Source organism: Daucus carota, chromosome 3 (genome assembly GCF_001625215.2).
Source record: "Daucus carota subsp. sativus chromosome 3, DH1 v3.0, whole genome shotgun sequence".
In the NCBI taxonomy this organism is placed as follows: domain Eukaryota; kingdom Viridiplantae; phylum Streptophyta; class Magnoliopsida; order Apiales; family Apiaceae; genus Daucus; species Daucus carota.
In genome coordinates this window covers 57,331,515-57,403,603 of record NC_030383.2, presented here as the reverse complement: position 1 = coordinate 57,403,603, position 72,089 = coordinate 57,331,515, and the positions used below count along the sequence as shown (strand labels likewise).

Below are 72,089 nucleotides of genomic sequence, written 5' to 3'. Positions count from 1 at the left end.
AGGATGGGCATCAATGTGAAGAAGTAAAGCTTGGCAGGTGAGACAGTTAATTACAGACTGATGATGGCAGAACGAGTATTTATAGACAGAGATGGACTGCTTGGACGACAGCACTTGGTATGCGTCTTTCCCTACACAAAAACATAATGAATATTTCACTAATTTCAGCTTTCAAACAGCTATTTTAACTTTGAATACCTCCGGTCTTCAATTAAAACCATATATATGCACCATCAGAGCATACTGCTCATGCTCCGTATCTCAGATTTATGCACCATCAGAGCATATTGATCATGGATCAGTATCCTACCCTGGAATCAGTGACACCAGATAGAGGGCCAAGCGCAAGAATACATTTGGCCAATAATACATGGAGTTCTGTACAATATGAAGTTTGGAGAGTCTCCAAAGCTATAATACATGTGTCATTATTTCTCAATGGTGTGCTAACATAAATGCATAAAAATATTTGGAAAACAAACACCAAAACTAAATTTATAGGTGGATGGTTCAATTATATTTTTATTTTGTGAACTGTGAGCAAGTAGGATGAAAAAGTGTATCTTGTGATCTCAAGCTCTAATCTCAGAGTGTTGTGTGCACCTTGGTGGACATTGTCAACATTTTAATTGATACGGTTTAAATGAAACGACAAAAGATGATGTAAGTGTACAATTGTGTCGAGCAATTCCACTTACTAAACAGCATTTGTTCCAATTATTCAAATTTCCCAAAATTAGAAGGTTAATTTTGTGTAATCTATACTCTTCATTAATTAGCAAAAATCCCTTTTAGCGGAACATCAGAAATAGTAAATACCAAAGTACCAAAATTTGGTTATCATCATGCAATTTTTGTTTATTTAATAATAATTACTATTATTATACTACTCTGAAAAGACTTCCATATTTTTCAGGATTTTGTAATGTAACGACTATCCCATCAACAAAATTATATCACCAACTTAAGTATTTGTTTTGATTTTTGAAACTCAAACAATTTAATTTACGAAACAACTCTATAAAAATCCTATCCTGTTTTGGAATTCAAATAAATAAGGGGTTCATGTTGATTTATTAGCCAAATCCATATTAATACAAAATTTAATTCAAGCCCTGTCCTTTACAACAATGTTATAAAGACGGAGAAGATGTGGTGGTAAGTGGTAACACTGTCCTGACAAAGGCAAAATCTTCCGATAACGATGTCCCCGCCACTACTACCATTAGAACAATGGTCAATGTTGCACATATAGCAAAAAGACCGATTTGGTTTTAAAGTAAAGTTATTTAACTTAAAAGCTTTATTAGACTTCTATATTAATTTGTCAAACAACTGTCGAGACAAATACCACTAGACCTACGAGAACTCCAACTAACATTACACATAACAATTACTTATTAGACTTCTAAACCAATTATAAATAAAGATAATTTTACTGAAGATTAAAGAACATACAAGCCAATTGCAAGATTAATTTTTATATCGCTGTTAATTCTGGTTAAAAAAATAGACGAAGAATGTAAAAATAGAGTGATGAGATCCATTATTCTCAGTATCCTCGCTCTCACTATGTTTCTACTGATAATCCTCGTTAAAACAGAGTGAATATTTTTACGTTTTTCATCTATTTTTTAAACCGGAGTTAGCAACATGATATAAAATTTAATTTTGGGGTTTTAAATGAGACCTCGTTAGAATAAGTGGTCTACTTGTGATATTTCGTTTCATAGGTAGCTGGTTTAATATAAAACCCTGATTTTTGTAGAAAAAAGTAAAGAAGGATCAAAAGTCAATACATAGAAAGTATTGTATCTAAACAAAGATAGTGTATAGTCAAATAAAAGAGATTATAATTATAATTATAGGGTCATGTTCCTCTTAGAAATCTTAGCCTAAGAACCCTTAGCCTTATTTCTAGTATTAATTAGGGTTCTACAGACTGCACATGCAAAAAGTGTCGTATTTATGTATTGTATTTTTAAATTACTTTTGAACACATACAACGATACAAAAAACATGTATTTAGATTTAGATCTTGACAATCTATTTAAAATTTAGTAGTCGGCAGCAGAAACTTAGTAATTCTAAGATCCTATTTAAGGATATGTTTTCTAATGAGCGCGACCCTATAATTATAATATATAATAAATTTAAGAAAATAATTTAAACCCGTGCTTGGCACGGGTCATAAGCTAGTAAAGATATAAAGCAGAGGAAGTACACTTGAAGTATCCTATACAATATATTACGAAGTCTTAGAATTAACAAATGAATGTTATTCATATACAGCAATATATATAAGATAAATGGTAGACAGAATAATACCAAGGGGAATCCTGATCAGTGATAAGTGAGCCCGGTTAACTAATAATGTAAACTTAATCCCATAGCAATTTCTTTGCCATACCAGATACAATTTCAAGGTAACCACCACCTAACCACATAGCAATAAAGGTCCTCTATATCGAAGCTTTCGGAGTTACTACTACCAAAAGTTGCCAAACAAGCACTATGATATATTACCAATGCTCCTTGCACCAACTCAGTTCAGCAAGCCAAAACTGTTACTATTATGCTGCACTTAACAATGATTCAATCTAAGACAAACAACTTTTGATCAGGACTTATACAGTTGCTTGCGTCCTAAGCACCATACGCAAAATGCCTTGATTTGCTAAAATTTAAGTGAATTGCCTATAATGAAGTCAAGTAAAGGCCGGCCATTTCGAAATATCTTAATAACTTATTCTATTTTTTTTCCTCAGAAAATTCCTACATTATATCTTACCATCAGCATTTGCAACGAACAAAAATAATACAAAGAATTGAACTTTGACAAACTCTTTTTTCCAGTACTTATCCAAATTAAGAACTCAACACACTTGTAACAACTTTATTTTCCGAAATTCCCCTAACAAATGCATTGTGTCTCTAGAACTTCCCCTAACAAATGCATTGTGTCTCTAGCACTTCTCACCTAACCGAGACCTTCCAACGATGAAACAAAGAGAAAATACACGAAGAAACGAAGTTCAACAGACTCCTTTTTCCACAAATCCAAATTACAAAATCAACAAATTGCAACAATGCTTCAATTCAGGATTATATATGTCCAGATATTCTGATCCGTAGAGCCGCCTTCAACAACAAAACAATTAATCCCTAAACAATTACACAGTCTTTAAAAATTTACAATTATTCGCCAAACAATTACTACATTCTCTAAAAATGTAACTAACACATAGCAACAGAACAAGGAAAGTGAAGTGTACCTGTAAATGTAAACTCAATCCACTCAACGAAGCAGCATCCACCGTGCTTCCGGTCTCTAATAACACTTTGTTACATAATCAGCAAGTTTTAAATTTTGATTTGATCGAGTTTCGCCTCTTGTTTAGTGTCCTGCAGTTGAAAACATACATATGCTCTTGTATCATTCTAATTTCACACACAACACTTCGTTGTTGCATTGTATTCTGATATGCATATTATCACAATCTTTCATTATATTATTATAAACATATTTTCGGACTCCGAACCGGATCGATGTTACGAGAAAAATTAAATCGCGACAATTTTATAATGATCGATACTTCATCATACAGAGATAAATCCATATATCGATACAACTTAATACCAGAAAAACAAACATATACATACATACATCTATCGAATAATAATCTATTAATTCTCCGCTACAGCAACATCGGGATCTTCAAAGTTAGGGTCATTACGATCAACGGCGGCGATGAACTCATCGTTCCCGAGGTTTGCGTTATCGCCGGACCAGGTGAACTTGCCGCCGTGACCGCCTTTCTTCGGTGATCCGGTGACTCCGGTGCCGGACTGGCGATCTTTTCGGGCTTCGTGACCGGATTTTCCGGTTGCCTTGGGATTTGAGCTGCTCTTTCCTGTGCTCTTCATGTTTATTTGCAACTGTGTGTATTATTGGTAGTGAATGAGAGTGTAGATGTGTGTGTACGTGTATTTATAGATAGAGAATTAGAGATGGATAAGTGTTTGTTTAATTGATCTGTGGGCCGTCACGTGATATTGACGAGGATGTATTCATAATTGGATACTCCCTCCGTCCCGGTCAATAGTATACATCGGGGACGGGGGCGCGGCACGAACTTTAATACTTTAATATAATATAGTTATGTAAATTACTTTTAAGATTTTCTTTTTTTGTATAAAAATATAAATGTTATATTTTTATAAAAAAAAGAAAATCTTAAAAATAAGTTGTAGAGCTATGTTTTATAAGAGCCTTAAAAAGCGTGTCGAGCAATGAAAAAGAAACATATACAATTGACCGGGACAGAGGGAGTAAGAACTAAAATATAAATTTTTTTATTGAAATTCTAGATTTTAGTTTATAAATAATTAAATATTTATACTTTTTTATATGAACAGGCCAATAGAGGATTATTGTCCGTCAGATTCGTGCTATATTTATATGGGAAATGCGAGATACGAGAATGGATGCAGTATTCAATAGTTTGATTCATGGACTATAATTTTGCTAGACTAATTAACAATTATGTTCTCATTTTCAGGAAAAACAATTATGTTCTCATTAAATTAAAAGCAGAAGCATTGGTTATATGATATGTATAATTTATATCCAAAACTCACAACCAACAACAATGTTACAAAGAACATGAGAGATCACTCCTCCTTTTCGATCTACAAGGTTGAAATAACACCGTATAGACAGAAATCTGAAAGATGCTATGATGTACAATCTAAACCAGTACAAATCATAAGATTCAAAAAATAGAAAAACTTTAAAGATATCTTCAAAAAAAAAAAAAAAACACATCATTACATTCATATTGCAATTGTTTATATCTCATCTTCAAGGAAAAACCATAACTTACATCGATGGCATGAAGAACAGCAGACACCACTCCTCAAATTCGAAAATCAGACTATTTAAACTAATATCGAGATCAGATGCGTTATTTTCAGATTTGTGATTAATGCAAATTTCAAAGTCTGATTTGTTTTGAAATAGAGGCGTAATGAGTGTCACGATTGAAGGAACTAAATTCAATGTCTTTTTTCAAATTCTAATGTGGTTGGAAGATACTATGAGATTCAACTTAATCCGGGTCGAGTTACACGAAGATCCGAAATTTAAAAGCAGAGTGTTAATTTGAATAGGGAAGAAACTGGTTTTAGCTTCTCTACATCAGATCCAGATGGCTAATAGGTTGATCCAAGAGCATGTGAATTTACCGGAATAGCCTTAAAAAAGTTCATGCTTTAAGAATAATAATATAGATATAGATAATCCTCTTTTTTACATTAAACAATAACTCACTTATTTTAATTAAGCCAAACGGTCTTAATCACTTCAATTATCATAGTTCTTGTTTCCCGATGAATCAATTATTCTTGCAAACTTAAGAAAAGCCTGGGACTTTGACTTGACATTCTTCAAGATTTGACCTTTAACCTTTGTTATTTACCTCAATTATTACATATTAATGAATTTTTATGATTCTTAATATAAATTAAGAGTTTGATTTTTATGAATGATACATGTATTTAATAACATATTTCAATTATTCTTTAAAATAAATTGAAAGTTTAACTTTTTGTTAAAATAGAATAATTGATGGCCTTGTGAGGGAGAATATATAGGAAGATGCTTTTTTAGTTTCAAGTAGCAAAGCGGGTAACTTTAATTGTAAAAGGAAAATTATAGGGTGATATACCCAAAGTGGAGTCAGTATTATATAAATATATCAATTTTTGAGGCCATGTGATATCCTCGAGTATATATTATAGGTGTGTTGGGCCACAGCCCACAGAAGTCAGGCCACAGTCCAACAAAGACAAACAAAGCCCACTACGGGGCTGAAGAAGCAACAACAATCCTAGATGAAGCTTATAAATAGAATATGAGGTACCTTGAAAACGGGGTTGACAAATAGAGTAAAAGAGCTCTTCCATTATAACATAGATCTAGGTGAGAGTAATGTATTCTCCCCGCTTGAATCTAACCCCGTGTAAATTTTTATTTTCTAATTTTACCAAAATTTCTCTTAATATTTTATCATTTGCTACATATAATTTTATCCTCTAGTATGATGTGTGAATTGTTTTAAAAAAATTTGGATTAGACGAACTTTAATATTCATGTGTTTTTAGAAATTAGTAATTAATTTTCATGTAAGGAAATTTATAAAAGTTTAATGACTCTTTTTTAGTATAATAATTTTTGTTATTCAAAATACCAATAGTTGATTGTTTCGTATTTATTGTGCATTACTTTTTTTTTTGTACATGATATGTTTTTAAGACCTTTATCTCGTGATAAACTTAAAGAAACGGAACATTGGCAGCATTTTGTGTGATTCACATAATGATGCTGTTAAGAAAATTACAAACATTTCTAAATTGTCTAAAAAATATTTTATAAAATGTTTTCTTCCTTGTTAATGGATCTTCGTCAATATCAGTTGAAGAATACATGAAGATATTTTGTTATTTGACAAAAGAAACAAGAAGAGTGAAACGATATATATTATTATCATGTTGTCATTGTGAGTGATATTAATTATATCTTTCTTAATTGTTTTAAACATGCATGTCATTGTAAATGTAATTGAACTGGTGTTGGAGAGCATTATTACTAATTTGAAGAATGTAAATCTGATTGAGTTATTATCTTACAAAATATAGTAGCATTATTCTCGAATTCAAAGATTACAATGACTCTCGAGACAACATAGAGATTCAAAATCTTTAAATTTGTGAATGTGTGGATGTTATTGTGGGAGATGAGACCATTACAATGACTCTCGAGCCAACATAGAGATTCAAAATCTTTAAATTTGGGAATGTGTGAATCTTATTGTGTGAGATGAAATCATTTTGTAGAAAGCGTCTCTTTGTTTCAAACGCTACGTATGTTCTCTATGTTTTAATTATTAAATTGTTAATATATGTATATATAATTCATACATTATCTGTATAACATTTGTTGTATTTTTTTTAGCAGTATAGACCTTCATAATATGTATATTTTTCAACGGAACATGGGCAGCATTTTGTGTGATTCACATAATGATGATGTTTAGAAAATTATAAACATTTCTAAATTGTCAAAAAAAACATTGTTAATCCGTCAATAGCAGTTGAAGATATCCGACAGAGGTCACACTAAGAGTGCAACGGTATATATTATTATCATGTTGACATTAATATTATATTTTTTCTTAATTTTTTTAAACATGTGTGTCATTCTAAATGTAATTGAATTGGAGTTGGAGAGCATTGTTGCTAATTTGAATAGTGTAAATCTGGTTGACATTGATTATCTTTCAAAATATACTAGCATCCCTCTCGAATTCAGAGATTATAATGACTTTTGAGCCAACATAGAGATTCAAATTCTTTAAATTTGTAAATGTATGGATCTTATTATGAGAGATAATTACAAAGATGTCTCTTAGTTCCAAACACTATATATATTCTCTATGTTTCAATTATTAATACATGTAAATATAATTCATACATTATCAATATAACATTGTTGTATTTTTTGTAACAGTTTCGACCTTCATAATATGTTATACGGTCCAGTGTACTTTTGTTATGCTGCATGCTAGCTAATTATTTAAGAGTTAATCACGTATCTTTTAACACTATTATTACAAATTTTAGAAGAAAATGGGGCGACCTTGCTACATCAACTTCACAGTATCAAATATCTTGCCGTGATAATCTTAAAAATTCAAACCATGAAGATCTGATTCAGATGCTTGAAGCTTTTTTTTTTACGGCGGAAAAAGAGGGTGTGATGATAGTTCACTTAGCAATCATGAGTTTATTTACAAACAGATATATTAATCACAAATGGGCAATCTCAACTCCTACTTTTTTATTTTGTTTTGTCTATGTTACAAAAAATTAGATATCTTAAATTTATTATTCTAGAAAATTAACTCTAAATCCGTCAATAGCAGTTGAAGAATACATGAAGATATTTTGTTATCCGAGGCCACGGTAAAAGTGCAACGGTATATATTATTATCATGTTGACACTAATACTATATTTTTTCTTAATTTTTTTAAACATGCGTGTCATTCTAAATGTAATTGAACTGGAGTTAGAGAGCATTGTTGCTAATTTGAAAAGTGTAAATCTGGTTGACGTTGATTATCTTCCAAAATATACTAGCATCCCTTAGGGTGTGATGATAGTTCATTTAGCAGTCATGAGTTTATTTACAAACATATATATTAATCACAAACGGGCTTCTACTTTCTTATTTTTGTTTGTCTATGTTGCAAAAATATTAGATATCTTGAATTTAATATTCTAGAAACTTAACTTTGTGTAAATTTTGAAAAATTGATTTTCCCGTCATATATTGATTTAAAAGAAAAATTGAAAGTCAAAACATTTGAAAAAGAATCTCAATAAGGTAATAAATATAAGTTATTAGATGAATTCTAACAAGAGTTTAGTTTATTTTTTTTATATTAATTTCAAATGACATCAAAAGAAAATAGGTACGCTTGGAGATATGCATCTAATTATGAGAGCATGTTTCGTAGCTATCCGTTTGAAAGTTGGGAATATATGCATTTTCGTGGATTGAATACATATTTCGTGTATGTAATTAGTAGTTTGGCTTGTATTATTATTATTATTAGGATATAATGCACATTTTTAAAATATATTATATATAAGTTTTTGTCAAATTTGAACTCTTTTTTTTAACGATTTGAAGAATATGCATATTGTTTGCTGAATTTGGTGAACAGAGTGACCAATGGAAACAATAAAAATTTCTATTTCCCTCTCTTCTGCAAGCACTAAAGATCTAATATACCACGTTGGGTACAGATTTTTCTCTTACTTATTAGGTTATCCATTAGTGAATTTATTGATTGTAAATAATGTTTTAGTTTAGAGAAAATAGATTTTTTTGCAACCTAACTTATTATTTGTTTAGAAACCTACAACTGAACTATAATTTTTTTCTTTTTTGCCACTAATGTTAGGTTCGGATTTTTTTTTTGTCACTAACGTTAGGTTTGGATTTGATTATTAACACTATGTTATTCTTTTTAGAGTTAATTGCATTTGGCACCCCTTTAATTTCAGCATGTTGCACATTGCACCTAATAGTTTTGGAATAAACACTATGCAGCCCCTTACTTTTAACCCGTAGACACTTTGCACTCTTTCCATTATCTTCTGCCGTTATCGTTAACTTTTGAAGAGGCATTTTGGGAAATTTTATTATATTTAATTAAAATCAGACCTTTATTTAAATTTTCTGACCATCCAAACGATATTTTTCGGAAATCTATTTTTCGGTAGTCTGCAATATAATAGTGATCTGTGTCTATATCTTTATATGTAGTACTCCATATGTGTCATAGGTAGTTTATCTTAGAGGACGAGAGTACGGATTTTTTTACTCAGAAAGGAAATCTCAAAATTAACTTATAGAACTATATTTATAAAAAGTGGGAACCTTAAAATACGTGACAAGTAGTGGTAAAGAACTATAAAGTCAAGTGATACTATATATTTGTGGAGTCTTAAAATAATTCATAAAACTAAATTTTTTAGGTTCTTAAAATGCCTGTTAAACTCTCATACTTAAGGTAAACTAGCTAAGGGACATATAGATGACTGTATATAATGTTATAGACACATATCATATCACCATAATATTGCAGACTACCACTATGTTTTTATAATGCTAAAAAAAATAACATATTGTTAATAATCAAATCAAAACATAACGTTAGTGACAAAAAAAATCCAAAGTTTTTTTAAGGAAAAAAAACCAACATTAAATTTTATTCAGAAAAAATAAACTAAAATAATTTTTGAAATTTTTTGGAGTCTCAAAATGCGTGTCCAACTCTCGTCCTTCAAGGTAAACTACCTAGGATACTACATAAAGATATAGACACATATCAGATCGCCATTATATTGCATACTAACACTATAGTTTAATAATACTAAAAAAATAACATAGTGTTAATAATCAAATCCGAACCTAACGTTAGTGACAAAAAAAAAGTCCGAACCTAACATTAGTGACAAAAAAGAAAAAAATTATAGTTCAATGGTAGGTTTCTAAACAAATAATAAATTGGGTGGCAAAAAAAATCTATTTTCCCTTTAGTTTATATATCAATGTTATGGCATAATTCCATAATCTTCGAAGAAAAATAGAGGGAATGTGCTTTTTGGGAAATAATTAGAATTTGTTGCAACTGAAATAAAAAGTTGTATCAAGATATGAGGTAATATTTACTTATTTTGAGTTATAATATAAAAATAATGTTTTGGTGAATTTTGATACTGAAATCTATAATAGCTTCATGCAAAAGTTGGAAAAAAGTTTTTTTTTCAACGTATCAACGGACCTGCTTTTTCTAAAAACAGCTTTTCATCTGAAAAATAGTGTTCCAAAAAACTGTTTTCAGATTTACCAAACAGTTTTTAACCGCTTTTCAGAAAAAAGATGATGTTGCTGCAAGCCTGCCAGCAACAGTAATGCCAAGTTATTTTAATATGTAAAATAACTTACAAAATTGTTATGTAAAATATTTTTGAGATTTTAATTTAGTTTTTACAAATTAAAAATAATTTTGATATGATTTATAAGTCAAGTTATTTTAAAAAATTAATAAAATCTTTAAATAATAAACTGTATTCATAAATATGAATAAACTATATTATTATAAAAATAAATATATTTGAGTCCTTTAATATTATATAATATCTGAAATTAAATACAAAAATAATATATAATTTTTCATTTCATTGCCGAATGAAAATCAAACTGAACGTTGGAATGAACGCTTAATTAAATTTAACTAATTTTTTTTACAGATATCATATTTTACATCTATATTATAAAATGTGCAGTTTTATAGCCCATTACATAACTAAGATAACTAGAAATAAATTAAATCAGTAAATTAAATCAAACAATGTTTCACCACATTATTAACATAATTAATAACAAATTAAATCAAACAAAGATAACTATAACTAAAAGTAAATAAAAAGGTTTAGTTTTTAAAATAATAAGTTCAAGTTGCAACCTCTTAAATTTTGTTCTTTTGAATATCTGGATTTAATTTTCAAACCCGAACTCGGTTTGAATTTCAGCCTTATTTGAAAAAAATAAAAAATGGAAACAAAGCCCACTGAGAATTTGAGACTACCTAACCTATCTAGTGAAATGATTGCGATACAAGTGATTATATTTTACACACAAAACCTCTGTTCTAAAAGTCGGTGATTAATCACGATTAATCACCGATTAATCCTTGTTCCGTAGCTCGCCGAACTGATTAAATCTCCGATTAATCACTGATCAATCCGATTAATCCTCGATTAGTTCAATTAATCTCCGATTAATCCTTGTTCCGTAACTTCACCGATTAAGTCCGATTCCCGCTTTTTACAACACTGCACAAAACTCACACTTTAAGCCTTAAGTTATTTCACAAAAATAATACTCCATCATGCAACAAACTCATGTAATAATGATAGTTATCAGTTACTCCCTCCGTCCCAGTCATTTGTATACAAATGGCTGGGACACGGAGACCAATAAATTGTGTAGGAAATGAGTAAAGTTAGATGAAAAGTGGGTATAATGGTGGGATCCATTAATATTTAATAATAGATTTGAGATAGTGGAGGAAAGTAGTGGGTGTAATAGTATTTATATTATTATAGAATATAGATAGTGGAGGAAAGTAGTTGGTGTAATGATATTTTATATTATAAAAGTTTACTACTTTTGGAATGTATACGGGACTTCCCAAAAAGGAAACTGTATACAATTCACTGGGACGGAGGGAGTATGAGTTATCAGTTATCACTTATCACTTATTACTCACTATCTTAAGCTGAACCCAATTCGATCCGATCTCAAGATATTCACGGACCTATCATTTGGTTTTCAGCCGATTCGTTGTCAACCGAGTCAACCTCGAGCTCAACAAACCAACTCAAGTTAAAGTTGATCTTTAGTTGTGGATCGTCAAATTGTTCTTTTATAGAGCTCAAACAAAATTTATACAGTAGTAAATATATTAATTCCGTAGAAACACTCTAACGCAGGAGAGATGCAGGTACTCCTAAAGGCCACAAGATTTCAGGTTTTCACTTAAAAAACTCTTCATGAACCGGGTTCCTAACAATTACCGAAAGACACCATGATTTTTTATGTGAACAGGACACCATGTTGTCTATCAGCGCTTTAAACACACATTCCAGATTTTCATAATTCCGCTATAAAAAAGCGCATAAAGTTTGTTGTCAGAATACGATTGCCAGACACCATCTCCCATCTAATTAATCCACTGGTGCATGTTTTATTGCTCCTGGAAATTTATTAATGGAATCCTCTATAGGTACTAATACAGATACACAGCTTGGCATCAATGGCCAAGAACAACACCCTAATGTGAAACCAACATGGATAGATTTCTGTTAAACAAACTGAAACTCAGATATATGAAATTAGCTTTTAACTTTACACCAGGAAATGGACAAGTGACATATACTGGTCCTATTATTAGTATGACTTAAACCCCTTGTGAAATGTGACTTTGAAAAGCAACTCTCAACAAACAAAACTTAATTTCATTGCCCCCACTCCTTTTGGCATTTAGCTTCTTCATGCCAGAAAAAATATTCAAGAATGTGGCTTTTATCAGCTTTAACTATTCTACAAATATCTCTGCCTTATAATGCTCATAATGCGCATGCTAATTACCTTAATTAAGAGATAATCTAGATTGTATAATCAGAATGATATCACACATTGATTACACATTTCTTCCTCAATAATTTGAGTATATCTACTTCTGATGCTATGCAGTCCAAAAATGCCAACCATGATAGAGAATCAAAGGTAGAAAAATCCAATCACTTTACTATATATTTCAAGTACCTTTTCAGACAATGTTTCAGTCTCGCAACACCTCTATTCACCAACTCGCAGACCCCATGTTGCAGGCACTGAAGCTAATGCTGAGGTCGCACGCTATGTTCTGTCTACTCTATCTTCCTATGATATCCGATCACATATTAGATCATATGGAGTATCATTGACTTATCCTGTCTCGAGGTCACTAGCACTGACTCATCCACCTTCGGGCACAACTACTAAATTTGAACTTCAACAAGAGACATACGAGGGTGACCCCTACATAGACGTGGCAGATGAAGTCCTACCTACGTTCTATGCATATGCTAGATCAGGTACTGTGGTCGGACCAGTTGTCTATGTTAATTATGGACGTGTGGAAGATTTTATGATTTTGAAAACAAGAGGGGTGAATGTGTCGGGCACTGTTGTATTGGCTAGGATGGGACAAATATATAGAGGGGACATTGTGGCAAATGCATACCAAGCTGGTGCTATAGGTGCTGTGTTATTCACGGATAAAAAGGACTATGGGGGTGGAGGTGATGGAAAAGGGTTTCCTCATGATAAGTGGATGCCACCAAGTGGAGTCCAGGTAGGAACACTGTATAAGGGATGTGGAGATCCAACCACACCAGGGTGGCCGAGCACGGGAGGGTGTGAGAGAATCTCTGATGATGAGGTGGACAAGGGAGGAGACATTCCATTGATACCTTCACTGCCTGTATCAGCAGCAGACGGTGAGGCAATTATAAAGTCCATTGGTGGAGAAATGGCAGACAATGACTGGCAGGGATGCAAAGATGGTCCAGTTTACAACATTGGACCAGGGCCGGGCATCTTAAATCTCAGTTACACTGTAAGTGACTGACGGACCATAATTCTAACTGTATTGTGGCTATGAAATTGACAGGGGATATAATAGCCGAGAGTGAACTGTTGCACTGTAATTGTTCTTTTATTTTGCAGGGAAAACAAGGCATTAATACAATAGAAAATGTTATAGGTATAATTGAAGGGGAGGAAGAACCTGATCGGTATTGGTTTCCCTGACAGTAGATTAATTTTATTTGTTTGAGTTGTACAGACTTCAATCAAACACTGAAACTTGTTTTGTAGAAATTTAACTACTATAGGTGGAAACCATTTGCAGGTTTGTAATACTGGGTAATCATAGAGATGCATGGACTTTTGGAGCTGCTGATCCCAACAGTGGCACAGCAGCTTTGCTTGAGGTCGCCTTGCATTCATGCATCCTCTTTAAAATAGTACAAGTCAAACCAAGGTCTCCAAGTGAAAGTACTAACCCTTACATTCACTTGATTATATGTGCTACTTAGGTTGCCGATAGGCTAAGCAAGTTGCAGAAAAAGGGGTGGAAACCAAGACGGACAATCATCTTTTGTAATTGGGATGCAGAGGAGTATGGCCTGGTCTCTTTCTCTACCTCTCAATTTCAAGGAACACACACTACACATGCACAAAGACAGTAGACAGCACATGAAAATTTTTACTAAATTCAAATTATTAGCAATGTACAGATAGGTTCAACAGAATGGGTTGAAGAGAACAGGGAAATGCTAACCTCAAGGGTTGTAGCCTACCTGAATGTTGATGTTGCAGTTAGTGGAGCAGGATTTCAAGCTGCAGCAACTCCACAGCTGGATCAATTATTGATGCAAGCTACTAAACAGGTATTAAATAAGTTTGTAACCAGAACAAAAAATTTGCCAATAAAAATTGCAGTTGCAAGCAATGGCAACATTTTAAAGCTTACCGATACAAAAAATTACAAATATTATTGATATTATACTGAAAAGTCTTATAAATGCTATATGCCTACAGCACCACTTTTAAGTAATTGCAATCAAAGCAGTGCTTGGCGGCTGAATAAACTATATGCCTGTGCTAGAGTTGATTTTAGAAACATAAAAATTGTCAGTGTTTCCAATTTTTTACTCACAAACTATAACTAAAATTTCAAAATGTCTTTTTGAGGTTCGAGATCCAGAAAACTCATCACAATCTATCTTTGACTCGTGGGTTGGCACTAGTGATCATCCAAAGGTAAGTATTTGACATTTTTAAAGGAAAGGAAGAAGCCCAAATATGTGATCAGAAGATAATAGTTTGTTCCTCTAGATCCAGAATAAGGCCTCGTCTTAATTAATATCTTGAACTCGAATCTAAGTTCAACTAAACTAATGTTTTTACAAAGATCGGAAGGTTAGGAGGTGCAGGTTCAGACTATGCACCGTTTTTACAGCATGTAGGTATTCCAGCAGCTGATATGTCTTTTGGTGAAGGTAGCAACACTTCATTCTATGAACTTTTATCTGCTAAGGTTACAGATCATACCCTAATCTGTAATGTTAATAACTGCATACATCATATATGTGACTTGAAGATTTTTATGATTTTTACTTGATAGTTAATGGTCATATATTAGGATGCAATAGAAATGTGAAGGTAGATCCACCTCATATCTAATAGACTTAACATCAGAATCTATGACAGTAAGAATTAGCAACAAGGAACAAAGGATCAAGTTTATAGCTCTAACAAAAAAAAATTGGAACTTCCTGGCTTCTACCGCAAAATGAGGCCTAAATAAAAATTATAGGTAGATATTTAAGATAGGAATTAATTTACCCAACCCCAGTCACGATTCACAAGCATTGTTAAAGTTGTAAATAAATGGGAGTTTGAAGCTAAAATGAACTGATGAAATGGTTAGCAACATAACGTCGGAACTCTAAAATGTCTTGCCACAGACAACTGACCTGCCTCTAGCATCCCCCTTCTAGAGTTAGTTGTGCAAAACTTGTGTGCTAATATTGCAGAACTTTATCAAGGAAAACACCATTCTGCATAAAATAAGATTCAGTTGGCATTTCTATAACCACTTACTGTTGCAAGTAAAGGAATCATTATTGTTGCTAAATTTATGACTTACTATATCAGTTGCAGTGCAGGTTACCCAGTCTACCACTCAATGTATGATGACTTCATTTGGATGAGAGATTTTGGTGACCCGATGTTTCGCAGACATGTAGCAGGTTTTTGTGTCTTCCATATCAAGCATATCTGCACAATTACACCATTAGAACTCTAGTCCTATACACGCATAAGCATACTTGTAAATTAACATTTGTGCTTAAAACGTTATTTTGGCACAGTGGCAAGCATTTGGGGCTTAGTAGCTCTTTCACTTGCAGATGAGGAATTTTTACCTTTTAATTATTTGTCCTATGCATTTGAGCTCCAGGTATACCTACATCCTATATTAGCCGCATATTCAAGTACATGACATACACCACTTAACGTATCTGCCACACATTGTCATTCATTTCTGAATCTAATACAGAAAAATGCAGACGAACTTACAAATGAGCTTATTGATAAGAACATAGACGTCACTCCCTTGTTCAAGTCTATTGAAGATTTAAAAATTGCAGCCACCAAAATAGATAATGAAATAAAGGTGCGGCTTATATCACTAAGAAATAGGATCTTACTTTGCCGTTTATGAAAATAAACAAGGCTTGATTTTCAGGCACTTGAAAGATCCAAAGGATGGGCATCAATGTGGGGAACTAAACCAAGGCAAGTCAGAGAGTTAAATGACAGACTGATGATGGCAGAACGAGCATTTATGGACAGAGACGGACTGCTTGGACGACAATGGTATAAACACTTGGTATGTGTCTCTTTCCTGTAACAAAACCTAACAAATGTTTGTTGTTGAATTTGGGTTCATAACAGATACTCAATACTCACAACTCAATCTTCAAATAGTCTCAGTTTTAAATCATATATTCATCTAAATACTAAAAAGCAAATGTCTTTTGTCTCAGATTTATGCGCCTTCAGAGCATGATGATTATGGATCAGTATCCTTCCCTGGCATCACTGATGCCATAGAAAAAGCCAAGCAAGAGAACACAATAGAATCTTGGAGTTCTGTCCAACATGAAGTCTGGAGAGTCTCTAGAGCTGTTATACATGTATCATTAGTCCTAAATGGTGTGCTTACATGAGTGCATAAAATATATGCAAAATAAACAATCCGGGACTCATTATTTCAAGGTGAAAGCTTTTATAAATACTTTCTTTGCGGGCACATAAGCTGAAAAATTAATGTCCTATATTATCAAAGCCAAATTCTGAGAGTTGTGTGCAATTGGGTGAACAGTGTCAAAATAATAACAAATCCAAATTTGAAATAATGGCAATAGAAGATTGTGGACAACTATTTGACAGGCCACTACCATTACTATAGGAAAACAACTTACATTAATGAAAAAAACATGGAATATTAAACATTTGCAGGGACATATTCTTTCAAGGTTTTCAAAAACTATAGAACTGGACATGATAATACATACATAGACCTAGCAGTCAGCAGGTATCGCTCTATGTGCTATTTTATGTTATTGTTAACTTCCATATAGTTTCAAACAAATGAATTACTACCTTGAGCCAATACAACTAGGCAAAGTTTAAACTCTTAAGGTGAGCGGTGAGCCACCACCTAACTACAGAGCACTAAAGTTCAATCTACATATGTAAATGCCAACCAAGAACCAATAAACCGCGATTTCTTCACATAAGCTTATTCTCACACCAACTTGCACCAGCAAGCCAAACCAGTTATTGTTTCCAAACTTGACAAGGTATTAAGTAAGATGAATAACTTCTATAGAGACACTGTTCATTCGACCATCGACATAAAAACTGGTGGAACATGTACTAGAGGATTAAAATATATATCAGAACCAGGATTACAAAGGAGCCGAGGATAACTTTAATAAGGACTTCACAAGAATTTCACTACACTAGAAGAAAACTCGCCCAAGGTTCGAATAGTCTAGGTACTGTAATATTAACTAGGATAGGACGATTATATAGAGGGTACATTGTGACAGATGCATACGAACCAGGTGCTATGGGGGCCGTGTTGTCACAGATAGAAAAGACTATGGTGGTGGAGGTGATGCAAAAGGGTTTCCTGGTGATAAGTGGATACCACCAAGTGGAGTCCAGGCGGGTTCCCTGTATAAAAATTTAGGTGATCCAAGATCCAACCCCGCAAGGCTGGCCAAGTAAAAAGACGTGAAGAAAATCTGACCATGAGGTAGACAAGGGAGGAGATATTGATGTACCCCATGGGATTCCAAATTTTCCTATTCCTGTCTACCGCACTCCCATTGCCATTAACAAAATGATCCCTAACATGTCAAGTGATTGTAATATAAACTATGACAAACAACAGAATAAACTAAACTAATGCCTGTGCCAGGTTTGATTTTAGAATATGAATTTGCCAGGGTGCATCTAAAGGAGATGGATGTCAGATTTTTAAAGAAATATCACACGCAAATCATGCCTAAGATGTCAAATTACTCTTTAAGGTTCAAGATCCAGATAACCCATCACATACAATCTTTGACTCATGGACCAGAGCTGCCGTCAATCTTAAGGTAAGCATATAACAACATTTCAGATGGGAAGGGTGAACCCCATATTCGTAATAAGTATAGAAAATGAGCTGTTTCACCAGATCCAGACGTGCTATAAGATGATTGATATTTTAGGCTCAATTTATCAGTTGGAATAAATTATTGTACATTTAAAGATAGGAAGGTTGGAGGTGCAGGTTCATACTATGCAGCATTTTTACAGAATGTAGGTGTTCCAGCAGCTGATACATCATTTGGTAAAGGTAATATAATATCATCTTTTATGCACTTATATGTATCAGGTATTCATGATTATAAGTTTATAACTACACATATGTGACTTAAATATGTTTATAAAACATTGGTTTTCACTTGATAGCTTAGCAAAGATTAGGATTATGTTATATAGAAAAATGTGGAAAATCAGATCTACCTCATATCTAGGAGACTTGACATCAGGAACTGTGACAGGAAAATACTTGGAACAAGAAACAAAGCATCTAACGTTTTCCAGCCTTAATATAGCAGAAGATAAATTATACTATAACAGTGTTTTACTGCAAAATGAAACAGATAAAAGAAACTAAGAATTAGAACAGGAATTTATTATAGAATGTAATTTAGCTTACAAAGGTCACACAACAACATATGCAAGAACCAGGGAGACCTATATTAGAAATTTGGCCAGGAGATGCATATATGATATATATAACTCGGTTTATTTAGTCCATGCAAGGTCTGCTGGAAAATGCCATAATAGAAAGTGAAAATGATTTAAAGAAAGGTCTAGAACGTGGAACACAGTAAAATCTTAGTAAAAAGCAAAAAAAAAATGGTACTTAACCTCAGATTCATCTCTTATTCAGGTGATGTTTATATTTAATTACAAAATAACATAGAGATTTTATAACATATACTTTTTTTTTTTGAAGGAATAACATATGCTAATATAACAAAATAGCACATTATTAACTTTATAACTTCTTGTTTTGCATTCATTTAGACCATTAGATATGATTGCCTAGGAACTCTGATAGTGCTGCTTGTACAACATGATTATGCCGCTAAGCTACAATCTTAAGAAAGAGATATAACACAACTGACCCATGCCTACAATATAGAACTAATCTTGAGCTCGACATGAATAATGTGTGCTAAAATTGCAGAGCCTTTTGCCACCAGGAAAAAGAACATACTGCAGATAACATGGTTGTATAATCATTTATAAAAAAGATATATTACCACTTCGACTGCTTGGTATTAATTGTAAAGGAGTTATGCTATTTGGGACCTATAGGATTGGCTGCCAATTGCAGGTTACCTAGTCTACCACTCAATATGATGACAACATTATGAGTGAGGTTTTGGAAAAGGACAAACTCACTCCCTTGTTCAAGTCTATTGAAGATTTGAAAATAGCAGCCACATATATTAATTATGAAGAATGGTATAGCTCATCAGTCATCACTAAGAAGTAAGAAACTAAAGCTCAATTATCAATGTCTAGATATAAAAGAGGCTAGACTCTCAGGCAATACAAGGATCCGAAGGATGGGCATCAATGTGAAGAAGTAAAGCTTGGCAGGTGAGACAGTTAATTACAGACTGATGATGGCAGAACGAGTATTTATAGACAGAGATGGACTGCTTGGACGACCATGGTATAAGCACTTGGTATGCGTCTTTCCCTACACAAAAACCTAATGAATATTTCACTGAATTTCAGCTTTCAAACAGCTATTCTAACTTTGAATACCTCCAGTCTAAAATTAAAACCATATATATGCACCATCAGAGCATACTGCTCATGCTCCGTATCTCAGATTTATGCACCATCAGAGCATATTGCTCATGGATCAGTATCCTACCCTGGATCAGTGACACCAGATAGAGGGCCAAGCGCAAGTATACATTTGGCCAATAATACATGGAGTGCTGTACAACATGAAATTTGGAGAGTCTCCAAAGCTATAATACATGTGTCACTAGTCCTCAATGGTGTGCTAACATAAATGCATAAAAATATTCGGAAAACAAACAGCAAAACTAAATTTATAGGTGGATGGTTCAATTATATTTTTCTTTTGTGAACTGTGATCAAGTAGGATGAAAAAGTGTATCCTGTGATCTCAAGTTCTACTCTCAGAGTGTTGTGTGCACCTTGGTGGACATTGTCAACATTTTAACTGATACAGTTTAAATGAAACGACAAAAGATGATGTAAGTGTACAATTGTGTCGAGCAAATCCACTTACTAAACAGCATTTGTTCCAATTATTCAGGTTTCCAAAAATTAGAAGGTTAATTTTGTGTAATCTATACTCTTCATTAATTAGCAAAACCCCCTTTCAGTGGAACATCAGAAATAGTAAATACCAAAGTACCAAAATTTGGTTATTATCATGTAATTTTTGTTTATTTGTAATAATTACTATTATTATACTACTCTGAAAAGACTTCCATATTTTTCAGGATTCTGTAATGTAACGACTATCCCATCAACAAAATTATATCACCAACATAACTATTTGTTTTAATTTTTGAAACTCAAACAATTTAATTTATGAAAAAAATAGACGAAAAATGTAAAAATAGAGTGATGAGATCCATTATTCTCAGTATCCTCGCTCTCACTATGTTTCTACAGATAATCCTCGTTAAAACAGAGTGAATATTTTAACATTTTTCATCTTTTTTTTAAATTGGAGTTAGCGACATGATATAAAATTTAATTTTAAGGTTTTGAATGAGACCTCGTTAGAATAAGTGGTCTACTTGAGATATTTCGTTCCATAGGTAGCTGGTTTGATATAAAACCCTAATTTTTGTAGAAAAAAAAGTAAAAAAGGATCAAAAGTCAATACATAGAAAGTATTGTATCTAAACAAAGATAGTGTATAATCAAATAAAAGAGATTATAATTATAATTATAGGGTCATGGTCCTCTTAGAAATCTTAGCCTAAGAAACCTTAGCGTTATTTCTAGTATTAATTAGGGTTCTACGGACTGCACATGCAAAAAGTGTCGTATTTATGTATTGTATTTTTAAATTGCTTTTGAACACATACAACGATACAAAAAACATGTATTTAGATTTAGATCCTGAAAATCTATTTAAAATTTAGGATTCTGCAGCAGAAACTTAGTGATTCTATCACTAAGGTTCTATTTTAAGGATAGGTTTTCTCATGAGCGCGACCCTATAATTATAATATATAATAAATTTAAGAAAATAATTTAAACCCGTGCTTGGCACGGGTCATAAGCTAGTAAAGATAATATAAAGGAGAGGAAGTACACTTGAAGTATCCTATACATAATACAATATATTATGAAGTCTTAGAATTAACAAATGAATGTTATTCATATACAGCAATATATAAAATAAATGATAGACAGAATAATACCAAGGGGAATCCTGATCAGTGATAAGTGAGCCCGGTTAACTAATATTGTATACTTAATCCCATAGCAATTTCTTTGCCATACCAGATACAATTTCAAGGTGAACCACCACCTAACCATATAGCAATAAAGGTCCTCTATATCGAAGCTTTGGGAGTTACTACTACCAAAAGTTGCCAAACAAGCACTATGATATATTACCAATGCTCCTTGCACCCACTCAGTTCAGCAAGCCAAAACTGTTACTATTATGCTGCACTTAACAATGATTCAATCTAAGACGAACAACTTTGGATCAGGACTTATACAGTTGCTTCCGTCCTAAGCACCATATGCAAAATGCCTTGATTTGCTTAAATTTAAGTGAATTTCCTATAATGAAGTCAAGTAACGGCCGACCATTTCGAAATATCTTAATACCTTATTCTATTTTTTTTCTCAGAAAATTCCTACATTATATCTTACCATCAGCATTTGCAACGAACAAAAATAATACAAAGAATTTCGACAAACTCTTTTTTCCAGTACTTATCCAAATTAAGAACTCAACACACTTGTAACAACTTTATTTTCCGAAATTCCCCTAACAAATGCATTGTGTCTCTAGCACTTCTCACCTAACCGAGACCTTCCAACGATGAAACAGAAAGAAAATACACGAAGAAACGAAGTTCAACAGAATCCTTTTTCCACAGATCCAAATTACAAAATCAACAAATTGCAACAATGCTTCAATTCAGGATTATATATGTCCAGATATTCTGATCCGTAGAGCCGCCTTCAACAACAAAACAATTAATCCCTAAACAATTACACAGTCTTTAAAAATTTACAATTATTCGCCAAACAATTACTACATTCTCTAAAAATGTAACTAACACATAGCAACAGAACAAGGAAAGTGAAGTGTACCTGTAAATGTAAACTCAATCCACTCAACGAAGCAGCATCCACCGTGCTTCCGGTCTCTAATAACACTTTGTTACATAATCAGCAAGTTTTAAATTTTGATTTGATCGAGTTTCGCCTCTTGTTTAGTGTCCTGCAGTTGAAAACATACATATGCTCTTGTATCATTCTAATTTCACACACAACACTTCGTTGTTGCATTGTATTCTGATATGCATATTATCACAATCTTTCATTATATTATTATAAACATATTTTCGGACTCCGGACCGGATCGATGTTACGAGAAAAATTAAATCGCGACAATTTTATTATGATCGATACTTCATCATACAGAGATAAATCCATATATCGATACAACTTAATACCAGAAAAACAAACATATACATACATACATCTATCGAATAATAATCTATTAATTCTCCGCTACAGCAACATCGGGATCTTCAAAGTTAGGGTCATTACGATCAACGGCGACGATGAACTCATCGTTCCCGAGGTTTGCGTTATCGCCGGACCAGGTGAACTTGCCGCCGTGACCGCCTTTCTTCGGTGATCCGGTGACTCCGGTGCCGGACTGGCGATCTTTTCGGGCTTCGTGACCGGATTTTCCGGTTGCCTTGGGATTTGAGCTGCTCTTTCCTGTGCTCTTCATGTTTGTTTGCAACTGTGTGTATTATTGGTAGTGAGTGAGAGGGGAGATGTGTGTGTACGTGTATTTATAGATAGAGATGGATAAGTGTTTGTTTAATCGATCTGTGGGCTGTCACGTGATATTGACGAGGATGTATTCATTAATAATTGGATAAGAACAAGAAATATTAAATAGAGTTAATTACAGTTTGTAACCTCTAGGATTGCTCCAAACGCACTTAAGATCCTGAACTATCAAACGTTACATAATGCACCCTGAACTTTACATTCTCGTGCAAGTTGTAACTCATAGTCACTATTCCGTCCAAATATGCCGTTAACTTTAACTGTTTGAGAGGTAACAGTGTGTATATTAGTTTCTAACAGCTACTTTACCTCTTGTGACCCCTCAAAAATTATGTATTATATTTTGAAATTATTTCTGAGCACATAAAACGATGTAAAAAAATTTAAAATAAGTTTAAAATATGTATCTAGATTTAAAATCTGAAAATTTATTATTATTTTTACATAAACGATGTAACTTATTTTAAAATTTTAAAATAAATACATATTTTAAAAATTAGTTTAATAGTTTTTACATCGTTGTGTGTGTTCAGAAATAATTTCAAAATATAATACATAGACTTTGAGGAGTCAGAGGGGGTAAAGTAGCTGTTAGAAACTACTATACACACTGTTACCTCTCAAACAGTTAAAGTTAACGGCATATTTGGATGGAATAGTGACTATGGGTTACAACTTGCACGGGAATGTAAAGTTCAGGGTGCATTATGTCACGTTTGATAGTTCAGGATCTTAAGTGCGTTTGGAGCAATCCTAGGGGTTACAAACTGTAATTAACTCTATTAAATATTACTAATTTTTATTGAAATTCTAGACTTAGGATATGTTTATCTAAGTTCAAGTACAACATGTGTTATTTTTAATATATGTTTAATATTTTATTATTAAAAAATTTTCTTCATCATTAAAACACAATATAAAGTAGAGAGCAAAAGAGGGTGGGTAGAAAATTTTATATAAAAATATAGGATAGAGCAAAGAGAGAGATGTCTTACTAATAAGACTTGAATAGGTTGTCATAGTGATAAAAGGGACATTGTTGGATCAATATTTTTCATCAAATGCCTCAAATTATGACTTAGGACATGTTTGAAGACATCTCTTGGACTTGCTTAAAGAGGTTCTAGGTTCGCTCCAATGGTATTATGTATGATTATATTATTTAAAATTATACTCCTTCCGTCCCATTTTATATGACCTTATCACTTTTTGCATGCTTTTTTAGGTAGGTAAAAGAGGTACTTGCACATAATATTTTTTCGTGATTTCTTTTTTATATTAAAAATTAAACTTTAAACTTTTAAACAAAATAAAAATTATGAAAAAATATTATATCCAAGTACATCTATCGAACACATTAAAATACGTGTAAACAGTAAACCGGTAATATAAACCTGGACGGAGGGAGTATATAATAATTTTAGAAGTTTTAGAATTGTAACTACCCCAATTTTTGTTATATATAGAGTGTTGAAATTTTATTTATTATCTAAAATGTGCCACGTGGATGTCATGTAGGTGCCAAATAAACACTTTTACCTTACATGTCTAATGCATTGGAGTTGCTCTAACTATTCCACGTATTAGCTATATAATTTTAGAAATATATTATAAAAAATTTAGTCATTCTCTAAATCTAGATCCACTTTTTATTCTTTTCTAACTCATTTTTGATTTGATTTGTAATAATTAAATATTTATTTATCACTTTTTACACATTCCTTCTCACATTTTTTATATTATATTTTTGCTATTAGTAGATCTTCAATTTAATACTACTATAACAATAACATGAACCGCAATTTAGAATATTATTTGAGTTGTCATTTGATATAATATCCTTATCAGTAGTAATGTGTGATATTGTATTTGGTTTAATTCAGCATTTCATTTATTTTGCTTCATGATTTATGAGAAGATAACAAACTAGTTTTCAATACATATGTATCAATAATTTTAACGCCTGTCTAGATATGTCTAGATATGACCTCAAAATAAGGTCAAGGTCGACCAGTGAGACGATGGGGATAAGCCTCATCGTCGAGAGGGAAACAGCCCGGATCACCAGCTAAGGCCTCTAAATGACCGCTCTGTAATATCCCATATTATTAAATTTAGATTTGATTATTATAAATCTATTTGTCTAAATATTATTGTTGGCTTTAGTTGAAAAGTGAATTGACTATGTGAATAGTTTTATGTTATGATACTTGTTCAATGGATTAATATGGATTATACTGATTATGCGTCCTCCTTCTTTCTCTGATTCCGAGGACGGAATCCCTATAAGGAGGGTAGATTGTAATAACCCGGATTTTAAAAATATTTTTATTAATATTATAAATGATTTTCTTAAAAAGAAAGGAATAAGATTTAATATTTTATTCCAGTTTAATGAGTTTACAAGGTTTTATATTTAAACCCCGGGTTATTGTGTTATTGATAAATAATTGTATTTTCAAAACTGATTTTCATATATTGTTTTGAAAATTCTGTATGAATATTGTGTGAATATATGTGTGTTATGTGATTAAGTGGTATTGGTGAATTTGTTTGTTAATTAGTTATGATTAATTATTAATATTATATGATTATTATATAATTTTGTGAACTTTGTATTATCTAGTTTATTGAGCTGAATGCTCATATGTGTTAGTATTTGAGAGATTTCAATTTCTATATGCTCAGGAGAAAATATAGTTTATTTGGATATTTTCATATCGATTTATGGAATGTTAGATGATTTTATAATCGATTTACGGATTTAATGGCGTATATGTATATTTATTGATTAATTATTTGACTTCCGTAAAAACCGTCCACTCGTAACGAGGTAGCAAATTTTCTTCCCGGAAGTTTCAACAAAACTCACCTTTAGCCTAATTTGAATATTTCAGACATTTTTCGTGTTTTGACTTTTTCGATCCGGAGTACGGTTTTTCCCGGAGTCGGTCCGGCGGAGTTTTTCGGGTATTGTAATTGTTGATAATTATCCAGTTTGTCTCGATAAACGTGAAACGAGATATTTTATTCATCTTTATCTTGTCATAATTGCAATGGGACCCGCAGACCAATAATTGAGTTAAAAAGCCCCGTTTTGATGATTATCTCGAAAACCAGTACCGATTGGACCCCGCTTTATTATATAAAGCTATTAAATACGTATTTTCATGTCATATACGATCCAAAGGGGTACCAATTATTTGTAAATATAAATAGACCTTTCTAGAGCTTATTTTCACCCGTAAAATCATTTCACCAGTTTCTCTGCACGAATACCGAGAGAAACCGAGCGGTGTTCTTCGTGTTCTTCATAATCAAACGAAGATTTGAAGGTGTTATTGGAGTCAGAATCAAGCGTGCGAATAGTCAAATCGAAGGTATCGAAGAGTAGAACCCAAATCAATCATAAAAAACAACATGAGATTCACAGGTAGGGAGTAATTGAAGTTTTAAAATTCGAGTTATCATGATTTAAATAGTGAATTTTTGTAAACGTGTTTGTTTGATTGTTTTGATGATTCTATGATGTAGAGCATGTTTTTCTCGTCGTTTTGGTATATTATATGTTGATTTTTGACTTCCGTAACATATAGAAAAGGGGGTTTGATTCTTGTGTTTAAATGTTCTTCGTGTTCTTGATTGAACTTGTCGGATTTTGAAGCTTTTGGCCGGATTTTTAATCTGATAAATCTGGGCTGTTCCTGGTTATACCATTAGAAAGATCTAGTTACAAGGAGCTTGTAGGTGTCTTTAAAACTAGCAAAGGAGGTCGGAATCAAACGCCGGAATCTGGAGAAGACTCGCCGGCGGCGAGATTTCTCCGAGATTTTCCGGACAAATTACGCATCCTTTGCTAATTCTGATGGTATAGATCGATTCCTGGTAGTTTAATCTTCGAATCTGCACCTGATGAATGAGTTTGGAGGTCGGGAGAAGAATCCCGGCGAGTTTCCGGCGACTGGGGGCGGTGACGGCAAGAAATTGCTGTTTAGCCCCCAGAGTTTTGAAGGTGGTGAAGAGTTTGTACTGGGGTTTCATTTCTGACGAATTGACCCCTGTAACTTTGAAAAGTTACAAAGTTGACCCTGCGACAAAGTTTTACACATTTACACTTTAAACCTTTTTAATTTTAATTTTCAAAAATTGTTTTATGTAATTATTTTAAATTCCAAAAATAGTTTTTAATTATTTCTTTATTCAAAAATAAATCTAAATTAGTTTATTAATTGATTTTAATTAGTAATTAATTATTTTAATTGGTCAATTAATTTAAATATTAATTGATTAATTATTTTAATTAATTATTAATTGATTTTAATTGATTAATTAATTGGATTTAATTATCCTTTTTGATTTAAAAATTCCGAAAAATAGTTTCGAGCTTTAAAATATTTTTCCAAATTATTTTCAAGGCTCGATAATTGTTTATGAATGATTTCAAGTCCAATTTCAAGTATTTGGGACTTGATTATTTATTCGAAAAGTGATTCTTTTATCGATTTTAATTCCGAAAAATGTTTAAAAATTCCAGAAAATTCCCGAAAAAAATCATTTTTAACCCAAGACTTGATTTAAGATCAATTGGGATGGGAAACCTTATGTGTTGTGTGTTGTCTGCTATTGGTTGGATGTGTTATGTGCCGATAGGAGAGTGAGAAAACTGTTTTGAGCATAACTTTTGATCCGTAAGTCGGAATCAAGTGAAACGAAAGAGAGATGAAAGCTTATAAAGTCTAGTTTAATATAACATAATAATATGATGGAGTCGAGAATGTGAATAATTGTTGTTAAATGTGCACAATGTGATTATATGTTATTTGATTGCTATTAATTGATGATTACGTGATATACATGTTTATTCATGATAGTATACAGGTGTGATAAAAGATTTGGATGACATAGTGTCGTGAGTTGATTGATATTGGATAAGAAGATATGGATTATAATGATTGGATTTGGTTGGTTGATTGTTGATTGAGATAGGATAACAGGTGGATAGTCTAATAAATAGACGAGATGGTGTCGGATTTTCGATAGGATTCATATGATAAGTGATTGGTAATATGTTATGTGGAATACGACTTGACTATATGATAGAGTCCAAGCATGATTACGTGTTAAGTGATATGTGATAAGTTTCAAGGGGTATATAAGTAGGTATCGATATACGTGATATGTATATGCGATATATTGTTTAGTGACTATAGTATTATCTTATTTTTGTAAAGGACTTAGACGAGACGTGTACACTCGAAGACATCAGGAAGTCGAAATGGTATTGCAAAACGAATAAGGGATGAATCGAGTAAGCGAAGCGATGTGGCGAATAGAGTATAGCTAGAGATGGTCTAGAGATTACGAGATGCATAGATTGTGAAAGTTGGAAGATGAGGTTGAGATGTGAGACTGGAGTCAGATTTACGGCAAGTATCCTAAACCCTTCTCTTGGATATATTGCAAATATTCTGATCCATTCCTTTGGTATATGTTTCAAGTATTCATACCTTTCTTTTCAATGTTCGAAAGTGCGAGTATTCTGACCCATTCTTTCTAATCTTCAAGTTTCTAAAGAATTTCCGTTTTACAAATTAATTCGAAGTTCAGATTGTCATTGAAGCATGTGTTGCTCAGTGATAGTTAGAGCTTTGAATGAATTGGGATCTTCTTGATTATTCAACCCGCCATTGTCATGCTGGTTTAGCAGGCTAAATTCAGTTGCTTAACCGATAATGGAGGATACTGAATAGTTGAGGATTTCCTGAACTGTGATTTATGAAATGAAGGATCATGATTTATGAATAGATTATTATCAAAGTTTGAATTGGAATTATTCTGTTGTTGATGATATTTATGATGATGTTCTGTTAATTTACATTGGCTTCTTGAATTGAATTAGAGAATTGGATTATTGTTTTTATATAAACCTGTGGACCAGATTCGTGGTCATATTAGGCCAATGAGTGCCTTGGATCCAGTGATAGAGCATGGCGGGGCCTGCTCGGGGTTAGTGCGGAACTGATCAGCTGCCTAACCTTGGTTTTAATTAAAATGTGATAGTCCAATTCAATAATTCTTTTGGAAAGATTGAATTCCTCAGTATTCAATTGCTGCAAGGTATTGTGATTTTCTTATACAATACCTAAACTCGTGAACTCAGGTTGAATCCTTTTATATCTTGAACTCGTGATCTTCTGTTATATCATTTCAGAACTATCATTGTTTATTATTACTTGCTGAGCATTGTTGCTCACCCTTGCTATTCCTTTTTAACCATTTCAGAAAGGCTTAAAGATGAGATGATTGATTGAGATTGTGAATAAGGCTAATGCTAGGCGAGGAGACAGAGTTGAGGATCCAGTGGTCGAGGAGTGTTCAGGAAAGTTGATGAGGTTGGTGCAAGCTGGAATAGTTGACAGTGATTCTTCTTATCGAAGATGATCTGATTTGGTAAGAGATGTTGGTAATAATAGTGGTAGATTCTAATTTCAATACTGTAACCTGGATGCGATCCTGTTGCTTTTAGGGGGTTTAAATGTTCTCTTTCGAATCATTTATTAAAGTTTAAATGTTCTCGTGAAATTCTCCTATTATGGCTTTCAAGTTACAAATTCAGGTTTTGAAATCATTTGATTTATGTTCTCTTTCAAATATTCTCCGGTTTTAAATTCTTTTGATTTTCATTATCTTTTAAAAGAAAAAAAAAATACAGGTTTTCAAAAGTGTTTAAAAATGGGTTTTATGTGGTGACGTCAGAATCCAGACCCCCGGATTCTCGGACTGTCACAGTTGGTATCAGAGCAACAGGTTATAAGTATTTGAAATTAGAATATAGATCCTAGTTATAGGTTTTCTAGAGAAGAATGTGATGTAACCTCACATAGAGGTATGGTCGGACTATTTAGGAATAGTCTAGAAATGTGAGTGAAGCATAGAGTTTAGTTAGATGATCAAATTAAGTGTGGATATTTAAAGAGATTAGGATTCTTAAGTTTAGACGTATGATTTCTAGTATGTTGATTAATTGAGATGGTGAATTGTGGAAAAGGTCAGTATTAGACCTATATAGAAGAGTTTGATAGTGAATGATTGAGTTGAGAATGGTGAAAATGCAGAGTTCAGAGTATTCTGACTATATTGCATATTTGAAATTGGATTATTGTATTGATTTGAGAATGATAAAGATGCATGGTTCATAGTATGTTGACCATGTCAGATATTTGGAAAAGGTATATGGTGTTAGTAAGATATGAAGAGTTAGTGTAAGATATTAGTTGTACTGAATTCGGAGGAGAGAGTTGTAGATAGAAGTTGATAGATGAGAAGTGAATGATAGAGAGTACGTGGAATTGAGTCCAGTTATTAGAGATGATGTCTACGAGTAAGTTAGAACGTTAGTCCTCGACGACGACGCTTCAAGCTAATCGGGACTTCAAACGATATCAAGGTGGGCCCATAACCCACAGGTTGACGAGTCAGAAAATAGAAGATACGCTACGTGTTGTGCTATGGAATTCAAAGGCAACTGGATGAAACATGAGGACGTGAACTACTTGGGCCAGACTTATTACGAACTATAACATCTACGATGACATCTTACGAGGCTATTACGAGTCAAATCGATTGATTATCGAGAACGTTGAAAGGATGACATAAATTGAATAACGATTTCGTAAAGTAGAGTGGGAATTTGAGAAGACCTTGGCAATACCTCTCTTCAACTAAAAATTCTTTTGATTGTTTTCTCATCAGTGAGATATTATCATGATATCTTTTCTACAAAAGTTTTGATAAATGAGATCTTCAATTTCTCAAATTCTAAGATGACATTGATATTGATTATTGGTATGAGTTGGAAAGCAAAGATGTGTGATAAAGGTTTGTTGTGAAGAGATAGTGATGTTCCTTGATATTGTTTGACATTTCTTGACATTCCTTGATACCCTTTCATCTTCCTTGATATCCCTTGATGTTCTTTGATATCTTTGATATTCCTTGACATTCTTTGATATTCCTTGACATTTATTCAATTTGATTGGGATGAACAACCCTATTTATAGGGGACACAAGGTATACCTGTCTGTGTGATAGGAGTTGGATGGGACGCCATCACTTGTGTGTGTTGTGATTACAAGAAGGTTAACAACCTTTAGTAGTGTCTAATGTGGACACGCAACACCAAGTTCGTTGATCATGTAGATCTCTCAGTCACTCCTTTATTCCAAGGTGATCTACTTTGAAAATATCTTGTTCCTCTGAAATTTCCAAAGATTGATTCTTGGGAAATGAATTCTGCAATTGTGAAAGTTGATTCTCCAATTTCTTTAAAGCTAAAGGTATGCCAAGGCCGATCAAAGGGAATGATGATACGTTATTACGAAGCGTATAGTGGAATCTTATAAGTGATACGTTTGAGTTCTCTTTGCGGATTCCGAGGGCGGAATCCTTATAAGGGGGGTAGAATGTAATATCCCATATTATTAAATTTAGATTTGATTATTATAAATCTATTTGTCTAAATATTATTGTTGGCTTTAGTTGAAAAGTGAATTGACTATGTGAATAGTTTTATGTTATGATACTTGTTCAATGGATTAATATGGATTATACTGATTATGCGTCCTCCTTCTTTCTCTGATTCCGAGGACGGAATCCCAATAAGGAGGGTAGATTGTAATAACCCGGATTTTAAAAATATTTTTATTAATATTATAAATGATTTTCTTAAAAAGAAAGGAATAAGATTTAATATTTTATTCCAGTTTAATGAGTTTACAAGGTTTTATATTTAAACCCCGGGTTATTGTGTTATTGATAAATAATTGTATTTTCAAAACTGATTTTCATATATTGTTTTGAAAATTCTGTATGAATATTGTGTGAATATATGTGTGTTATGTGATTAAGTGGTATTGGTGAATTTGTTTGTTAATTAGTTATGATTAATTATTAATATTATATGATTATTATATAATTTTGTGAACTTTGTATTATCTAGTTTATTGAGCTGAATGCTCATATGTGTTAGTATTTGAGAGATTTCAATTTCTATATGCTCAGGAGAAAATATAGTTTATTTGGATATTTTCATATCGATTTATGGAATGTTAGATGATTTTATAATCGATTTACGGATTTAATGGCGTATATGTATATTTATTGATTAATTATTTGACTTCCGTAAAAACCGTCCACTCGTAACGAGGTAGCAAATTTTCTTCCCGGAAGTTTCAACAAAACTCACCTTTAGCCTAATTTGAATATTTCGGACATTTTTCGTGTTTTGACTTTTTCGATCCGGAGTACGGTTTTTCCCGGAGTCGGTCCGGCGGAGTTTTTCGGGTATTGTAATTGTTGATAATTATCCAGTTTGTCTCGATAAACGTGAAACGAGATATTTTATTCATCTTTATCTTGTCATAATTGCAATGGGACCCGCAGACCAATAATTGAGTTAAAAAGCCCCGTTTTGATGATTATCTCGAAAACCAGTACCGATTGGACCCCGCTTTATTATATAAAGCTATTAAATACGTATTTTCATGTCATATACGATCCAAAGGGGTACCAATTATTTGTAAATATAATAGACCTTTCTAGAGCTTATTTTCACCCGTAAAATCATTTCACCAGTTTCTCTGCACGAATACCGAGAGAAACCGAGCGGTGTTCTTCGTGTTCTTCATAATCAAACGAAGATTTGAAGGTGTTATTGGAGTCAGAATCAAGCGTGCGAATAGTCAAATCGAAGGTATCGAAGAGTAGAACCCAAATCAATCATCAAAAACAACATGAGATTCACAGGTAGGGAGTAATTGAAGTTTTAAAATTCGAGTTATCATGATTTAAATAGTGAATTTTTGTAAACGTGTTTGTTTGATTGTTTTGATGATTCTATGATGTAGAGCATGTTTTTCTCGTCGTTTTGGTATATTATATGTTGATTTTTGACTTCCGTAACATATAGAAAAGGGGGTTTGATTCTTGTGTTTAAATGTTCTTCGTGTTCTTGATTGAACTTGTCGGATTTTGAAGCTTTTGGCCGGATTTTTAATCTGATAAATCTGGGCTGTTCCTGGTTATACCATTAGAAAGATCTAGTTACAAGGAGCTTGTAGGTGTCTTTAAAACTAGCAAAGGAGGTCGGAATCAAACGCCGGAATCTGGAGAAGACTCGCCGGCGGCGAGATTTCTCCGAGATTTTCCGGACAAATTACGCATCCTTTGCTAATTCTGATGGTATAGATCGATTCCTGGTAGTTTAATCTTCGAATCTGCACCTGATGAATGAGTTTGGAGGTCGGGAGAAGAATCCCGGCGAGTTTCCGGCGACTGGGGGCGGTGACGGCAAGAAATTGCTGTTTAGCCCCCAGAGTTTTGAAGGTGGTGAAGAGTTTGTACTGGGGTTTCATTTCTGACGAATTGACCCCTGTAACTTTGAAAAGTTACAAAGTTGACCCTGCGACAAAGTTTTAAACATTTACACTTTAAACCTTTTTAATTTTAATTTTCAAAAATTGTTTTATGTAATTATTTTAAATTCCAAAAATAGTTTTTAATTATTTCTTTATTCAAAAATAAATCTAAATTAGTTTATTAATTGATTTTAATTAGTAATTAATTATTTTAATTGGTCAATTAATTTAAATATTAATTGATTAATTATTTTAATTAATTATTAATTGATTTTAATTGATTAATTAATTGGATTTAATTATCCTTTTTGATTTAAAAATTCCGAAAAATAGTTTCGAGCTTTAAAATATTTTTCCAAATTATTTTCAAGGCTCGATAATTGTTTATGAATGATTTCAAGTCCAATTTCAAGTATTTGGGACTTGATTATTTATTCGAAAAGTGATTCTTTTATCGATTTTAATTCCGAAAAATGTTTAAAAATTCCAGAAAATTCCCGAAAAAAATCATTTTTAACCCAAGACTTGATTTAAGATCAATTGGGATGGGAAACCTTATGTGTTGTGTGTTGTCTGCTATTGGTTGGATGTGTTATGTGCCGATAGGAGAGTGAGAAAACTGTTTTGAGCATAACTTTTGATCCGTAAGTCGGAATCAAGTGAAACGAAAGAGAGATGAAAGCTTATAAAGTCTAGTTTAATATAACATAATAATATGATGGAGTCGAGAATGTGAATAATTGTTGTTAAATGTGCACAATGTGATTATATGTTATTTGATTGCTATTAATTGATGATTACGTGATATACATGTTTATTCATGATAGTATACAGGTGTGATAAAAGATTTGGATGACATAGTGTCGTGAGTTGATTGATATTGGATAAGAAGATATGGATTATAATGATTGGATTTGGTTGGTTGATTGTTGATTGAGATAGGATAACAGGTGGATAGTCTAATAAATAGACGAGATGGTGTCGGATTTTCGATAGGATTCATATGATAAGTGATTGGTAATATGTTATGTGGAATACGACTTGACTATATGATAGAGTCCAAGCATGATTACGTGTTAAGTGATATGTGATAAGTTTCAAGGGGTATATAAGTAGGTATCGATATACGTGATATGTATATGCGATATATTGTTTAGTGACTATAGTATTATCTTATTTTTGTAAAGGACTTAGACGAGACGTGTACACTCGAAGACATCAGGAAGTCGAAATGGTATTGCAAAACGAATAAGGGATGAATCGAGTAAGCGAAGCGATGTGGCGAATAGAGTATAGCTAGAGATGGTCTAGAGATTACGAGATGCATAGATTGTGAAAGTTGGAAGATGAGGTTGAGATGTGAGACTGGAGTCAGATTTACGGCAAGTATCCTAAACCCTTCTCTTGGATATATTGCAAATATTCTGATCCATTCCTTTGGTATATGTTTCAAGTATTCATACCTTTCTTTTCAATGTTCGAAAGTGCGAGTATTCTGACCCATTCTTTCTAATCTTCAAGTTTCTAAAGAATTTCCGTTTTACAAATTAATTCGAAGTTCAGATTGTCATTGAAGCATGTGTTGCTCAGTGATAGTTAGAGCTTTGAATGAATTGGGATCTTCTTGATTATTCAACCCGCCATTGTCATGCTGGTTTAGCAGGCTAAATTCAGTTGCTTAACCGATAATGGAGGATACTGAATAGTTGAGGATTTCCTGAACTGTGATTTATGAAATGAAGGATCATGATTTATGAATAGATTATTATCAAAGTTTGAATTGGAATTATTCTGTTGTTGATGATATTTATGATGATGTTCTGTTAATTTACATTGGCTTCTTGAATTGAATTAGAGAATTGGATTATTGTTTTTATATAAACCTGTGGACCAGATTCGTGGTCATATTAGGCCAATGAGTGCCTTGGATCCAGTGATAGAGCATGGCGGGGCCTGCTCGGGGTTAGTGCGGAACTGATCAGCTGCCTAACCTTGGTTTTAATTAAAATGTGATAGTCCAATTCAATAATTCTTTTGGAAAGATTGAATTCCTCAGTATTCAATTGCTGCAAGGTATTGTGATTTTCTTATACAATACCTAAACTCGTGAACTCAGGTTGAATCCTTTTATATCTTGAACTCGTGATCTTCTGTTATATCATTTCAGAACTATCATTGTTTATTATTACTTGCTGAGCATTGTTGCTCACCCTTGCTATTCCTTTTTAACCATTTCAGAAAGGCTTAAAGATGAGATGATTGATTGAGATTGTGAATAAGGCTAATGCTAGGCGAGGAGACAGAGTTGAGGATCCAGTGGTCGAGGAGTGTTCAGGAAAGTTGATGAGGTTGGTGCAAGCTGGAATAGTTGACAGTGATTCTTCTTATCGAAGATGATCTGATTTGGTAAGAGATGTTGGTAATAATAGTGGTAGATTCTAATTTCAATACTGTAACCTGGATGCGATCCTGTTGCTTTTAGGGGGTTTAAATGTTCTCTTTCGAATCATTTATTAAAGTTTAAATGTTCTCGTGAAATTCTCCTATTATGGCTTTCAAGTTACAAATTCAGGTTTTGAAATCATTTGATTTATGTTCTCTTTCAAATATTCTCCGGTTTTAAATTCTTTTGATTTTCATTATCTTTTAAAAGAAAAAAAAAATACAGGTTTTCAAAAGTGTTTAAAAATGGGTTTTATGTGGTGACGTCAGAATCCAGACCCCCGGATTCTCGGACTGTCACACGCTCAGTGATAAAAGTGATCAAGATTTTATGCATATGTGACGATTTTTAGGGAATAAGTAACTAAATACATATTTTAAAGATGAACAAATTTTTTTAAGAATTTAGCCAAAAATAATGAACAAGTCTGCAAGGCTTGTAAAACCGTCTATAAAGTCTTCACTACGTAATCACTTCAATTATCATTGTTCTAATTTTCAAATGATTCAGTTTTCCTTCCAAATTTAAGAAAGCTCAGGTATTTTGACTCTACTTTCTTCGAGATTTGACCTTTAACCGTGATATTTATCTCAATTATTACACATTAGTGAATTTTTATTATTTTTAATAAAAAATTGAGAATTTTGATTTTTATCAATAATAGATAAATTTAATAACAGATTTCTATTGTTCTTTACAACAAGTTGAGAGTTTAAATTTTTGTTTGAATGAAATGATTGGTGGCCTTGTGAGGGAGAATGTGGGGATGCTTATTAGTTACAAGTAGCAAAATGTTTCTCACGTAATTAACAATATATTTTTCATTATATACATAAATGATCATGAAGATAATCAGTGAGAAGTTGCAAGTAAATAAGCTCTCACGAAGAGATATCATGTATTTGTTAACTAGATTCCTTAACAGTTCTATTTGGTTTATCAATTGAAATAGTTTGCATGTTATAAAAGTGTGCTACAAGTGAATGTTAGGAACAAATAACAACACTCTTAAAATTTATGGTTTAGCATATTTTAATATTTTATAATTATGAAAATCAATAAAACAGATAAGCAAAAGAAAATGAAACTAAGAGAAAAAACAGAAATTAGAGATATAGAGGAAAAAGAAAAGGAAGAGAAATAGCGAAGTAAGATAGAGAGATAGAGTTAACTCAGAGAGAAAGATGATAGAGTTAACTCAGAGAGAAAGATAAACTAGAGCGGGGAGAGAAGTTCGTGGCATGAGTTTTTTTTTCTCGTGATCCCTAATGAAAAATTATAACTATTTTAGTCTATGCTGTTAAAATCGACAATCGGAATAAATCGATTAACCTACCGATTCATGATTTATCAGAGATTTTTTTTATTAGGTCGAGAATTTATAGAACGGAGTCTCATCGGTTAATCGATAAAATATATTTTAAGAATTAATCGGGAATTTTTCAATAAACCAGGCATCTTTAAAACAGAGGTTTAGTCGTATATAGACTTCTACATTCTTGAATGCCCAAAATAGCCTCCCATCGTATTATAATTAATTAATAATAACGCTGCCATTATATTTTTTCAGTTATTACAATAGTCTTGACAGTACAAACTTTATTTGTGTTGTAATAATCATATTATGTCTAATTTTGTGTCTTGAGTTTAAGGTTGTGTTAATCGTACTTTTTACGATGGTTTAATGATAGGGCTTTTTTTATTCATAACCAAGTTTAAAAGAATTTTTTGGAAAATACTACCACCTTTTAAAACAAATTACAATATATATATATATATATATATATATATATATATATATAGATATATATATATATATATATATATAGATATATATATATATATATATATATATATATATATATAGGGATAGGATCAAATAAAAACTTTTTTAAGTTACAAACTTACAAACTTTTTTTTATTTTCTCATCGTGTTAATCCTTAGTTATATAAAGTATCCATGTTGAAAATTCTTCAAAAAACATCACAATTTTTAAAAATAACGCATAAATAAATCACGTTTTCAACACATTTTTAACTGGGGTTCAACATCGGGTGTTGAACACTAATTATCATTGTGTTGAATATATCTAAAAAGATGTTTAAACTATACCTCTGGGGTTTGGGTAGGGTCTAGAAACATAAATAACAGTTATATAACATGTTTACCTTAGTTCTTACATTTAAAAATTGGTTTACGTACTTCTCCACCACTATTTTAATCGATGTTCAACAAAATATGTTAAAAAAATGTTGAACTCAAGTTATATATGTGTTGAACAAAAAAAGTTTGTAAGTTTGTAAGTTTGTACCAGAACCCTCCCCTATATATATATATATATATATATATATATATATATATATATATATATATATATATATATATATATATATATAGACATTTGAAAATGGAACTTGAAATCAGGTTTTGCAGTTGCATATATGGTTGCATATGCAACCACCGTATTTTTGGAAAATATTTTCAAAAAGATAGTATTTTTGGAAAGATTTTAGAGAAGGTAGTATTTTTGAAAATAAGATTGGAGAAGGTAGTATTTTTGAAAATAAGATTGAAAAAACAGTATACAAGGTAATTTCCTTTAATGATATTAGGTCCAAGTATTTATTAATATTTAAATATAACGATTGCCATGTAAATTTATATTCGTTTTATAATTCAGGTAATATATATATTTTATTTTACCTGGGTTGTTTTTCATTTTATCATAGGATGATGTTTATGTTGATGACCTACCCAACCGATACACGAGATGTGTGAATTTTTATGTTCTAATTTTATTAAAACTTCTTTTTATAATTTACCAATCCTACATATGATTGTATTCTCTGGTATAATGCGTGAATTTTTAAGAAGAACTTTTAGATCAGATGAACTGTAATGTTCATGTGTATGAAGATCAAGAAGACCCTCCTGTTATGTAAAGAAACTTTTAAGGAATCAGCCATATTGCCTTGATCTCGATCTTCCAAATTACCAGGTTTCCGGTTCATTTCTAGATGTACCACACTAGTACCAGCTTTCTGCACTGCATTAGCAAGTTCCACAGTAACTGGCAGCTTAACATTCTCCCTCTCCCCACCAACTTCCGCATTATCAGAATTCATTTCATCTGCTCCACAACCATCCAAATCACCTGAATCTACATTCCTCCTGATACTTTAAACTTAACCAATCTTACATTCAGTTCCAAATCATCACAATTCCATGCATTCTGGTATCAAATTTTACAACATGTCCCACCCCAATTCCCAGCTAAACATTTTTCCAATTACCATCAAATTCGGAATTGGAACCATTCAGTACTTGAATATTAACTCTCCATAGTCAGCCGCATCAACCAAATTCACAATCCCTCCAGAGTTTTCAAAATGAACCACATTTGTTTCTGAACCGTCACCATTCCCCTGCACTCCAAAATTACAATTTACTACATGTCCCCTGTCAAATCCCACTTCAACATTCCTCCTATCACCATCAATTTCAACATTAACAACATTCAATACTTGACCATATATTCCGCAATCAGCCACATCAACTCCGCGTGTAACATTCCTCTGATCACATTCGACTTCCACATTAACAACATTCAGTGCATGACCAAAAGCATCCGCATAATCAGGCACAACACTAAAATTGGAGTACATATCCAAATTCAAGTATATATCCCCAATAAATAAACCTTGACATTTTAAAGATTAATCATCATACTATAAACGATACATATGCTTATATAAAACAATGGGTAAGAGTACTTACCGTAAATCCTCACCGAATTCTTGAACTGCGGTGATTTTGATGCAGTGGTCACAATTTTCCTTAGTTGATGAGAGCCCGGAAACCCATCATTTTCTTTTTTAAATTATGAGTCACACATCCAGTTTCTTGAAATCCCTATAAAGTTGAAAAATAGATTGATTATTAGGATGAAGATGTGGGGTGTAAGATAAAACGAACCAAAGATGTTAACATGAAGATCTTCTTGATCTTCATCCACATCCCCTATAAAATACCAATGATTTTTGAATCATTCACATCCCCTGTAAAAAGATGTTAACAAAAGGGTCTTCTTGATCTTCATCCACATCCGTTATAAACGGACCAAAAAGATGTTAATAAGAGGGTCTTCTTAAACTTTTGTGTAAAGAAATTTTTTAAGAACTTAGAGCAAGTCCAACACTATGCTAAGAGGTTCCCTAAAAATATTATAAAATAATATGTCTTAGTGATTTAGCACAAGATTTAGCACATGAGCTCCAATAGTACTCCCTATATCCATTCCCAATTATTATAATAATATTAAATTTAAACAATTTGGGATATTGTGAAAGAGAAATGATGTGGAGGAGAGAGGGAAATGAATATTTTAATGATAAAAATAGTTTAGAAGTTGCTAGCATATTCTAAAAATAGGGAAGGGGAGGCTTGTGCTAGTGATTTAGCACATCACTAGCATAGTGTTGGAGTGCAATTTTATCTCATATTCCTTATTTTTGGATTTAAGACTTCATTTAGCACACCTATTGGACTTGCTCTTAATGACTTTTTGAGTATTAATTATTTCCAAAAATGGAACATTAGCAACATTTTGTGTGATTCACACGATGATGCTGTTAAGAAAACTAAAAACATTTCTAAAATGCCCAAAAATCATTTCATAAATTTTTTTTTTTCATTTTTTGTTGATTTTTCTTCGTCAAGAACAGTTGAAGAAAAATGAAGACATTTTGTTATCCGACAAAGAGTGCAACGGTATTTATTAACTTTTCTTTGAAAAATAGAAACTATAATGTTGTCCACTAATAATATTTTCTAAATTTTTTTTGAACAGACACGTCATACTGAATGCAATTGAAGTGAAGTTGGATAGTATTGTTGCTAATTTAAAGGGTGTATCTTTAGCCAACTTTGATTATATTCCAAAATATACTAGCATCTCTTTAAATTCAAAGATTACAATTAATTTCGAGTTCTAAATCTTCAAATTTATAAATGTTTGGATCTTATTATGAGGATAAGATCGATAATATAAGTATTATAAAATGTTTAGAAAACGTCTGTTAGGTTCAAAGACCATGATGTTCTCTATGATGTTCTTTATGTTTTAATTATTAATATATGTATATATAATTTATACATTATTTATATAACATTATTGTATTTTTTAACAGTGTGGACCTTTGTAATATATTATCAGTGCAGGCAGTGTACTTCTGTTCATGCCGCATGACATCTTATTCTGCAAAGATCGACCACGAATCTTTAAACACTATTATTGCAAACTTAAGATAAGAATGAGACAACCTTGCTGCATCAACTTCACAGAATCAGATATCTTGGCAAGATAGTATTAAAAATTCAGACAACCAAGATTTGATTCAGATGGTTGAAAATAGGGTTTTCTTGAAAGGCAAAAAAAGTATAATAATAGTGCACTTAGCAAACATAAGTTTATTTACAACTCAAACAGACATATTAATGACAAACGGGTAATCCCAACTCTTACTTTTTTATTTTGTTTTGTCTTTGTTACAAATACATTTAGATATCTTGAATTTAACATTCTAGAAAATTAACTTTGTGTAAATTTTTCTCCCGTCATTTACCGATGCATAATAGAAAAAACATTGAAAATCAAAACATATGAAAGATTACCTCAAAAAGTAATAAACATAAATTCTTAGGTGACTTTTAGCATGAGTTTAATATTTTATTCTTATGCTAATTTCAAATGACAATAAATGAAAATAAATATGCTTGAAGATATGCATCAGATTATAAGAGACATGTTTTGTAACTATCCTTTTCAAAGTTGGGAATATATGCATGTCCACATATTAAATGCATATTTCGGATATTTAGATATTTAGTTAGTAGTGTGGCTTGTATTATGTAAATATATTATATATAAGTTTTTTTGTCAAATTTGAACTTTTTTTATAGATTTAAAGAATATGCATATGGTTTGCTGAATTTGGTGAATAGAGTGACCAATAGAAGCGATGCAAACTTCTATTTCCCCATCTTCTACAACCATTAAATAGCGTTGCATAATGTATTCCTTTTACTGATTAACTTATCCATTAGTGAATTTTTTTATTGTAAATAATGTTTTAATTTATATATCAATATTGCAGCAAAATTTCATAATCTTCATCAAAAGAACAATGAAGGAATGCACCTTTTGCGAAAGAATTAGAAGGTGCTGCAACTGAAATTAAAAGTTGCATCAAGATATGATATAATAAACAATAAGAGTGACTAAAGAGACAATATTTGCTTGATTAATTTTTTAAACATGGGTAAACTGTCTGTATTTCAAAGTTTTATATATTTGGAATTAAGATGTTTAATTGGGATGGTCTATTTTAGTGAAGGGTTTTATATGCTGCACATTAGGGACGTATCTTTAGATAATTATAAAATGTATGTATGACTGAAAACATGTCCGAGTGATAATTGATAATTTTAGAAGTTAGAAAATGTAAGGTCTGTTTTGAAAATATTGAAAAAAATTTCGGATCGTAAGTTTATGACTAAGTACTAAATGGACACTTTTAACTAGGGCTGTCAAAAAAATCCGAAAAATCCGGTATCCGTCTGAAAAATCCGTTACCGTATCCCGAAAAAAACCGATATAATCCATATCCGAAATAAAATGGATATTATCCATATTCGAATCCGGAGATTGCGGATACGGATATGTATATAGACGTATCCGTATCCGGAATCATTTAAATAAATAAATATATATTTATACATATATATATATACATATATATATTAATATTATATATATAATTTTAGTTATATAAATTTATTTATATTTATATATTTTTTATTTTATCATGTAAATTTTAAACAACAATTAATATTTTAAAATAAAAAAATATTAAATTAAAAATAAAAAGAGATACAATCGATATAATAGTATTAAATCGTGACTCGTGAGTCAAATATATCATACCACATCAGTTAACACAGAATACACAACCGAGCCCCCAACCTCATCCCGTCGCGCCCCTTTTCTAACCCTAAAATCAAATCCCGCCGCTACGCTTAGATCTTGCAATTTCTTTGTTCGTAATTTGTATATCAGGTTTCCCACCTTCCCTTCGTCTATATGTTAAACATTTATTCTCTTGCCAGGCTAGCACTTAATCATTTTTTAAACAGGCTTCTAATCTTTGGATAGCAAAACATCTAACTGTATAATTAGTGTATTTGTCATTTTAGTCTGTTGTATTTATTGAATGCTATCGAGTAAATTATCTATGTAGTAATTGCAGCATGCTATATTGATTTGTTTTGACATAATTTTTGTTTTGGCTAATCTTGTTTGTTTTCATTTTTTTGGCTAAGTTATTAACAGCTAATTTATGAGTGTTGTTGAATGGTCCAAAATCGGTGTTTTAATTAATCTCAGAATGTTTATTTCAATTTTGATGATGTTTGAAAAAATGGATAATATCCGGCGGATATGGATACAAATCATTTTATATTAGATTTGCGGATACGAATACAGTTTTTAGTAGGCGGATACGGATGTGGACAAATCCGTATCCGTTTTATCTGTTTGGCAACCCTATTACTTTCAACTAGGACTGAGCATTCGGTTCGGTTAACCGAACCGAAATATTTCAGTTTTTAATTCGGTTATGGTTTTTTTGGCTATTTCGGTATTTCGATTTTTTCAGTTTTTTTACCAAATTAACTGAAAAAACCGAATAACCAAAATATTTAAAATATAAATATATATATATATATATATATATATATATATATATATATATATATTATACACATAAAAGTTATTTATTAATGAATCTTAATATCTTATCGGAATATATATACCATATTAAAAGTCAGATTAACCAAGTTGTTAAAGCTCACACCCGACGGCCAAACTGAGCACCTCACCATTCACCAACTCACCAGTCACCAGCACGGAGCACGACAGCATCTTCAATTCTTCTTTAACCCAGCATCTTCACCTTCAGTCTTCTTCGTCTGATTCACCCAGCATCTTCATCATCATCATCGATTAAGGTTTGTTGTCAATGGACTCAATTCGATCGAACTTCACTTCCGATGTTTGGAGAAATCAGTTGATTCACCTCCGATTTCAGTTACTGATCCATTATTTTTGTGATTTTTGTTCACTATTATAAAATTTCGGTTTTTTATTTCGGTATTCGGTTTTAACCGAAATAAAAAATTCGGTTCGGTAAAATAACCGAATTAAATTCGGTTCACTATTCGGTTATGGTTTTTGAGCTTATTCGGTATTTCGGTTATTTCGGTATTCGGTAATTCGGTTCGGTTTTTATCGAATACTCAGCCCTACTTTTAACTGACGAAATATTATATTGGATGTTTTAACAGGGATGACAAAGCTCATACAAGGAAATGCACCCTCTTTTAATTAGGTTCAATGCCATATCATTATAAAGATGTGTGGATAGAATGTTTTTAAATCTATCAGGTACTATATTTTCATACTTGGATTTCATAACACAAATAAGGAAGAAATTATAGAATGTAACCACTTAGAGCATCTCCAAGGTACTAAAACCATTAGCTAAATTATCTATTGACATCTAGTGACACTATTTAGATATTATGTAAAAAGTTAAGCACTCCAACCATTATCCTTAGCAAAAAAATATAGATAAATAAAAATGGGGTTGCTACATTTGTAAAACCTCTAAAGATATTATGTATAATTTTAGATGATATAATTAGACATAACACCATTAGAGTGAATCTAGGATCTTTTAGCAATAATTTTAGATAATTATTCATATATCATATTATAGCTAATAAATATACATAACACCTTTGGAGATGCTCTCAAGGAACTTAAAAAGCGAATGTAATGTGCATCTGCTTTTGTTTAGTATCTCAGATTTGTCATTTTTTTTAAAAGTACAACTGTGTATCTCTTGAAAGACGAGCCAAAATATTCTTAAAACAATCTTTATCCCGATCGCATTTTCTCAAATCAAGAATCAACTCGGGGTAATGATCCAACTTAGATTTAAATAAAGCGGTTTCTTTGAGTTCCAGTACTTTGCTTAGAAGGCAAGTTGTTCAATTTATATTTTTCTTAATAAGATAGTTGTATTTATTAATTTGAATAAAATTGAATTCATGTGAGTGATCAGTCAGACTTTGACCAATAATTTAATTTTAAAACTCAATGACTGTAACTTTTAATTTCAAAGCTTAATAAAAAAATATCTTACTTGTGACGTATCACTTATATCTTAAAATAGATAAAAAGATAAAAACAAAAGGTAAAGTTGTAAGTTGTAAGTTGTACCTCTATAGCAATATTTTGTTAGTGGCATTCGTGCTCAAAGCAAGTTGCTTTGTAATTGTGTAATTATATGAACTCATTTACAACTTGTACAAATAAGATTAAAAGAATGAACCGGCGGTTATAGACATAAACATGCACAAAGTTGTTTGTATACTTATAATTATATGCAATATTAGTATGAAATTGAAAGTTATGATGCAAGTACTGAGGTCTCTCCAGTGGAAAACATCCCCAACTCTTTTGCTGTCTAAAATTTCCAACTCTTAGATATTCTCAAATGTTTCTCCAATATCATTAATAATCTCAAATATCATTGAATTTTCCGGCTCTTAAATATTCTAAAAGCTCATCCCTCATCCCTTTTCATCTTTCTATTTTCATTTTGTTAAAATTGCAGGATCATGATGTATGTCATGCATTTCTTGCATAATTTTATTGGTGGATGAGATCCTAAAACAATTGCATAACCAGTGTATTTGGAAAAACCTGGCCGTCGTTCTCAAATTTCTCCAAGTTGGTTGAATTCCAAATGCACATTTGGACCTCTTGAGTTCAAAAAATTAAAGGCACAACAAAATGGCCTTCCATTGATGATATTCATAAGATTTTGGATTTGAAATTTATCATCTCTGTAGGTTGCAAGTCATTTTTTTATGAAGATAACTGAACGAGCAGGAACGAAGCCATCAAGCATTTATACGGGGGCCAAAAAATTTCTTCGACAAATATTTAATATAAAATAAATGCAAAAATATTAGTACAAAAATTATAGTGTAACTTTTCGTTCTTTTAAACCAGGAAATCAAAGTATATAATTGTGTCAACTAAAATATTTAGCTGTTTCTCTTTAAATATAAATATAAATATAAATATATATATATATATATATATATATATATATATATATATAAAATGATCAGGAAACTCGTCATAATAACTTTAAGCTATACAATAATTTTTAATTCGCAAGTAACACGCATTAAAAAATCATATTGACGTTTACCTTTATCACATATCACATTCCACGATCTTTTTTTAATAGTATAATTGTATATATCTTTGTTTATTTTTAAATTTGGTCTAATACATAATTTAGAGAAATCTAAGAATTAACACTTTATCTTATAATATTAAATATTTCTTAAGGGTGAACAAATATTTTTTTTTGGGGGGGGACAACTTTTTATATTTATATAAATATATACATAAAATACAATTTTTTCAAAATTATATAATACAAATTATAATATTATAAAAATCCTAGGGGGGCATTGGCCCCCTCTGGCCCTATGTAGCTTCGTTCCTGTGAACGAGTTAAATAAATTGGTTGGAAGGTTGAAAGAATATCCGACACTAAATTCACCGTGTACTTTCATGTTCGTGTCCCAAAAATTTAAACCCAAGCACTAACTTTTCGTGTCATGTGCCAAATTGTTAGGCCTACCTAATACACTTCGAAATCACTGTCTCCGCCGCCGCTGTCATAATCAGGATCAATCTGCAAAGATAATGATAAAAGCTAATAACAAGGTTTATAACTATTAACATGTACATTTCAAATTTCAAATTGAAGGACATATTTATCATTAGAAAATCATACAAAAGTCCAAATACCATGAGTCCTTTATCCGTTGCAATTAAAGGAGGAATGTCGTCATCCTTTTCCTCCGACTCGTAACTGGAGGCACAAAAACAAAAAATAATCAAAATGTGAATTGTACATGGCAAAAATCAAAGACCTACTAATCTCACATAAAGAGAAATTGAATAACAATCTCTAGACGGAAGCAAGCAAGTATTCCTTGCACATCAGAGATTGCCAAAAGCACATTCTGAACACTCACTTCTATTAATCCGTCAACTACTAACGGAAACATGTCCAACAATGAAGAGAGAGAGATATAAGTAAGACAATGTTTCTCACCACAAAAAATAATTATGGTACAATTTTGATTCTTCATATCTCTTAGGCCCATCATCTCTTGGCCTGGAGGGTTATCACCAACATAAAACACTAAATAATTGCATCAAATGAAACAAACATTTACACTTAAGCAGGATAACTTACAACACAAAGCAGCCAGAGAGACTGATACTTGTGAAGCCTTCAACGGAGAAATCACTGAAGTTATATTTGTGCTTATCTAAATCTATTAGAACCAAACTCGAGGTCCCATCCGCAGCTTCACGCCTGAGAATCTTGAAAACATGGACATGTATGTTGAAGTTGTCGAAAGTAATAAGGCAGAACTTCCCCTTTCCACATTCAGCAAAATAACTAGATACTTCACCATCAGGTTTTTCGTACGGAGTAGTCCTAAAAATAAGTTCAGGTTCGGAAAATTTAAAGGGGCAGTATCTCAATCGGCGTCCTTCTACACATCCTTGTCCTCCTACCAGTCCTTTAGAAAAGGAGATGACAACTACATTACAGAAACCCGGATTAAAGAAAGTTGTTGCCATGCCATGGAATGGAAGCGGTTCACTGGCATCAGTAGAAAATAACTTGGTGGCTTGCCTAGTATGGTGAAAATATGTAAGGCCTTCTGCGGGCGAAGAAATGGAAACTGTGTTGCCACTAACAAACCAAGAGTATGGGAATCTGCCTGATATATTTTTAATACATGTTAGGGCATTATATATGCTGCAGAAGGGATCACTTACTTTGGCCCAAATTTTTTTCGTGGGATAATAAAGTTCCCAGGTTCGCTTGTAAACAGAATTGCTGGTATCCAAGACATACAGCCTCCCATAAACCTCAAACACCAAAGGCCTGATTTTGCGTCCCCGCATATCGGGAAAATCCTCACGAGATACCTTTTTATTGACAGGATCGTACGTTACCAGGCTACGGTTATATATCCTGTTTTCTCCTGCACCAGAAAATCCACCAGCGAGAACAATTTTGGAACCAAAAAGACCACAGCCCATAGCAGAAACCCCACTGATACATTCTTCCAAGGTGAAGTTTGGTCTAAAAGTCGGTGATTTGTGCATCAGATCACTCTCTTTTGTAGAATATATCACATAAACAGACTCTTATTTCGGATTTGTTGCTTCAAAACACAAGTATAATTTGGTCTCATCCATCCTCCAAAATTATCACTGTCACAGAAAAATTATTTCACTGAGGAAAGACAACTACTAAATGGTGCTAAATCCAAACAAGATCACAACTAGCTATGTACATCCCCGAACAACGATCATATATATCAGGCTAATGTTAAAACATAAATCAATATATAAATACAAATTATTTTTTTTCTTCACATAAATTCATAAATTAGGGGTGCAATTAGGCACTACAAGAGCTCACATTCACCGGAAATACTACATAATCGAACACGTTGTGGGCAATATCAAACAAAACAATTCTGATTCAACTCAATAACCCAGATGATAATAATAACTAAAAAAACTAACGATTTGAGAAATCTAATCAATCTGACCTTGAAACTGATTTTAGAGTCGATCTGAGAAGTGAGACCCCTCCTGTGGCGTTGCCTACAAATTACTCCCTCCGTCCCCTTTTACATGTCCCTTTTGAAAAAAAAATTTGTCCCAAATTACTTGTCCACTTCTCTTTTCAAAGCAACTTTTTGTATGTTTTTTCAAAATGTAACAACTTCCAATGTTTGACTAGGATATATATATACACAACTCTATCTAATTCATTACATTTATTAGGGATATGTATGAAAACAAGATATCCACCTAACATTTTCTTAAGATGCGTTATTTTTTCAAAATGGACAAGTAAAAAGGGACGGAGGGAGTATCATAAAAAACGATTGTGGTACAATTTTAACAAATAAATTAAATGAATTTCTATTTTGATAAAATAAATTTAAATTTTTACAAATTTGACAAAAACTGTGTGTGGTGCAATTTGAACAAATAAATTAATTTGTTAAAAATATTTTTTTATTCAATTTAATATAGGAATTTTATTTTAATCTAGCAAATCATTCGGTCGCAATTACAAGAAATAAAAGTTGCTTATCCCTCAATTCGGTAAACATAAACCGGAACTTACAACGAATTTATCATAATTTTTAAAAGATAGCCGAGTTGTTAAATTTTAATAACACCAATAAAGAGCAAATTTAAAATTTTAAGTAAAGACGCTTTCATATGTACTACTTAACAAATGAAAAAAAAAAGTACATGATATATTTATCTATATTAAATTATTACAAGCGAAACACAAAACACCCGCTTGTTGGTCAGTGTTCGGTACTGTTATCTCGCACAGGACGATAAATAAAATAAAATTTATTAGATCTTAAATTAGATAACAATCGTTAGATATAATAATAAAATAATATTAATATGTATATTTTTGTCATTTAAATTCCATTAGCAATATATTATATTGAAACTTTTACATTCCTTATTTATATATTCTCTATTTTCTAAACAATTTTTGCAGGTTTAAGATTCAAGTACCTTAACAAGTGATTGTCACAACATCAACGGTATAAATAACTTGTTTTCACATAATTATATTAAAATGAGCACTTACAAAATTTAAAAAATATAATTAGAATAATATACCACATTTTTGTTTTAATTAAATTCGTGTATAACCAATTCAAAAATCAAAAAATTCAGAAAAAATTATTTTTAATATTACCCTCAAGTAGAGCTAGCCACTTGTGTGGGTTTGAACCGCCCGGCTCATAGAAGTCCAATTTTATTCGGCCGGCTAGTTCAAAACGCAGTTACGAATACAGAAATCAAAATCCGGGACCGAACCCGGCCGGCACAAGTTACATGGCCTCGAGCATTTTTCTTTTTCAATCTTTTAACAAACTTGTAACAGTCTTTGAAAACCTTGCCAGGTATCAATAATTTACTGCTATCTTTAATAAGTTAAAACTCAGAAGCATTCTTAAATATCATTCGGTTGGCAAAACTAGTATATTTTGAAGAGTTAACGACACACCGGTACAACCTTAAGAGAAATGTCCATGTCATTGCATGAAGCTACTGTGGATTGGTAATAAGAACCATTACCTAGATGCTGTAATCAGTTTCAAGCAAGACTCTAAAACGATACATTGGGAGAGTATTTTGCACTTAATATACTTTACAGACGAAATTATTTAGGAAAATTTACAGGAGCGTCCAAGCACTCTACTAGTATGGCAAGATCAATGTCCTTGTCCTCAAACTTCTTGATAAACGGGTGATCCTGGATTATCAATAAACTATATAGTTAGAAAGAATATTATCATTTATTTATATATGGAACCTAATGTAAATTATGTACAGTTATACTAACCAAAAGGTCCACCGCTGATGATCTGTCTACAGGGTCCTTCTGAATACTGCACATGCAAATTTACACAATTACAAAAAGAAGTATGGATGAAATAGAAGCTTAGTGCTATTCTATCCACCCCGGAATCTGCAGACAATTTGAAAAGGGTCTGAAGGTCAAATTGCGGGGGAATACAGTTTGTAGGTCAGTTCAGACTAAAAGAGACAAACTCAAGAAGCAAATGAAATTTGCCACCTTTATATATTGGGATGTCATGTCACAGCCGATTATCTGCCTTAATACTCTACACCATAAAAAGATTTACAGGTACATTTTATACGTAATTAACTCAGCACATTAAACTCATTTGAGGGTTTTTTTAGTGAGGAGAGACAGATATTCTTTATAAAAGTAGCAATGACAAAATTACCATGTGAAGCACAAATGTGTATGATATCATATACTGGGAACATGAAAGTCTGTCTACCAATTGAAGCATTGACTTCAAAGCATACTAGATGCAGTAATGCAACGAGCCAAACAATGAAAAATATTCATATATTTAGACTTTATTGATGGCCAAAAATCATCTCCCACTTTATGTACACAGACAGTAATATCACAACAAGATAACAAGATCATAATTACTGAAGAATTCACCAAAAGAAAATACTGTACATGGTGTGCGATGCAATCACCACAAAATGATTAATCAAAATAGGTGAATAGTCAATAAATTATTAATATAAATGCAGAGTTGTTTATACCAGGATGAGACAAATGAACAGAACTCTGGAGAGAATTGATCAGCTGGAGCAGAAGGCACAGGGCTTCTAACAATTGCTTCCAAAAGCTCATAAAAGCTTGGGGCACCAAGTTGTTCTTCAGATTGTATGTAGGGAAAACGTCCTATTGCACACTCGAGAATCACAAGGCCTAAACTCCAGATATCGCTCTTATAATCATAAGTGCTTCCACTAATCCTTTCTGGCTAAACAAATATAAAAGTAAAAGAAGAATCAAACATTTTAGCTGTATTTTAAGTACAAAAAGGGTTTCATAATTTGCTATATTCAGAATGTAGTTAGTTATGTATAGACTATAGAGTGACGAAGTATAAATACTAAGAAAACAAACAGGCTATGTAACTTCTGTAACAGATTCCCCAGGGCTAGGATTATATTTCAAACTTACCGACATGTAATTGTATGTCCCTACAAATGTATTACGTTGACCCATAGAGCTAGCAAGCATTGCACTCACACCAAAATCAGTAATTTTTACTTCTCCTTTGTGATTTACAAGTAGGTTTGATGGCTTAATGTCCCTATGGATTACATGTCTCTCATTATGCAAGTACACCAGACCCTGAAGAACCTGCAATAAGAGTATGACACTCACGTGTTATCATGTATTTCTTAAACTCAGCTTATGTAATTCAACTAAAACCTGGCTAATGTAATTTAACTCAAGTACAAAATATTACAAACCTGTTTACAGACAACAGCAAGATATGGTTCAAGAATCGTCTTGACTTGTCTGATTACATCTGCCAAAGACCCACGATCCATGTATTCAAAAACCAAAGAGATGGCTCCATTATGATAGAAAGAATGGTAGCAAACTACAACATGTGAGCATTGGGAAGCTTGATTTATTTTCAGCTCTTGCACAATTTGTTTACGAATTTCTTCTTGGATGTTCATTTGTATCACCTATCAGCAAAGCCAGGTGCATTTCAAATTCAGAAACACTATAATCACCAATCTGAAGAAAGTTGTAAGAAACTAAGGGTCAGGTTAGGCCACATGTTTTAGGTCTTACCTTACATGTATATCATCTAACAAACAGCAAGAATTATATGGAAAATGGTTTAATCCATGAGAACATTGTGGTTTTACTTTTGTGTGACAAAGAAAAGGATGGTTTCCCAATCCATTATATAGGGGCGCTCTGGTTTTTTTTTTTTTTTTTGAAGTCTATAACTGTATTTGGTGAGCATATACTATATTAAAATCACAAAAACGGCTTCTATTTTCCTATGGAAGAATTATACTATGAACCCTTACCAGCAGTCCATCATTCCATCAAGCACTTATATACATAGTTACAGATCAATGAGCAAACAAGTCAATGGTATAATAATTCATACTTGCAAGAAAAAAGATACCGGGCTGCTTAAGTACTGACCTTCAGTGCAAATAATGTTCCGACCCATTTGTGACGGACCAGTTGAACAACACCACCACCTCCCTTACCTATGACTTTGATGGTCTCAAGATCCTCAAGTTGAAAATCTATTACATTTTTATCTGAAGGCTGTCCACATAACCATATGGAAAACAAAATAAAACAAATAAGATGAGTTGTATGGCCTTAATTACTGAATAAAATTTAAAAACACCTATCAAAATTTAAACCAGTTGATTTCTGCACAAAATACTTTACACACTAGGCCCGGCCTCAAGAAGCTTACACTATTGAAGCACTAACATTTAAACCAGTTGATTTCTGCACAAAATACTTTACACAGTAGGCCCGGCCTCAAGAAGCTTACACTATTGAAGCACTAACATATTTCATGAGCAGAGAAGATAGAAAGAATACCTATAAACCAGACTAATATTCTCAAATACAACATATTTCAGAACTTTGTTTTCTGTAGGGTCTAATAGCTGTTCACTCAGAAGCTTCAAACCAGTAATCTGTAGTCTAATCAGCTATGTCATTCCAGTTACATGTATGTAAATTGTAGTCCTGATTTCATCAGGCGATATTATAAGGACTAATCTATTTTCTGTTAGTCAAATCATCAAACTCGGATATACAACTCATAATATTTAATTTAACTAATTAAGTCACATTTTAAACATAAAGTCAATCCAATTCCTAAATCATAATAACATCTCGCTTCTTCGTTGCAGCAATCAATCAAATATGTGGTCTGATTTAGTTCATTCTGGACTGAAAGAATATGAACTGCAATACACTACAACACTTGATTTTTTTATATCTTCCGAAAAGGAAATATCAACAAAATCTGAATTTGAGATTTCACAATAAATATATCACAATCAAACTCAAAAACATTTCTTATTTTGGACAAAAGCAGTGCAAATAATACTCAATTCAATTTAATCGAAGTCTCAAAACAAAAATAAAACAAACACCGAAAGCAAAGCTTACTGTCATCGCATCATTCTCTTCAGAAATCAAACGCAGTCCTTTCTGATTCAACATCAAATCTCCGTCCTGAAATGTTCCACTAGCAGTCCTACAATAACAATCACAATTTAAATTAACATTTCATTTTTAACCTAAATTTAATAACTATTCCACAATCAGTAACTTAAAATCAAAAATTAAAAACAGATCGATAACCAAGAAAGACAATACACAAGTATATGTAACTGAGAGCTGCGAGAGCTTACAGGAAGTTAGTGATGGGCGTTTCTTGAGCAGGCACTGAGAGCTTCAATTGCTTGAGTGGCTTCATGCTCTTCATGATTTTAGAGAGAGGAAGTGTTAGGGTTTTGGAGAGAGAGAGTGAGGTTCCTGAAGAATGTGAATGAGGCACCGACTGATTTGGAAATGAATTGAATGAATAATTATTAATGTTTTGGTTGTGTGCTAATTTGAATGTGAATGACCGCCAAGAGAGAAGATACATTTACTTACACCCCGATAAAATATGCCCAAGCCCCAACGCCCAACGGTCTGATAATTAAGGGCAGGGTTATTTTATTTTATACTCCGGCAATACTGTTTTTACACTTTCTTTTTGGAACGTTTTTTTGCTCTTTTTATTTCAAAACTTATTGATGACAATAAAATTTTGCTTTTATAGTAAAAAATATATAATTATGTTCACTATTTTAGTGTAATCGTTTTATAAATATTAATAATCCCAACACTTTACATATATTTTTTTTACTACTTTATTCATTTTTCTTAATTTTTGTGCTCAATTTATTTGTAAAGAAATGAAAGAGATGAAGGAAATATTTGTTTAAATCGATAATTTATAGAATTTTAGTTATTGTATATTTTGTTCAGAAATGGTGGAGAATTTAATTAATAAAACAAGAATTGACGGATGTTATAACTACACTATGGTAAAAATGATAGTAATGAGAACGATATAGAATTAGAGTAATATTAAGAATGATTTATTATACAATACGAATGAATTAGATATTCATTTCAAAACTTCAAATAGGAAACTTCAAATAGCGGATATATATCTTAATCAGTACTTGTCAAGTTTGTGATTGTTTTTTTACATGTGTTGGGATTAAAGAAGGCCTTATCAAAAGGATTTGAGTTCAAACGATGTATATTTGAGCCAGATGTAGAGGTAGTAGTAATACATGCGTTGGGATTAAAAAGACCTTATCAAATTTGAGACGGAGGTAGAGGTAATAGTGGATGCGAGTAAAAAGATAAAAGAATGTGTTATGTTTGTATGTCCATACTATCATAATTCATAGCAGCAGATTGTATTGATTTATTTAAATACTTCGCAGCAAGTCCGTTTGTCAAGATAAATAAATAAATTTGCAAGCGGTATTGCACTACAGTCTTATAACCAAAAATGGCGTTCTACAAGTGACATCAACAATTGCGCACAAATATTTTCATTGAACTTTGATACCTCTCAGAATGCAAAGCCTGCTCTCTGTTGCTTCATCATGCCGTATTGCGGAGGCAAGCTTGCATATGTGAGTACATGTAATATAAGTGTATATTCCACACCCACAACACATAGTCATACAAAAATGAAACAAGATTTTGTTTCATCTGGTTAAACATTTTAAAATGACTTTTCATTCATGGTTGTCAGCCAACTAACAAATGTTTTGTTAATACTAGTTTTAATGGTACAACCAGCGTTTGGTGTTCAAAAGTATACTACAAGAGAAACTGATAGTAGCAAACAAAAAGAACCTAAGATCCTGTCAAATGATATATATCTATGACTTTCTTATGAAAGAGAGCTTCAACAGATTTCCACTTCTTAGCCTCCAACTCGGTAAGATCTTCCTCTAAATGCAGTACTGCCACTTCTATCGGGCTCTGCACGCGTAGTTGGGGGAGCTCCAATTCTCCATCTTGCAACTATTTTATGTCTATGTAAGGTAAGTTAAGGAGAAGATTTTAAAGGTTGACCTAATATGGAAAGATTAATCGCCAGCCTATAATATGGTGACATATCTTGTACACCATCTGACAAAAGCAATAATGTGAAACTAACAATGGCCATAAATAAATATTAGGACCACATGAACAGGCTTAACAACGCCTAATGCCACATAACCAGGTCAAAATGTGCAATGCCTAACAATGGAGAAGCCAAAAATAGTGTTAAGGGAGAAACAAATTACACCTGTAATTTTAAAATTAACAAGGACCAAATTGCAAACAAATATTCAGCAGGGCCTAACTGTCCCGTGACAGTAAATAAGGTTAATTCTGTTAAATTGTATACTATATTACTATCTAAAAAGTGTAAATATTCAGCAGGGCCGAAATCGAAATGTAACTGTGACATTAAATTAGGTTAATTCTGTTCAATGCTGCTACATGAACAATTTATAATATAAAGTATAAACAATTGTGTGCCCCTCCCCTGGACACTCAATGCCTTTGACCCATGATGCCTAAAGTATCACCTTCGACTAAAATGCAACCAATGAATTATGCAAGAAAATGCTAAGTCAGGCATGAATGATGCACATTTCAAATGCACATAACAGAAATCACTTTGTAGAACTCATGAACTTATGATTCTTACTCCTTACTAAACAAACAAAAGGATACACCCACATCGGAGTCTGCAGCATAGTCTTTCCACCAGCTAGTGGATGCAACACAGTCAAGAAGTAGTACAAATGTCCAGCAAGAATACCCAGCAGATCAGGCACAAGTGGTGAACCAAAAATAACATCCATCGCAAGCATTGCCCAAGGTAAATAAAAAGCCTGCACATAATACATAAATATGCAACTATCCACAATAAATATAAAATAAAGCATAAGCTCAAGGGATAGTACTTGAACAGATAATAGATTCTTGTTGTTAACATACAAATAAAATATATAGATATGTATACCTTTAGTGTTACAAGCCCGTATATGTTAATGTTGCCCGTGGGAAATTCTCTACTCCACACATAAAGAAGCATAAATACCAGCGATATCCCCAAGAAGTAGGACTGGAACCCGGGGATAGCAGACAATGCCTAACATACAGACAATAATCTAATATTAAAACAAAAAGATGAAACGAGCATCTTTAAAATGGTAGAGACACCATTACCAGAAAAAGTTTGAAAATGATGAATATGCATAAAGCTTAAAAACTGAACATGCAATACAACATTTGAATATTAAGACATAAAACCCACTCCAACCTAACACGCTATAAATTAAAGAAAATGCAACACTACACAAGATGTGTAGACTATTTCCATTATTCATATACTGTGTGTTTTTAGTTACTTTGCACTGGCTGCATGCATGTATTTCAACTTTTTAAGTGGGGTGACAAGAAAGCAAAATTTTGGGAGTCAGCATGAAAAAAACTTGTGCGCAACCAAAAAACAATTCAATAACATATTAGAAAATGGACAATTAAACAAGAGTTAAAAAATAGAAGGGGAAAGAAACAGATTTCCAGTCATGACCTTTGAATTGATCCTAATGCAACTCAATGTTAACTTAGTATTTGACATGTGTAGTCAGGTTGGCTGACAGTTTTCAGCTGCAGCATTGTAATGGCAGATTTTTCCAGTAGACCCCCAACAGATATACAAATATAGGTTTCTGCCGTAATCACAATTCACATATATAGTTTACCAACCAGTAATGTCAATGCTCCGAATATCATCATCCACAAGAAATCTGCAGTGCGCCGTTGAAAGGGCCCATTCTCCAACTGTACTCCATATCTTGCTCTAATTAATCAAGAAGCAACCACAGGTGAGATAGTGCAATGATAAAAATTCAATTTCATTCCATAACTCATTGCAACTACGTCAGTTTTTAGGGTAACTACATAAATAGATACTGTGCTTGATATTAAATTATAAGTACTTACAGCATCAAAAGTCGAATGCCAAAATTAATAGAAAAACCGCCAAGGAAAAAGAAGTTTGTAAAAAGCCTCCATACCTGCAAGTGATTTACCCAAAAATGAATAATTATACATGTCAAACTAGACATGGTACAAAAGGATTAAGAAAACAAACTAATATGGAAAAGCCCTTAGATATCAAAATAAGTTGACTTCTAGGGTCAATTATAGCTATAATGTCCATTTAAGACTACTTTTCTGCTCCGAGGAATAGGTTCATATCTTTAATATTACATCCTTCTGCCACAAGATATAACGATAGCTCATAAAATGAAGTGCATAACTACAAATTCGACTTATAATAGTAACCAGAACAATGACTATAGTTCACACTTGTATACCCTCATGATATGATTATCTATTACATTATAAAAATGAATTAGAAGAGGGAGAAAACAGTATTCAGGTTTAGAACTTTAAAAACAAATAAGCCAACAGTACGTTAGCGCTGATAATAACATTGGCGGTGAGTTGGATTATTACCTGAAAACGGTAAAATACATACTCATATGCCAATGCTATAAAACCAGGAGCAAGGACCCCAATCTGAACTGCTATAGTAGTTGCTAAACACAATGTCCCATAAGCTTTGCTTATAGGTGGAAGTGAGTTATACCATCTAGAGAAAAAGAAAAAAGAGTGTGAAAACAAGAGTAGCAGTGGATATCATAAACAATGTTACCATGATATAACCACAGCTCTACATAGATTATAGATGAAAACAATATGCATATCAAATTCTTTTGCTTTTCCTTTTGGGTACCTCCTATGTAACTAAATTCTATAAATAGAAAATCTCCTTACTGTAATCACCAATGTTCTATAAGGGCTGCTACAAATCCTGAATAGAGTTATATCTAACATGGTCTTACTTATGTCTCCTGATCCAACATAAAAAAAAAAAAATCCCCCAGTGTTCATCTCATTTTTCTCCTTTCTTTCGTAGCAGTCATTGTGTAAACTACCAGTCTACTGTCTACTACACTGTACCATTTTATATTTGTCGCTGGTTTTGGCATATGGACCTTTAACAATGCATAAATTTGAGAAAAAATACCTCCTTTAAGGCTTATCAGCAGGCTTCAGCTAAATGTCTATTTACGTAACTTTGCTCCTGAGATTCTGTATATATACATTTCTAGCCTAAACTTTCAAAATAACTGAGATCAGTAGGCATTATTCCTAATCTTTTAAATTCAACAAACTTTCAACCGTTCAACTTCAGCCAATTACTTATAAACTGATACAACAACTCTATTACCCACAACTCGGCATAAACCACAACATTACAATTCTAATATACCTTTAATTCATCTGAAAACAACTACTTACATATAATTGTAAAATGTCCGTTGAGCTTTTACTACTGTATAAAACCGAAACTAATTTCTCCTACTGATGCAAGAACATAAACAGGGATAATTCCGACATCTAATCAAACAACCAGCAATCAATTAAATACGATATCATTTTCACTTATCAAGTTATTAATCATGTTACAAACTTACTATTTTTCTTACTAAATCCTATGAGCTAATATAGTTTTTCCAACTCCAAAATAATTCCCGCAATAAAGAATCGAACACATAACCTGGGACCAGGATATATGATAAGCCTTTATCGCTAGACTATCACCGAAAAGAAATTTAATATACTGTGATTAGGCCTAAGCTCTAATGCTACTTCAATCACAACATCCTCATTAAACCTCAAGAATTCAGCGGAAAAATCGCAATCACACACAAATTTACTGCATACAAAGAAATTAACAAATATAATGTGTGTGTAATTGAAGAGAATATAAAGCTTACTCGCCAGGGGAAGACATTGTTGAAGTGGAAGAGATGAAGCGTGTGCGATCTGAGTTGTGCAAACTGAAAATAACTTATTGAACAAGAATGAAGTGAATATATATATTTTGTTTATTTGTTGATTAATTGATTTGTTTGAATGGATTTTTATTTAATAATTGAAATGTTAAATTGTGATTGGTTGGAGTACGTGGACTGAGATATAGTTGTTGAGTTGAGTTTCGGTGGCTGGAGAATTCCAAATGAATGAGTCTAGAATTTTCTTGTTCTCTCTCGACTTGTTAGACCACGTACTTTTTATGGAAATGGCCCGGTTTGTTTTTGATGGGCTTGATAGATTTCTAGTCAGCCCAGTTTGTACACTAGTAGGGATATCATCCGAAAAGAAGTAAAACCGAATCTTTTTAATTCGACCGCAAAATATTAATTGGGCTCAGAAAATTTCGAGCTTAGGTTAAATTCAGATTGATACAATTAATCTGAAAAGAACGGATCAATTATCGGGTAATTCTAGGGGTGAGCATGAAAATCCGAAATCCGGATTATCCGATTTTCCGGTCCGATATCCGATTTAAAATATCCGGAAATTTGGATATCCGATCCGGATAAATCGGACCGGATATACGATCCAGATAAATCGGACCGGATCCGGTTAGACCACGTACTTTTTATGGAAATGGCCCGGTTTGTTTTTGATGGGCTTGATAGATTTCTAGTCAGCCCAGTTTGTACACTAGTAGGGATATCATCCGAAAAGAAGTAAAACCGAATCTTTTTAATTCGACCGCAAAATATTAATTGGGCTCAGAAAATTTCGAGCTTAGGTTAAATTCAGATTGATACAATTAATCTGAAAAGAACGGATCAATTATCGGGTAATTCTAGGGGTGAGCATGAAAATCCGAAATCCGGATTATCCGATTTTCCGGTCCGATATCCGATTTAAAATATCCGGAAATTTGGATATCCGATCCGGATAAATCGGACCGGATATACGATCCAGATAAATCGGACCGGATATCCGATCCGGTTTTTTTTTATATAAATTCGGATACGGATACGGATCACATATACATAAGAAAGCGGATATCCGGATCCGATCCGATTTTATTAATTTTAATTAAAAAATATTGTTTAATATATAATATATAATACTTTTTAAATTTTTTTTAAATAGACTATTAAGAGTTAGTACTATTTTCTGAGTCCATCAAAAATAAAATTTTATGATACAGATCATTTTAGATATGTTCTTGAACATAGGCAACATTGTATATGTTATTCCTTGCCTGTTACTCCTATATACTAGTTTTTCTTGCAAGAGCAGACCAGCAATGATTGTTAAATGTTAATTCTCGGACATTGCTGACTTGCTTAAAAGCAAACTTAATGTACAACTGCAACATTTTTTTGGTGGTAGATTATCTGGTCACCGCTTATTTTTTGTTCAAATTGATTTATACTTATACTATTTGATTTTCGTTTTATACTTGTGAAATAAAAATAAAGTCAAACGTCACAAATTTGTAAGATCAGAAAATATTCAAAAAAATTTTTAGAAGAAACCGGGTCCAGATAATCTGTTTTCCGATCCGATTTAAGAGGATATCCGAATATCCGGATATCCGCTTAAACCGGAACCGAAATGAAAATTTAGTGATTCGAAAAACCAGATATCCAGTTTATATTTCATAACCGGACTGGATATCCGGTTATGCTCACCTTACCCCTCTGGTTAACCCAAATTATATATATTTAATTTTAAATTTTGGATATGCGTAAATATTTAAATTATATATATTTGTATTATCTATTAGCTCTGATTAGTTAAAATTTATAATGGCTCGTTCGTGTTTATATTATCCGTGGATGGTGCAGGTTGGATTCGGATCAAGTATACTACCCTATTAAATTATTATAGGATATAAATTCCTCAGAATCAGTTGGTTCCATTTTCATATAAATTTTTAGAGACATTTTCGAATGCTTTTTAATTAGATGTTAAATTTTGTATAAATTCTATTTTACTATTTCCATACGATTTATTTTTGTGGACGTGAACTCTGCCACCAAATTTTTTTATTAAACCAAACGTGTTAAGTATATACTACTTAAAGCAAGGTCCGAAGAGAGTAAAATGTACCCAGATTATATCTCTACCATTAAAATAGATAGTCTGTTTCCGTGAGATCCGTGAGACCCCTAGTGCACAATAATAAAATAGTGCCTGATACAATATAAATATAAAATCTTAGTCCACGGTTTCTTCAAATGGGACTTACCTGCACTCATGATTTTGTTGCATGGGACTTACGTGTGTTGTAAAGTCCTCCACCAATTGAATGATTTGAATGTTTTTCAGAAGATGATAACTTTAAAATTGAATCCGTCTCGAATATGATGTTAAAGGAAATCAACGCCCATGTGCCAGAAGAAGTTTATGATTTCTAAGCAGAGAGGAAAATATCAATTAAGCCAGGTACGTAAAGAAGAGAGAATGTTCCCCGATAAGGATTGTGCACGTCTCCCTCAGAAATCAATGAATTAATGTGGAAAAGTCTTGAAACAATTGATGCACAGAAGTGAAGAAGAAGACACAGAGAAGAAAAATAGACGGGAGGGACTAACAGTGACTTTAATCCGATTCTTATTTAGCAATCTCATTTTTATTGTATTCCGAAAAAAGAAAACATTAAGCTCCGGTAAAAGTAGAACAACACTAAAACCATTTATGATCCAATGACATGAAAATTTATGCCAGATAAGATCACGGACTTTGGCGAGGGATCAGCTCCTTGCATTGTATACTTCCTGAAAATCACTGCAGCCATTTCCACTAAACTATATTACCGGTATTCGGCTAAAAGTGTCCAACATGAATATGTTTTCGGGTGTAGGACTTCACAACATTTTAAAATTTTTACATGTTTTTGACCTAAAATAAGTGTTCGAATGTTCATATCATGTCCAAGTACTGACTGTCCGACACGGGTACTCACGATAAAACGAAGAGTAGGGTTGAGATAGCCCCCAACCGTTATTAATGCGTGCGTGCTTATATGTTCTGTGTTGCTGCATGCCAGGTATTCGTTCTATGTCCAAATTCAACTCACCTGAATTCAACTGTACTACAAACTTTTCACGGTATAACAATTTTCTAGTGTAGATCTCTTACGTGCTACATATTTTGCAATGCATTATCAGTATACTTCATATTTGTTCTTTCAACAACTTATACGTATCGTTTCCACTAACAACTTGTACTGTTCGGCACGGCCGGCACAAGGTATATTATGGTCACGACTCACGAGCTAGTGTTTGGCTGAAAACTGCTCACAGTACATTTGACCTGGAGGATAATTTAACACTAGCCAGGTCTAATTTCTTCGTAGCAGACACTGAAATTTTGTTTAAGATGTTACCGGTAGAGTATTTTGCCATTTAAATGTTGTCAAATTACGGTTCCTGTCATCATCGAGTGGAGTCTGCATATAACCAAACCCTGTGATAACGTGCCTTTCTGGTAAGGGTGACAATGTCACTTACATTATCTTAGTTTCGAATGTCTTATCATTCTTCTATCCTTCTTGACCATTTTTCATTTTACTATCGGTCCTTATAAATTACTGCCCACAACTTCACTAAGCCAGTCCTAGTCTTCTAGATGGGGGCACTGTAAGCTTTACAAATTAAAAAATGAAGACTTATAAGCTCCGGCACCTCTAGGATCCAACCTTACTCCTGTAACCACATTTTTCTCTAATGGTTTGGGTGCTCCGCGTATAAACGGATAAGTAATATAGTTGAAAAATGGCAAACCAGAGCTCTCTGCCACTCTATGAAAGAGTTAACCTTAGAAACAGAAAACACCTAGCAGTAGAGCTTCTGCTCCTCTTCTTTCTCTTTTCACTCCTCACCTACCACCTCCTCTCCTTGAAACAATACGGAATTCCTGCCCTATTAGCCTTTCTGTGCGAATCCTTCTTTACTTTTATATGGATTCTTGTTCTCAATATCAAATGGAATCAAATCAAATACGTTGAATACCCTGATCGACTTTTGAAACGGTTAAGTATATAGTATATTAATTATCTCTCCTTCAAGTCAGCCTTAGTGAGATAGACTCGCAACAATTTATATTGCGTACTTATAGCTGCTGATACTATTTGCAAAAATGATCAGGCTCAATTTTGCTGAAAATTTTTCCACTTTGCATATTCATGATTTTTATATCATCTTAATGCGTTGTGATTATTGGCTGTAGGAAAACTGAGCTACCAGCGGTAGACATGTTTGTTACAACTGCAGATGCTGGAATAGAACCACCTATACTGACTATGAACACTGTATTATCATTGCTAGCAGTTGATTATCCAGTTGGGAAATTGACATGCTACTTGTCTGACGAAAGTGCCTCACCTTTAACATATTATGCTCTTGTTGAAACCTCAAAATTTGCCAAGATTTGGCTTCCTTTTTGTAAGAAATATGATATCAGTACTAGAGCTCCTTTTCGATATTTTGCTATTACCTCCTCCAAACCATCTCAAGAAAATTCCCCGGAGTTTCAACAAGAGCAGAAAATGGTTAAGGTAATATCACACACATGAAGCATAAATCTCTTGTTTGGGATAATTTTAGCATCTATATGCTTCTCTTATTTTTCAACTATTAAGTTTACAACAGAAACAGATTTGCGCTAGAAGAGAATGTTGATTGCATATACCTTCTGATATCAATTTATCTATTCATTGTTTTACAGGATAACTATGAAATGTTGTGCCAAAAAATTGAAGATGCGTCAAAAACACATGCTCCTTGTAATGATTTCCCAGAGATGGATAAAAATAATCATCCCGCCATCGTAAAGATAATTACTGAGGAGGAAGGTGTACCCTGTCTGGTGTATATCTCGAGAGAGAAGCGTCCAAAGAAGCCTTCTCATTTCAAAGCTGGTGCTATGAATGCTCTGGTACAATTAAAACCAGAACTTAAAGCAACAAAAATATATTTTGGACTATATTTCATTAAAAAAAGAAAGAAAATGAAATTAATGTTTGTGTATTTCTCAAAATTTTATCAACTTAAATTGTATTCTTGCTGCACAGACAAGAGTATCAGGATTAATCACGAATGCACCATTTTTACTGAACGTGGACTGTGATATGTACGTGAACAATCCACAAGTTGTTCTCCATGCTATGTGCTTGTTTCTTGGCGTCGGCAATGAAAGAGATTGCGCATATGTTCAATTCCCGCAAGAATTTTATGACGGCATAAAGGATGACCCTCTTGGAAACCAATACGTCGTCTTGGTCAAAGTGAGTACTAGTTTGTTTCTATTTATGAATTGTATTCTGATTCAGTTTGTAGTATGCTTTGGTGATAACATTAGCTTGATTTTTTATGTTCAGAATCTTGACAATTGATTATAAAATAAACTGCAGTCTGGCGGAGTATAATTTTTATGTATAAACTGTATAGTTTGTAGGGCATGGATTAGCAGGTATTCAAGGACCTATGTACACCGGAACAAATTGTTTTCTTAGGCGAAAAGTTATTTATGGGATTTCACCAGATCAAAAAATCACCACTGGTATGTGAAATAGGTGTAGGTTGTTTACAGTGTTCTTATATGTTTTACCACACAGTCTTGCTCTTTTATGCCATATTTCTTTGTCAAGGCGAACTCAGTGATCCGGACTTGCAGAGAAAGTTTGGAGAATCAAGTCCGTTAAAGGAATCAGTTGCACATATTTTATTACCGTCAATATCGTCTAAAGGTGGATCTTCAAGCTTTGTAGAAGCTGCCCACCGTGTTGCAGGTTGTGATTATGAACATGGTACCTGCTGGGGCACAGAGGTACTTTAGCCTTGTTCAAGAAATTTTTTATCTTGATTTCGCTAAAAACAATGCTCTGTTAAGGACATGCATGCGAGATCCTGCATTTTATAGTCTGCAGCAAGGAAATTATATTTGATGTTGATTTATTCAATATTCACAACATATAATCATTTTTTTAGAAGTAATTTTCTGGTTTAACTTCTTCTCAACATTTATCTTACTATTTTTACTTTTGAAATTAAATATTTAGGTTGGATGGAAATATGGTTCCCAATGAGAGGATGTCCTAACTGGACTTGGAATCCACAGAAAAGGATGGAAATCTATGTATTGTACGACTGACCCGGTCTCCTTCCAGGGATGTGCTCCAACAACAGGACCTGACACAATGATCCAAGCAAAGAGATGGGCCACTGGGTTTCTCGAAATTTTATTCAGCTCGATGAGCCCAATTTCAGCTACCATTCATGGAAAGCTTCAATTCAGGCAATGCCTTGCCTATTTGTGGATCATGAGTTGGAGTTTAAGGTCAATTCCTGAGTTAGTCTACTCTCTTCTGCCTGCATATTGTATTATCAGCGGCTCACACTTCTTGCCCAAGGTAAAATTATATCTGATATCGAATCATCCGTCTATTCAAAATTTGAATGTAGCTTCTGTGGAAAACTCAGAGAATTATAATTATGCAGGTGTATGAACCGGCTATTCTCATTCCTGTTGCTGTTTTCTTGATATTTAATATACACACACTCTCTGAGTACCTTAAAATTGGTCTATCTGCTCGTGCATGGTGGAACAATCAGCGAATTACAAGGATAAATTGCACATCGTCTTGGCTGTTTGCAATTTTTACTATATTTCTAAAGTTCATAGGTTTATCTCAAAGCGCATTTGATGTAACAGCAAAGAACCCATCCATAAACGACGACAAAGATATGAAAAATAAAGATTGCAGCAAATTCACTTTTAGCGAATCGCTGATCTTTTTACCAGGTACGACGATTTTGTTAGTTAACTTGACAGCTCTTACAATTGGGATGGTACGGTTGCTAGTGACCACTCCACACAGCAATGAAGCTGGGATAGGAGAGCTGCTATGTAGTTTATGGGCAGTGTTATATTTTTGGATATTTTTGAAGGGATTGTTTGGAAAAGGGAAGTATGGAATTCCATCATCTACTATTGTCAAGTCTGGAGTATTGGCATTACTGTTCACTCAGTTCTGCATATGGTCTACAAATGCATGACAAGCCTCTCCACTCTCCAGACATGATCTGAGCATGCATGCATCACAAATTCACAATATTTGTATGATTTATATTGACTTATTGTGATAAGTGTATAGTTTAAATTATCTATTTGGGTATTTGTATTATAGATGGTGTATGATTAATAAAAATATATAGTAATAAAAATAGTTTTTATAGGCTATCTAAGTGATGAAATTTATTTTTATTGAAAAATTAGTAAAAAAAATAAGTTGTTTGAAAAATATATTCTACCAACTTCTGATTTTAAGTCCGATTTTAACTTATTTTTAACTCAAAATAAGCTTATGACTTATTATACAAATAGACGTTTTTTAGCAAATAAAATTTTTTTAGCTTAAAATTGAAAATTACTTAAAACCCGGGTCATAAACCAGCCAAACAGAATCTTATTTTTATTGATTTGAAGCTTTTGTACCATAAATATGAATTATTTAAGTGTGAAAACTGGAAAGTTAATTGTCCCTTTACTAAATTTTCTCTTAAATATTTTTTTTCTAGCAATTTGTATAAATTTATATACATAATTTTTTCAACAGGTCACGGACTTATAGTATTCATCTTTAGTTGAGTAACGTCATTTATATAGCTGTTTTGAAAACTTTGTGCGATGATTACCTCCGAACAAAAATTTATATTTCAGACGTCATAGTGATGTCAAATGTACTGCAGATCGAAATAATTTCATATATATTAGAATAGTCATCGATTACTTCATCATTAGCAAATCAAATATCACATTATAACGGTCTGACCGATACAAGAAGTGTACATCAAGATTACACGATACATTATAACGGTATGACCGATATCAAAAGTGTCAGAAGTGGAAATCAAAATTAGACGAGACATTATAACGGTATGACCGATATCAAAAATGAAAATCAAGATTACACAATTTGTCTCGGTAACATTTTAAGAAGTAATCTATTATTTCTTTGTCGAATTATTTGAATATTCCTGCATATTTGAAATTCAAAAATCTCCTATATAATCTAGTCGGCCTTAGAAACGAGAACGCATTCTCTCGTTTTCTTTTCTGAACGCTCTGAGACCAAAACTTTGTTGAACAATGGCAAAGCAGAGCTCTCTGCCACTCTTTCAAAGAGTTAGCCTCCGAAGCGACAAATCTATAGCACTAGAGCTTCTGCTCCTCTTCCTTCTCTTCTCGCTTCTCACTTATCACTTTTTCTCGATTAAGCAATACGGAATTCCTGTTCTCCTGGCCTTTCTGTGCGAGTCCTTCTTTACTTACGTGTGGATTCTCGTTCTCAATATCAAATGGAATCCGATCAAATACGTGCAATATCCTGATCGACTCTTAGAACAGTTAGTACAAAACTCCCCCGTCCCTCTAATTTTTTTACAGTTTTCATAGTTTCATAACTTATTTTTAAAGTTATCATTTTTTGTATAAATATTTAAACATTTAGCTATTATTAAAAAAAATTGAAATAATTTGTGAAACTTAGAAGTCATGGCAAGTCCCGTCCCCAAGCTAAAGAATCTGGGTGGACAGAGAGTGTATATTATTTCTGCCAAAATTTTAGATGATTTATACTTTTTGTTAATGCTTTTTACTCATTGGCTGCAGGAAAAATGAGCTACCAGCTGTGGATATTTTTGTTACAACTGCAGATGATGAGCTTGAATCGCCAATAATAACTATGAACACTGTGTTATCATCGATGGCAGTCGATTATCCTGTTGAGAAATTAGCATGCTATATATCTGATGACAACGCCTCGCCTTTACTGTATTACGCTCTTGTTGAAACTTCAAAATTCGCCAGGGTTTGGCTTCCTTTTTGTAAGAAATATGATATCAGTGTCAGGGCTCCATTTCGATATTTTGCTACTACCTCAGGGCCATCTCGAGAAGAGTCCTTGGAGTTTCAATATGAATGGAAATTGGTTAAGGTAATATTACAATCATCTATATAATCTTCTTAATTTTTAACTCTCACTATTACGACAGAGGCGGATTCAGGGACGGATCTAGTAAGAGACACGAGGACGCGTTCCCCCTAAATTGTTTTTTAGAATGTTTTTTCCATTCTAAATTTTACAAAATTATAAAAGTGTCCCCACAAAATTTGAAAATGTATTAGTGTTCTTTGAAAATTTGCTTGGTGTCCCCTAATAAAATAATCCTAGATCCGCCACTGGACGGATTGTGCTAGAGGTGAATGTTGATGTGTATAAGTTCTTTAATATCATTTATTTGTATGCGTTTTTGTAGGATATTTATGAAATGTTTTGCAAGAAAATTGAAGATGCGGCGCTTGCTCCTTCCAGTGATTTGCCAGAGTTGAACAAAAAGAATCATGGCTCGATAGTGAAGGTAATTACAGACTATATATCAATTCAAAACTACTAAAACATATACAATTATACTCTTACCGTCTTACATATAAAGCATTTTGCAGATTATAACCGCGAAAGGTGTACCTCATATGGTGTACATCTCAAGAGAGAAGCCACATCATTTTAAATCTGGCGCTCTAAATGCTCTGGTACATAAAACTTTACGAGTTCAGCAAATGTTGTCTATTATTCAAACAAGAAATATATAATGCTGGTGTTATTCTAGATTAAACTCTTGTTATAGTAGTAACTTTTGATACGTGGTGATCCATGAAACATTTTCTTGCCGCACAGACAAGAGTATCAGGATTGATGACAAATGCACCATTTATACTACACGTAGACTGTGATATGTACGTGAACAATCCACAAGTTATTCTCCATGCTATGTGCTTGTTTCTTGGAGTTGAGAATGAAGAAGATTGCGCATATGTTCAATTCGAGCCAGGATTCTGTCACAACATAAAAGATGACCCTTTTGAAAATCACTATGATGTCTTGTTCAAAGTAAGTACTAGTTCGATTTTATAAGTTTTTTTTTTTTAAATTCTGATTTAGTTTAAGTTTGCTTTGGCAAATTTCAACTCACACAGGCTTGAGGTTGCCCTGTTTATAAGATTGACAATAAATTTTAACTTAAATTAGCAGAGTATAAAGTTCTTATGTATAAAATGTGCAGTTTTTCGGGCATGGAACAGCAGGAATCCAAGGACCACCGTACATTGGATCAAATTGTTTTTTCAAAAGAAAAGTTATTTATGGTTTATCACCAGATCAAAAAATTACCACTGGTATGTCAAACAGGTTTAAATTGTTGAAATTATTTTATTATATGGTCTTGTGTTCTTGCTCTATTATGCCATCTTTCCTTTTCAAGGTGAACTCAGTGATTTGAATTTGCAAAGAAAGTTTGGACAATCAAGTATGTTGAAGGAATCAGTTGCACGTGTTTTATCAGCATCCACATCAGCATCCATGTCGCTTAAATGTACAGTTTCGAGCTTTGTCAAAGGTACACACCATGTTGCAGTTTGTGACTATGAAAATGGTACCTGCTGGGGCACAGAGGTACTTTTAGCTTTCTTCACAAAAAATTCCATCATGATTTCACCAAGACCAATACTCTGTAACATATAAGCATAGCTTTAATTTTTCAAGATTTACTGTACTATCCCTTTTGTTTTGATATCAAATAATCAGGTTGGATGGAAATATGGTTCTCAGTCAGAGGATATTCTAACCGGACTTGGAATCCATAGAAAGGGATGGAAATCTATGTATTGTGCGACTGAACCAGCATCCTTCCTAAGATGTGCTGCATCAACAGTACCTGGCACGATGATTCAATCGAAGAGATGGGCTACTGTGCCTCTTGAAATTTTCCTCAGTTCCATGAGGCCAATTTCAGATACCCTTAACGGAAACCTTTCATTAAGGCAATGCCTTGCCTACATGTGGCTTCTGACTTGGAGTTTAAGGTCAATTCCTGAGTTAGTCTACTCTCTTCTGCCTGCATATTGTATTATCAGCGGCTCACGTTTCTTGCCTGAGGTAAAATAAAGCATTTTGAATTGATACCTAGTGGTACTTGTATCTGAAATATACAGGTAGCTTCTCTGAAAAATCTCAGAAAATTTAGTATTTCATTCGTGCTATGATCATGCAGGTATCTGAGCTGGCTATTCTCATTCCTATCGAGGTTTTCTTGGTATTTAATTTATGCACATTGTCTGAGTACCTTGCAATTGGTTTATCTACTCGTGCATGGTGGAACCACCAACAAATGGCAAGGATAACTAGCACTTCGTCATGGCTGTTTGCAACTTTATCCGTTTTTCCAAAGCTCATAGGCTTATCTTCAAGTGCATTTGAAGTTCCAACCCCTACCTATGACAAAGATATGAAGAATAAAGATCCTGGAAAATTCACTTTCAGCAAGTCGCTAATCTTTCTACCCGGGACAACTATTTTGTTGGTTAACTTGACTGCTCTGGGGATTGGAATGTCGCGTTTCCTAACGACCTCTCCACAGAACAACGAAGCCGGGATAGGAGAGCTGCTATGTAGTTTATGGATAGTGTTATATTATTGGGTGTTCTTGAAGGGATTGTTTGCTAAAGGGAAGTACGGAATTCCATCATCTACAATTGTCAAGTCTGGAGTATTGGCATTACTGTTCATTCATTTCTGCAAATAGTCTGAGAAGGCTTGATAAATGACAAACTTGGCATGATATTATGATATGTTTTTTGGGTTATGAATATTACAATTATGTACTATTGTCTATTGATGTTTTGCAATTCATTGGATAGTAACCGAGAGTTCTGTAAATGCAAAGTTGTTTCTGCATCTGCAGGGAACTAGAGGTGGACAGAGGACAAAACATTCAATCTCAAATCTACCCCAATCTAAATAATCCTACTTTAGTCCAGGCTTACATTTGGAACTTAAATTTAAAAGTACATAGTTTACATATGCAAGGCTGTAGAATATGTAGAAGGTATCATAAAAATTGACAATACAGTCATACATGCATTAGGACAAGGCAACTCATCCAAAACATACGGATAATACTAGTATATATTTAGCGGAAAAAAATGCCGAACGTGAAAATTCTAGGATGAGGCTCCTGCTTAATGATACTCTAGCACCCTTGTATGTATATCAAAAATTTAGAATTAAGCTGTCCATCATTTTCTTTTTCAGTGAATATATACTACTAAAATACGTATGTCAGGTACCCGAACGTTGCTGCAAAG

General features: G+C 32.8%; 5 protein-coding genes, 3 long non-coding RNA genes and 1 pseudogene across 17 annotated transcripts in view; 4 read left to right on the top strand and 5 right to left on the bottom strand.

The window, feature by feature from the left end:
- The window catches only part of LOC108213084 (uncharacterized), a 12,167-nt gene extending 8,160 nt beyond the window's left edge, over positions 1–4,007 (bottom strand). The window contains exon 1 of one of the 3 annotated variants that reach the window (XR_010290152.1): positions 3,276–4,007. This is a non-coding gene — a long non-coding RNA (uncharacterized LOC108213084). The remainder of the gene's footprint in view (positions 1–3,275) is intronic. The other 2 variants (XR_010290154.1, XR_010290153.1) reach the window with 2 other exon arrangements.
- Positions 4,008–11,069: 7,062 nt separating this feature from the next.
- LOC108213085 (uncharacterized) lies at positions 11,070–23,479 on the bottom strand. Of its 4 annotated transcripts, none has more exons than XR_010290149.1 (5): positions 22,722–23,479; positions 16,460–22,611; positions 14,546–16,028; positions 12,966–14,411; positions 11,070–11,470 (listed from the first exon to the last, which is right to left on the bottom strand). It is a non-coding gene; the product is annotated as an uncharacterized LOC108213085 (long non-coding RNA). The 4 variants fall into 4 exon arrangements; XR_010290150.1 differs by having other exon boundaries at positions 16,460–22,587; XR_010290148.1 differs by lacking the exon at positions 16,460–22,611 and having other exon boundaries at positions 11,079–11,470; positions 22,722–23,457.
- Positions 12,599–17,052, top strand: LOC108213006 (probable glutamate carboxypeptidase LAMP1). Its single transcript, XM_017384719.2, has 13 exons — positions 12,599–12,926; positions 13,017–13,800; positions 13,911–13,978; positions 14,095–14,176; positions 14,282–14,374; positions 14,483–14,635; positions 14,940–15,008; positions 15,160–15,247; positions 15,917–16,000; positions 16,121–16,209; positions 16,309–16,425; positions 16,498–16,641; positions 16,799–17,052. The coding sequence occupies exons 1-13, from the start codon at positions 12,883–12,885 to the stop codon at positions 16,979–16,981; spliced, it is 1,998 nt and encodes a 665-aa protein (XP_017240208.2). The 5' UTR covers positions 12,599–12,882; the 3' UTR covers positions 16,982–17,052.
- Positions 23,480–25,559: 2,080 nt separating the features above from the next.
- Positions 25,560–36,437, top strand: LOC135151338 (uncharacterized). 4 transcript variants are annotated; one of them, XR_010290147.1, is made up of 5 exons: positions 25,561–26,871; positions 28,670–28,864; positions 29,721–33,189; positions 35,041–35,235; positions 36,092–36,437. It is a non-coding gene; the product is annotated as an uncharacterized LOC135151338 (long non-coding RNA). The 4 variants fall into 4 exon arrangements; XR_010290144.1 differs by having other exon boundaries at positions 25,563–26,871; positions 29,721–33,242; XR_010290145.1 differs by lacking the exon at positions 28,670–28,864 and having other exon boundaries at positions 25,560–26,871; positions 29,721–33,242.
- A 10,363-nt stretch (positions 36,438–46,800) lies between these two features.
- LOC108213030 (uncharacterized) lies at positions 46,801–49,123 on the bottom strand. Of its 2 annotated transcripts, none has more exons than XM_064089633.1 (4): positions 47,709–49,123; positions 47,565–47,627; positions 47,241–47,318; positions 46,801–47,138 (listed from the first exon to the last, which is right to left on the bottom strand). In XM_064089633.1, exons 1-4 carry the CDS (start codon positions 48,635–48,637, stop codon positions 47,081–47,083), a joined length of 1,128 nt encoding a protein of 375 aa, XP_063945703.1. In that variant the 5' UTR covers positions 48,638–49,123; the 3' UTR covers positions 46,801–47,080. The 2 variants fall into 2 exon arrangements, with proteins under 2 accessions (XP_063945703.1, XP_063945704.1); XM_064089634.1 differs by having other exon boundaries at positions 46,804–47,138; positions 47,255–47,318; positions 47,709–49,121.
- A 1,426-nt stretch (positions 49,124–50,549) lies between these two features.
- On the bottom strand, positions 50,550–54,608 carry LOC108213025 (mitogen-activated protein kinase kinase 6). Its single transcript, XM_017384749.2, has 8 exons — positions 54,338–54,608; positions 54,093–54,180; positions 53,097–53,225; positions 52,397–52,621; positions 52,101–52,283; positions 51,674–51,897; positions 50,928–50,973; positions 50,550–50,837 (listed from the first exon to the last, which is right to left on the bottom strand). The coding sequence occupies exons 1-8, from the start codon at positions 54,574–54,576 to the stop codon at positions 50,745–50,747; spliced, it is 1,227 nt and encodes a 408-aa protein (XP_017240238.1). The 5' UTR covers positions 54,577–54,608; the 3' UTR covers positions 50,550–50,744.
- A 1,102-nt stretch (positions 54,609–55,710) lies between these two features.
- Positions 55,711–60,003, bottom strand: LOC108213051 (derlin-1). The gene is made up of 7 exons (XM_017384783.2): positions 59,852–60,003; positions 58,524–58,659; positions 58,005–58,078; positions 57,768–57,861; positions 57,019–57,147; positions 56,727–56,887; positions 55,711–56,035 (listed from the first exon to the last, which is right to left on the bottom strand). Exons 1-7 carry the CDS (start codon positions 59,866–59,868, stop codon positions 55,924–55,926), a joined length of 723 nt encoding a protein of 240 aa, XP_017240272.1. The 5' UTR covers positions 59,869–60,003; the 3' UTR covers positions 55,711–55,923.
- A 3,195-nt stretch (positions 60,004–63,198) lies between these two features.
- LOC108213000 (cellulose synthase-like protein H1) lies at positions 63,199–67,112 on the top strand (annotated as a pseudogene).
- Positions 67,113–68,007: 895 nt separating this feature from the next.
- Positions 68,008–71,608, top strand: LOC108213001 (cellulose synthase-like protein H1). The gene is made up of 9 exons (XM_017384715.2): positions 68,008–68,293; positions 68,559–68,883; positions 69,206–69,307; positions 69,393–69,479; positions 69,625–69,837; positions 70,010–70,121; positions 70,208–70,398; positions 70,531–70,881; positions 70,997–71,608. Exons 1-9 carry the CDS (start codon positions 68,037–68,039, stop codon positions 71,525–71,527), a joined length of 2,169 nt encoding a protein of 722 aa, XP_017240204.1. The 5' UTR covers positions 68,008–68,036; the 3' UTR covers positions 71,528–71,608.
- Positions 71,609–72,089: the final 481 nt, after the last annotated feature.

Coding starts and splice junctions, on each gene's coding strand:
- LOC108213051 (XM_017384783.2), bottom strand. Junction 56,888..57,018: donor ACGGGCTTGTAACACTAAAG/GTATACATATCT, acceptor TATTATGTGCAG/GCTTTTTATTTACCTTGGGC. Junction 56,036..56,726: donor CTGCAGACTCCGATGTGGGT/GTATCCTTTTGT, acceptor TACCTTACATAG/ACATAAAATAGTTGCAAGAT.
- LOC108213025 (XM_017384749.2), bottom strand. CDS start 54,576: ATGTATCTTCTCTCTTGGCGGTCATTCACATTCAAATTAGCACACAAC. Junction 53,226..54,092: donor AAGAGAATGATGCGATGACA/GTAAGCTTTGCT, acceptor TTATGTGGACAG/CCTTCAGATAAAAATGTAAT. Junction 50,974..51,673: donor TGTTCATTTGTCTCATCCTG/GTATAAACAACT, acceptor TTGCATGTGCAG/TATTCAGAAGGACCCTGTAG.
- LOC108213001 (XM_017384715.2), top strand. CDS start 68,037: ATGGCAAAGCAGAGCTCTCTGCCACTCTTTCAAAGAGTTAGCCTCCGA. Junction 68,884..69,205: donor ATGAATGGAAATTGGTTAAG/GTAATATTACAA, acceptor GCGTTTTTGTAG/GATATTTATGAAATGTTTTG. Junction 70,882..70,996: donor GCTCACGTTTCTTGCCTGAG/GTAAAATAAAGC, acceptor ATGATCATGCAG/GTATCTGAGCTGGCTATTCT.
- LOC108213006 (XM_017384719.2), top strand. CDS start 12,883: ATGCTATGCAGTCCAAAAATGCCAACCATGATAGAGAATCAAAG. Junction 12,927..13,016: donor ACCATGATAGAGAATCAAAG/GTAGAAAAATCC, acceptor ACCAACTCGCAG/ACCCCATGTTGCAGGCACTG. Junction 16,210..16,308: donor CCTATGCATTTGAGCTCCAG/GTATACCTACAT, acceptor AATCTAATACAG/AAAAATGCAGACGAACTTAC.
- LOC108213030 (XM_064089633.1), bottom strand. CDS start 48,637: ATGCACAAATCACCGACTTTTAGACCAAACTTCACCTTGGAAGAATGT. Junction 47,319..47,564: donor TACCATAATTATTTTTTGTG/GTGAGAAACATT, acceptor TTGTGCCTCCAG/TTACGAGTCGGAGGAAAAGG. Junction 47,139..47,240: donor CTCATGGTATTTGGACTTTT/GTATGATTTTCT, acceptor TTATCTTTGCAG/ATTGATCCTGATTATGACAG.